The sequence below is a fragment of the Spermophilus citellus genome, assembly GCF_964194105.1.
Source record: "Spermophilus citellus genome assembly, chromosome: 17".
In the NCBI taxonomy this organism is placed as follows: Eukaryota; Metazoa; Chordata; class Mammalia; order Rodentia; family Sciuridae; genus Spermophilus; species Spermophilus citellus.
Genome location: NC_138199.1, coordinates 1,432,939 through 1,495,360, shown reverse-complemented (window position 1 = coordinate 1,495,360; position 62,422 = coordinate 1,432,939). Strand labels below are relative to the sequence as shown.

The window sequence follows — 62,422 nt, the reverse complement described above, 5'->3', positions numbered from 1 at the left end:
CCAGAAAAGCGTCTTTAATCACTTTGTCTCCTTGGGCAGACAGAACTGAGAACAGGACCCTAAGCTCGATCCTGCAGGTGGCTGAGCAGCAGGCTGAACGCACCGCCTCGCCGGACCTCGTGGGAGATTTAGGGAAGAAGTGGGACCCTGAGAATTGTAAAAGGGATGTTTGGGTGGACTCGCACGGACCCAGGGATGCTGAGCCGAGCGAGAACAGTGTGAGGAGGGGCACACTCCGGCTGTGACCCACCACCCGCCAGACTCCAGCCCTCTCTACGGCGGCCAGGCACTCTTGAGGTCTCATACCTGGGAGCCCCAGTAGGGCCCACCTCATCCCCCACCCCAAATGAGCAGGGAAATGGAAAATGTTATCTGTTTATTGCTTTCTGAGGCCATCTGTCATCGGAAGTAGAAACAAAACCACAAGCTTGGCACCATCACTTAGGGAGGATGGGTTTGGCTTAGTCCCTCTGTGTGGGCTGCAGGCTACTGACTCCCTATGACCCTCAGTTTCTTCATCTGTTGAACAGGCCCAACTACTGGCATCCCCTGGGATGGCTGAAAATTGAGACTGTGAAAGGCTCAGCCACCGCTGTGCCTCTCCTCTTTTTTGGCAGGGGGTTAGATATTTTACTCTCCCATTCAGGAGACGGCGACCTCTCTGGGCAACAGGATGGCATGGGACATGGCCTTCATTATGATCCCTAGGCTGTTGGCGTTTGGAGGGACCTCCCACCACCACCTTCCTGCTCTGAAAAAAAAAAAAAATCCCCAAGTTTTTAGGAGTGAGCACAGTTCCTGTAATAGAGGCTGATGTCACCTCACCAGCCGTGTCCCGGGAAACCCGTGGCTGCTCCCAGGCAGGTGAGAGGCTGGGGTCCGAGTGTGACCTCAGGGAAAGTGGAACTGTGTGGAGTAGGTCGGGCCTGCTGGGTGGGTGGGAGAGGCACTGCCCATACCAGGGTGGGGATCCTAATACCAAAGCCACTGTCCTGCAAGGGGAATCTCAGCCACATCCGGTGCCTCAGTCTCTGGCAGGTGCTGATGGTTAGGTTGGTCCCTAGTGACAAAGAACACCTGCGTAGCCTGCCTTTCCGATCCCTCCTGCCCCTGGGGGGGGGGGCTCCAACGTCCTCACTGCACACACTAGATTGCATGGGGGACAGCACACGCAGCAGCTCATCATTATGTTCAGAAATCTGAGAAGGACGGGGACTGGGTCTAGCTGGCCGGACACCCCTGGGGCGGGTGGGTCCTGGGTAGGAAAGGCACCTGTGTGGACTGGACAAAGAAAGGGAGCCCCCCCTTCCCCCAGGTCAGACCCAGCAGGAGGAGAGCGCGAGGCTTCAGATGAACAGCTCCCAGTGGAGAGCGGGCAAATGTCCCTTTGCTCCTGGAGCGAAGTGGGTCAAGACGGGGGTGTGGTGGGGAGGCTGGGCAGGAGGGTAGCACCAGAGGCTGAACTGGGCTGTGAGCCAAGGGGGGGACTCCAGGTCAGGGTGGGGATGTCGCTACTACTGCTGCTCCAAGGCTCAGCTGGCGACCAGGGCCAGGCCCAGTGCAGCTCAGTCACCACCCCTGCTGTGGAGTGTGGGGCTTTAAGGCCACCCGAGGAGGTGAGCATGCTCAGGCGCCCCCCTGCAGGAACTTGGGACGAGCCCACTGGGACGACCCAGCCAGTCCTCCTGGGCCCCGGGCCTCCCTATTCAAGTACTGAGTGTCTCATGGGCACGTGGCCATTGTGGCCGGTCATCTGCTGTCAGAACGTGGTGGGTAAGGACCCTAGGTTCAGGCAGGGATGGGGCGGGGTGGGGCTGCTTCCTCCCGGAGCCACACAGCTCCCCTGCTCCTTGAGACTGTGCTGGTCCTGGGGGGCCTCCCGTGAGGCATCCCTCATGTTGCTGCTGCAGGGCCACCTCTGTGGGTAGGCTGCAGCGTGCAGGGCCACCCCATCCTGTCGTCCCCCGCACCAGCACTGGCTCACCGAGCTCGGGGGGCACCTGGGGAGGACTGTGGGAGGGGTTGGGGTCCTGGGGGAGGGACTGGAAGCCCTGGTCCAGACTCCCCGGACAGGAGGGGCGACAGCGAGGCTTGTCTACTCGGAGGCCTGGGACTTGCTCATTTAGCATCTTGACCCAGGAGTGGGGTGTCACGGCTGTGTGGGACACGGCTCAGCTGAGCCCCTCCTGCCAGCCATGTCTTTTGGGAGGCCCAGGGCATTTTTCTGGCCCTTCAAGGGAGCCCTTTGGGAACGGAGCCGAGGAGCACGTGGAGGAACGGGCCACCTGGAGGCCAGAGCGAGAACTTCTGCACCTGGCCCAAGGTGAAGGCCTGGGAGGCAGGGGATGCTTAGGACAGCGGCCACCAAAGGCCCACGCCTATGACTCGCCATGGTGGGGGCTGAGCGGTGTTAAACGGAGGGGCCTCCCCAGGAAGGCTGCCAGCCTTCCTCGTGGGCGTGGGCCTTGAAGTCGCTGCAGGGGGGGGGGGGCTGGGGGTGTTGGTGCCAAGGCTGGGAGACGTGAGGCAGTGACGGGAGGAGGGGCCACCAGCCAGGCCAGCACCACGGGGAGGAGTCACCAAGGCACCCCAACACCCACCGCGCCCTGAGCACCGGCATTGGAGGCAGGGAGGCACGGGAGGAGTGGGGACACACCGGAGCCGCAGACACCCCCCAGAGGAAGGGCCCGTCACATCCGAGGATTCACTGATGACTGTCCCCTCAACTCAAGAGGAACTGGATTCCTGGGTCACCCTCAGCTCCACAGAGGAGCAGGAAGAGACTTGACCCTCGTGGGGAACAGGGCACAAGAGACCAGGACCCGAGCCCTGCCCAGCCCTCAAAGGGAAGACACAGGGTCCCCTGAAGGGGGGTGGGTACCAGACCCAAGTCAGGCTTGGCGCGCCTCCCGGGCTGTCACCAGGAGGGCTGGTGTGGGTCGGGGCCCTGGGACTTACAATGGCCAACAGAATGGACCTGGCCACAGCTGCGGCCCCCGAGAGAGCAGGACCGCTCAGGTGTTCGGCCTCAGTGCAAGGAACCTCCCGGCCGAAGTGCTCCTTTCTCTCGGCGATGAGGCCGCTGGGGCGGGCGCTGGGGGCCATCTGCCTCCCTCCAGCTCCCGCTCCCCGGCGAGCTTTCTGAGAGCGCCTGGACAGGTCAGAGGCCAGCAGAAGACGAGGCCGAGGAAAGCCAGGTAAGCGCCCACGGCTTCTCCCTGCGCCTGCCCACACCCACCCGAGCTCACTGCCCGGCTGCGCACACGCGCAGAGCCGCCCCTGGGCCAGCGCTCACACCCGGGGGGTGCCCCGTGCTCTGTCCCCCCCCCCCCGCCCCCGGCGCCAAAGTTCTGCAGAAGAGACGTGGGGGGAGGGGCGGGGGAGTGCTGGTGGCAGACGAGGCTTGGTGCCCCCGCTCGGCGAGGTTGGCACTCGAGGTTCTTTCTGGCTCCTCTGGGCTCTGGGAAACGCCCTCCTCGTTCGTAGAAAGGACACAGCACCAGGTGTGGGAGGGGGTCCCACGCCAGCCTCCGGCTGAATCACAGAGCAAGGACCCCCCCGGCCGGCCCCGGGTCCTGTCGCGCTGCCCACTGAAGGCGGTGGGGACCCTCTTTTGCCCTGGTCACTGGATCACCGCCCCTCCTCCTCGGCCAGCCATCTTCAGGAGCCTGGACACAGGGCCCCAGATGGGCGTCCTTACAAAAATAACTCTTGAGCCTGTCCCCAGCGGGAGCAGGTTCCTGAGAGCGCGCGGGGCTGGGGCCAAGTCCGCGCGGAGGGGCCGGCAGGGGGCGCTCCTGCCCGCGGCCGGGGCTACGGCTGCAGCCGCTCCAGGTACTGCGGCAGGGGGTTCTCCTTGACATACTTCTGGATGTACCAGCACGTGAGATGGGCCTTCAGGTCCTCCTCCACCACAAAGTCCAGGGCAGCCTGGGGACCGCGGCAGAGGAGAGAGTGGGTGGTCAGAGCCCCCAGCCTGAGAAGGTGGTGGTCGCCCACCTCCTCTGCATCCCCCATGTCCTACAGCAACCCTCCCACTTGGCCCACGTCAGGGGGTCTCTTGCCAGGTGACTCGGGATAACCCCCTTCCCAAGCCTGAGCCAGGAAGCAGAGGCTGTGGTGGGTGAGGGGAAGCCGACAGAGGGTCCAGCTAAGCCTGGGAGCAGGCCTTGGGGGAAATTGAAGGCCATTCTCGGCTCCAGGAGCAATCGCCCTTATGCAGCTCAGACCTACAGTCCAGGCAGCCTGAGGTTTCAGGGGCTTTGAGGACGAACAAAGTCGGGGGGTGGGTTGGGAAAGGGCCATGAGCCCACTGACCTGGCTGTTCATCCATTTGTCCCCCCCTCCCCCCAGAACTTACTGAGCAGCTACTATGTGCCAGGTCTGGGGCCCTAGGACAGAATTAGGCTGTGGTAACCTTGGAGATGTGTCTGCAGCAGGGCTCTGCCCATCAGGACCCTGGGCCCCAAGTGACTGCCACTTCCCTCAGAGGGCCAGGGAGTGTAGAGTGCTGCCCAACACCCCTACTGCCCACCGTGACCCACTGGCAATGAAGACCTGTGGGTCTATACTCTGGCGAAGAAGCATGCAGCAGTCAGTCGCCAGGAACAGCCTGAGTGGGAGGGTAACTGTCCCCAGGGACCCCCACCTGCCGATGACCCTACCTTGGCGAGGTGTTTGGCAATGCCACGCCCGCGGTAGGCATCCGGTACCTCGGTGTGCTGCAGGTCCACAATCCGTTTGCCCACATACTCATAGAGCAGGACAGCCCGGTCATGACACCCTGAGGATGGGAGATGCAAACAGGTTGAGGCCCGGTCAGCCCCGGCCAAGAGTCCTACAGGGCCCAGGAGAGGACACTGGGCCCTTTTTCCTTTTTGAGACAGGGTCTTGATTAAGTTTTTTAGCCCTTGCTACGTTGCTGAGGCTGGCCTTGAACTTGGGATCCTCCTGCCTCAGCCTCCTGAGCTGCTGGGATGACAGGCATGTGCCACAGTGCCTGGCTCAGTCCCAGTTTTTAGTTACACGTCCTCCGTCTGTCCACCTAACCGTCCTTCCATCCGCTCACCCATCTATCCTTCCATCCATCCACCCACTCACGCAGATAGCCACCCTTCTGTCCTCCCATCGTGTGGTCTATGGAGCCCTGGGCATAAAGCCAAGGCCAAGACACCAAGAGACCGGCCTTCCACAGCGTGACGTGTCACGGGGTGGGAAAGAGCTCCGAGGAATGCTAGGTGGGGGACAGTGTGCTGGAGGAAGAGGAGGAGGCAGGCACAATGGCTACAAGGCAGTGGTGGCCCCGGAGGAGGGACGGCGAGGCCAGGTGGCTGGGGTGGAGCAGGTGATCGGGAGGAGAGGGGGGCAGGGAGGTGACAGGCCTGCAGAGCCTAAGCCATCTCGAGATGGGTCAGGAGGTGATTCTTGACTTCACCGGGGGACGGACTCGGGAGACAGGAGCAGGGTGACCAGTGTCAGCTGCGCTGGTCCTGGTGGGTGACACTGGGGGCAGCCTGGGGAGGAGGAGAGGAGGTGGGACCCCGGAGCTGCCCTGAGGCAGGATCCTGGCAGGATCCCAGTGCTGCTCCATCCATTGGTTGGTCCCTTCATTTGTAATGGGAGTTGAACCCAGCCCTCTTTATTTTTAATCTTGAGTTTCCCAGGTTGGCCTTGAACTCGAAGTTCTTGTGCCCGAGCCTCCCACGTTGCTGGCATGTGACAGGCATGTGCTCTCACGGCTGTCCCAAGCCTGTTCTGGTACATGAAGGAGATAAATCCACTGGGTGCCGGGAGGGCCAGGGCCATTATGCCGGGGGCAGTCGGGAGGAGCCCTCCCCGGAAGACTCCCTGAGCTGAGCTGTGTGAACACGAGCAGGAAATGGCTGAGGTAAGAGAGGAGGAAGGACAGGTAGAGGGCGCAGCCAGTGTGAGGTTGGAAGACACCGTTCTTTGGCTCCCCCCCAAAAATATCAACATCAAGTTGTCTTTCTCCGCGTTTTAAGAGCCAGTCGTATTTCACGTATTTTTCACTTGAAAGGAAAAAAAAATTGCTTTTTACATGGCTTAACGTTAAAGCACCAGAGAATTTGCTCCTAAATTCTGCTTGGGTGGCCAGCCTTGCTGTGCTGCTAGCTGTCACAAAGGGAAGAAGAGATCAAATGAGCCACCCAGGGTCCTAAAAGCAAATCATACCCCAGAACAGGATCCCCGCCCCATTTGTCAGGCTTTCTGGCCCCTGAAACCCCTTGGGTCTCCCCAACTCCAGGAGGGAGGCTCCCCAGCCAGCGGAGGAAAGTGCGTCGGAGAGTCAGGGGTCACACAGCAGGTTCAAGGTGAAGCGGGGACCAGGCCTCTGATTCCCAAGCCAAGTTCATTCCCCTGCCCCACCAAGGCACACCCCTGGCTTCCTGCCACTAAGCCTTTGCTTGGGCAGTTCCTGGTCCAGAATGCTCTCCCCCAGCCCATCCTCTGCCCCAGGTGCCCTGCACTGGCGCCCCCTCCTGGCCCGACCATGGTTCTGTGGGCTATGCCTACCGCCCTGGCCAATGCCCAGGGGCAACTTCCATGGCCACCTCTGCCCCAGCTGTACCCCACAGGACTTGGTCCTCAGGGCTGCATCTGCTGGGCTTAACTCCGCCCCCTTGGGACAGGCAAGCAGCCATGAGAAGCTATTTGGGACTGACCTCGATCCCTGGGGCAGCTGCCCACCTACCCTATTTAATTACTCCAAATTCACTGAGGGCCTACTCTGTTCAGGCAGAGTATGGGGTGCTGAGCCGTGAACAAAGCTAACAAAATCCTCCCGCGAGGAGGCTCTGTTTCAGTAGAGCAGACAGGTAATAAACAATAATTATTACAAATGACTCAGGATTCTCAAGTGATGGGTATCTGTGTGCTCTTCTAGGACATTATAGCAGAGAAGGGGCAGGGATTTGGGGGTGGTGGGGGTGCTGCTGTAAAGAGAGTGCACAGGGGAAGTTTTTTTCTTGTGCAAAGACTAGAAGGAATGAGGGGAGATCTAGAGTATGAACAGGTTAAGTAGTGAGAACAGCAGGTGCAGAGGTCCTGGGGTAGGATATTCAAGGAACAGCAAGGAGGCCAGAGGGGCTGAACCTGAATGAAGCAGGGACAAATCAATACCACCCTCCTCCTTCCTAGGAAGACTGAGATTCAAATCGAGATCATAGCTGGTTCTCAAAAGTTAAAGGTCAGGGCTTGGGCGTGGCTCAGAGATAGAGTGCTGGCCGGGCCTGTGGGAGCTACTAACTGACCAACCAGCCAAATAAAGGAAGTTAAAGACCCCCTGCTAATGGGAACCTTCCCGTAGCTCTTTACTCCAGTGCCCTGTGCAGCATCAAAGGGCCCAGCAAGTCGTCAGGGAAGGCAGTCACAGGGAGACACAAAGGCCACAGAGGACCAGGGGTGCAGGGTGGGGGGGTGGGGGTCTTGGTGATTGGGGCTGGGAACAGTCCCCCATGAGGCCAGGCACTGTACTCTCAACCCTGCAGGGTGCTGGGGGAGGCCAGAGGCCTCATAGACTCTTGGGGGGCCTCAGGCTTCCTATCTGCAAATCAGGATTCTGGGACCTTGGGTGATCCTGCTCCTTGCAGAAAGATGGACACTCAGCCCTGGCGGAGGGAGGGAGAGGGAAAGACGGACACTCACAGGGCCCCTGGAGTATCCACCTGCTTTAGAGTCAAAGCCAAATTCATATAAATTCACACTCCCGAGTCCCTGCGCCGTCTGCTCACCATGATCTCAGCCCCTCTTCCTACCTGCCGGCCCCTCCACTCTGCCCTGTTGCTCTGAACATGCACCGGGCAGTACAGGGCCTTTGGACGTGATGTTCCCTTGTCTTGGAACATTCTTTGCTGCGGTCGCTCAGTTTCTTGCTAGTTTCTTTCTCCATTTCTTGGGAGGAGACCTTCCTGATTTGAAACAGCAGCCTCACTCCTACACACCCGCCAATCTTCCCTGCGCCCCTTCTCCCCAGAGCCCTACTTGTCTAGAAGACTTCACAATTTATCTATCATCCATGTTCCCCCTCGACGCTATCAGCTCCATGAGTCCCTAGCACCTTGAAGGGCGCTGGCACACGATAGGTGCTCAATAAAGAGTTGTGGAACAAATCCCAGCTCCTCCACATCTTGGAGGCAAGACTTTGGCCAGTATCATTTATCATCTGTAAATGATCCTCAGAACCAGAGCTCTCAGGAAGATAAACAGCCCAGCTCTGCCACAGGGAGACCCTGAGGAATAAGCCAGGGAAATGACAGTCCCAACATGGTCCTGCACTGCCAGCCCCCGACCGCTTGACAGCTCAGACTCAGTGCCCACATCTGTTAATGGGCACAGGGGCACCAGCCTCCGGCTTCCTTATAGGCACTAGGAGACCCTCTGAGTCTGTGCCCCTCCAGCTTGGGCAGGCCAAGCTGGACACACACATCAGCCCTCAAATATACCCAGCCCCAGGCCACCTGGACACCCTGAGGCCAGCCCTGGGCTGTGCTGTGCCTATATTGGTGACTTCAAAAGGAGCTGCCAGCTTCCCTCTGGGAGGATCCCTGGCCACACCTATAGTTAGCCACAGGGCAGTAAGTTCCAGAAGGGGACAAGTGTAAGAATATGGTTGGATGACAGCCAGCCCCCAGTAGAGTTGTCCTTTCCTGTAGCCATTTGGGGGAAAAAAAAAATCTCAAACATTCCTTTTTCTTTCTCTCTGCAAGTCTACTGGGCCTCCTGAGCCAACCAGGGGAACCAGAACCCCCCTGGAAGTCAGAAAACCTCAAAAGAGAGGATCTGAAAAGCCACCAGGCTCTCCCCACAAAAGTGGCTGGAACACTGAATGTCATTGCCAATTGGGCCACAGCCAGAACCACAGCAGAAAGACTTGCTCCTATGAGGGAAGACTGTGTGATAGGGTCAGCAGGGTCCAGATTTGAGCTTTCGCCGCTGGCCCCAGGTGACGCTGAGCAAGACACTTCCTGCAGCTCTAAACTCAATTTACTTATCTGTAATGTGGGGTAGTGTGTCATCACACACTTCAGGGACATGGTGACAGTTGCATCAGAAGACCATGGAAGTGGTAGGGCCTAGCTCCATGCTCAGGATGTCCAAACAGAAGTCCCAGGCCCCTCCTGCGACTGTCACAAGTGCCCAGGGGCTGGAGCCAAGCAGAATGCTGTTCCGCTGCTACCTCAACTCAGAGGCTGACCACCTCTGGGCCTCCATCTTTCCCTCTTGGAAATGGGCACAGTGGCCTCTAAGAGCCTTGGGCAGTATCAGAGAGAGCTGAGCTGGGGGTGGGATGCGGAGAGTTCATGGTCCTCAACTTCATAACCTTTCTTTCCAACTTCTAGGGGGAAGGGGATGTAGGCTGGTAAAAAAAAAAATCTCTCTACAGGAATCAAGGACTTGACCTTGTTTTCTGGTTAATAATAATAATAATAATAATAATGCTCAGGGGGCTAGGATTGTGGCTCAAGCGGTAGAGTGCTTGCCCTGGCACCCGCGAGACCCAGGCTCGATCCTCAGCACCACATTAAAATAAATAAATAAAGGTATTGTGTTGTGCCCATCTACACCTAAAAAATAAATATTAAAAAATAATAAAAAATAGGGGGCTGGGGATGTGGCTCAGGCGGTAGCGCGCTCGCCTGGCATGCGTGCGACCCGGGTTCGACCCTCAGCACCACATACCAACAAAGGTGTTGTGTCCGCCGAAAACTAAAAAATAAATATTAAAATAATAATAATAAATAAATAAAATAAAGATATTGTGTCCACCTAAAACTAAAAAAAAAAAAAAAAAAAATCTAAAAAAAAATAATGCTCCGTCCACATTTTTAGGAGCCCTTGCCATGAACCCAATGCGCGGCTCGGTCCTTCACGTCCAGTGGAGTGTGCGCTACTCCCCGAAGCACTCAGAGGAGACAGGCCGAGTGGCCGCTGTCCCAGAGTCACCTCATGGTCACCCTCCCCATACCCACCCATATCTCACTCCCTGCAGGGCAGAGAGCGCCCTTCCCCGTCAGCCCCCGGTGGCAGGAGCACTCTCCAGGGGGCAGATTCTAGTGTCGGATAAAAAGCCCCAGTTCCCGGGGCAGCGGCCAGCCCCGGAGCCGCCGGGGGAAGGGGGCAGGTCCCCGACACCGGAAGGCAGGCAGCCGGGCGGCGCAGGTGGAGTCCCCTGGTGGCTCCGACGACGCGCTCCCCGGGCTCCGCACCGCGGCCCCCCCCCCCGGGCAGCCCGGCCCCGCGCCCCCTCGGCCCCGCGCCCGCCCCGCGCGCCGTCCCGCCCCGCGGCGCCCGCCCGGCCCCGGGGCCCCGCTCCCGGCCGCTGGCGCAGACAAAGGGCGGGGGCGCCGTTACCGTTGAGGCGCACGGTGAACTGGCGGCGCCGGCGGTCGTGCTCCACGCGGATGGGGCAGCCCTGCTCCAGCGCGCCGAGCGGCACCGCGGCCGCCGAGTGCGCCATGGGCCCGGGCCGGGCCGCGCGGGTCGGGGGGTCCGGGCGCGGGAGCAGGGCGGCTGCGGGCGCGGGGCGGCCGGGGGGGAAACCCGGCGGAGAGAGACCGCAGGCGGCGGCGCTGAAACTGACACTCGGCGGCGGCCGCGGCGGCAGCAACAAAAAAAAAAAAAAAAAAAAAAAGGAGGAGCGGGGGGCGGGGGAGGGCCCCGGAGGCGGCCAGGAAATCAGCTGTGAGGTCACGTGCGGCGCGCAGCCAATGGGCGCGCGGCCTTTTTGTTTTGATACATTCCATTCGACTCTTAAAGGGGCCGCGCGCCCCCACGGGCGGCGTTCCACTTTCGCAGCCCCAAACAAAACACCGCGCTCTCCTCGGCGGCCGGCCGAGCTGCTCTCCCCTCGGGTGGGGTTCTACCGGCGTCTCTAGGATTCCAGCCACCCCCCCGCCCATGGACCCTTCTCAAAGATGTTGATAACAACCTGTAGGAATATTCTAATCAGTCACCACCAGCATCATTTATTAAGCGCTTGTTGTGTGCACGGCTTGTGCCTAGCCCTGTTCAAGCAGGAAGCACGCTGTAAGGAGTCCCCTGGGCTCAGGTAGAATTCTCACCACTAGCTCGAGAAATAGGTATGACTGGCTCCATTGTACAGGTGCGCAAGTCGAGGCCCGGAGCAGCGAAATGCATCCCGAATTCACAGGATGGATGCTGGAGGGGGCTCAGGTGGTGCCCATCCATCTGTGAGCAGCTGTGGGATGCTGGGGTGGGATTAGTCCCAAAGGGTAGGGGCGAGATGCCACCTCTGTGAAAGAGGGGCAGAAATTCCTGGGAATCCCTGGTTCCACTGCACAGATTCGGGAGTGGCGGGGGGCACAGAGTTCTAGAAAGAGGCGGGAACTTTTCTTGAAGACCCAGGACCCTCGGGGGCCCCCCAGACTGCTTATTGGAAAGGGGACTTAACCAGTCGTCCCCTCTCCCCTCGGACCCCAGACTTTTCCTCGTTGGTGTCTGAAGTTTGGCTGTGTCTGCCCACTTGAAAGCACACGACTGCTGGTTACTTTTATTGTTTTGTTAATTAATGCATCAACTTGACATTCACATCCAGTTGCCCACCTTCCGAAGGGTTCACTAGGGTCGCCTTTCCAATCAGTGCCCAACCTGGGCAGTAACCACGGTCCTTGACTTTTAGCATTAAGGACGGAAGAGCTTTTTTTCTAGAACACCCTTTAAACAGAATCAGACAATATGTCCAGTTTTTTTGCTCAACCTTTATCTGAGATGTGTCCATGCTGTGGCTTGTATCTTTGTTATAACTAACAAAGTACTCTATTGTGCGCACATGACGCTTTATTTATCTGTTCACATGTTGAAGGGCATTTGAGTTGTGTTTGGGGACTATCATAAACAAACATGGTGTGAACATTCTTGGGGCATCTTTTAGGATCTGCAAACTGAGCATTCCCCTTGGGTAGTAGCCACCTGCAACGGATTTTTTGGCTGTTGTAGTGGCTGTAGGTGTCGTTTTGTGAGTAGCTGCCAGACTTTTTTTTTTTTTCCAAAAGTGGTCAAACCATTTTAGCTTCTTACCAACAATTTTGAGAGTTTTGTTGGGTCTTTTTAAATTGAGTCATTCTGGTGAGCATGAAGTGCATTCTTGCTGGGGCTTTAATTGCCTGGTGACTGATTGTGCCCCACCCCTTTCTTTCTTTTCTTTATTAGTGATTGAACCCAAGGTCTCCCGGAGTGCCAGGCAGGAGCCCTACCACAAGGTACACTCAAGCCTCTTTTCATATACACGTTGGCTATTTGGATAGCAATTTTTGTGAACACTTCTGCCCATAAAGTTTTTACCTTTGGAATTATTGTCATTCTTTTTATTGTTAGATACTTTTTAAAAATTTTTTTGGAGGGGATACCAGGGATTGAACTCAGGGGCACTCGACCACTGAGCCCCATCCCCAGCCCTATTTTGTATTTTATTTAGAGACAGGGTCTCCCTGAGTTGCTTAGTGCCTCCCTTTTGCTGAGGCTGGCTTTGAACTTGAGATCCTCCTGCCTCTCCCCGCAGATGGTGCACTTGGGATTGATCACAGGTGTGTGCCACTGAGCCCGGCCAGACACTTTGTTTTTTGTTTTACAAGTGTGTTATGGAGTATCAGGGAGTTTGGAAACAAAACAAGATGAGTCATTACTTACAAGGAGATGCAAAAGGATTCTGGGGTCAGAGAGGGCCTTGACCTCAACTGAGTCAGGGCTGGCTTCCATCCTGAGCAAGAGAGATAAGACCTTGTGTGTCTCAGGTGACTTCACTGCCTCCAAAGAACTGAAATGGCTGGAGAGGCCAGAACATGCTCCTAGACATTTCATGAGCAGGCGGCTTCCCTGTCTCTAAGCCTTTGCGAGTGCTGTTGCCCAAATATCACCTCCTCCCAGAAGCCCTCATCTTTGCCATCACATTTATTTACACAGTGTCTGTGTCTGTCCTCCCCACCCTCAGCCTGGACTTGGGAGATTTCTGTCTGATAAATCCCTGCCAAGGCCCTACACCCTCTTCCTTGTTTTTGGCTCCTGCTTGTAAATGTCTCTTGTTGGACTCTTTAAACCCCACCCCCAAAATCCTTCCTCAAATAAGGAAAAGTAAAAGAATAAAAAATGAGCAATTAATGTTTGGTGGGGTTGTTGAATGAATGTGTGTGAAAGCTGCTGTGGGACTGGGGCCTGCTGGGGCCATGATCAGACTAGATCATATATATATATATTTATTTACTCGATTTCTAATTAATTTAGCAACTATTGTACACCTATTGTATGTCAGGCACTGTTCTAATAAAACAGACAAAACCCCTTCCCTTCACAAGGTTAATGTTCTAGTGGAGAGAGAGAGAGAGAGAGAGAAAAGAAGGAAATAAATATAGAGTCTCTTAGTTAGAAGTGTCTTGAAAGGAGTTTGAACTGGAAGGTGGATGCGCATGCTCCTGGGGAGGTCATGGTTTCAGACAGTGTGGCCAGGACAGAGCTCAGCTCAGATGGGCTCTTTTGATGAAAGACTTGAGGAAGGTAAAGGAGTGAGTCTGCTGGAATTGGGGGAAGAGCAGTCCGGATACTGAGTGCAGCCAGTGCAAAGACCCTGGGGTATGTTTAAAGAACACAAGGAATGTAGAATGGCCGGGGCAGTGGGTGGGGATGAGCCTAAGAGGTGGAGGGGGGCAGAATGAGAAGCCTTGGGCTTTGACTCTGAGATGGGAGGGAGCCATTGGAGGGTTTGGTGGGGGGGAATCTTAGTTTAAAGGAGCAGCCAGGTGTAGTGTCACCTGCTTGTAATCCCAGGAACTTGGGAGGCTGAGGCAGGAGGATGGCAAGTTTGCAAGTTCAAGGCCAGCCTCAGCAACTTAACAAGATGCTGCCTCAAAAAAATCCAAAGGAGTGAGTTTGGAGCTCAGTGGTAGAGCACTCCTGGGTTCGATCCAGGAACAAAACAAACAAAAACCCCATAAATCAAAGGAGTGTTTACATATATTAAAAATGCCTCCCTTTTAGCCTGTTGTTCTGCAAATTTTTGTCAAACACATCTGGCCACTGAGCCTCCCCCACGACCCAGTTACACAACAGCTCATCTCCCCGGGCCCTGGTGCTCCTTTCAACCCCTCCCCCACCCCACCCGACCTGTTTTTCTGTCTTTATTCTTTGGCTTTTTCCAAGAGTGTCACAGGCAAGGATGTGCCGCCTGGGTCCCCAGGGCTGGCTTCCTTCACCCTGCACTGAGCAAGCCTTGTGATTTGGGTGTCCTGCAGAGCAGCACTGTCCCTTTCCAGGGCTGCATAGGATTCCAGGAGAATGTATGACAGCCTCCATTTTGAGGACCCCACATGGGCATGGACCTGGAGGGGGGAGGAGGAGGCAGAGGACCCCAGCCCTGGGCCCCACACTGTGGCCAATGCTACAGCCAGGTATTTTCTGATCTCATAGTGACACTGTGTATGTGTGTGGGGGTGACAGTCTTGGGTCACAGAGTCAGATTAGCCGCGCCCCCCCCCCCCAGGCCAGCTTCCCTGGCCTCCAAAGCCTCTAGCTCTCTCTCCCCCTGGGGTCCCAAGTTTCCTATCTGTGAGCAGAGCTGGGCACATAAGTAACTTTTTCTGGTGTCCAGGTATCCTGGGGTTGGAGGCTGAGCCCTGCCCTGGCTCATCTGTCCTGGGCCTGCTGTGTGATCTCAGGATAGCCACAGGCCCTCTCTGGGCCTCCTCTTCCTCCCGCAAGGTTCCTGCAGCCCTAGCTGCTTCCTGAGCTGCCCACCAAGAAGATCGATTGGCTCAGCCAGACCTGGGCTGAGCGTGGGTGGGGTGGGGTGGGGTGGTGGGTGGGTGGCCTGCCCTGGTCACCAGCCTTGCATTCTTCTCAGTGAGCTCCTCCCCTTCTCCCTCCCAAACTGCCACACCCACGCTCTGTTCCTTTTAATGCCTTTACTGTCTTTTCTTTCCTCATTAGAAGCATGAGAGATGCTCATTTAAAATGTTCAGGAAAATAGGAATATATTAAGAAAATAAAAGTCCCTTCTAACATTTTTTTAAATGGTACTAGGGATTGAACCCAAGGCTCTAAGCATGTTAGGCAAGTGCTCTGTCGCGGAGCCACATCCCTTTTTATTTTATTTTGAAATAAGTGGTCCGGTCTGGCTTTAAACTTGGGATCCTCCTCCTCAACCTCCCAGGTAGCTGGGATTACAGGCATGCACCATCCCCCACCATGCCCGGCCCTCCTAAACCCACCTTTCAGGTCTGCACTGTTGATGTTTTCCCCCTGTGTCCAGACAGCCACCGAGTCTTGTAGTTATTCATTAATTCAGTCACACATTCAATGTTTATTGAGCAACTATTGTGTGTTCTGGATTCTGGGAATGCAGGGCTGATAATAAGACAAAGCCCCTGCTCATATGGAGATCTTTACACCCAAACAGGATGTTTTTATTTTCCAACAAAAGTGTTATCAAGTCATAATAGAATTATTCTTGGGGCTGAAGGTGTAGCTCAGTGGTGGAGCCTGAAGGTGTAGCTCAGTGGTGGAGCGCTGGCCTAGCACGTGCAAGACCCTGGGTTCGATCCTCAGCACCACAAAAAAATAAATAAAATAAAGGCATTGTGTCCACTTACAAATATATATATATATTTATTTATTGTTAAGAACATTTTAAAATTTAATTTGGATGAGATAATTGCTACAGTTTGTACATTAAATGCTCCCCAAAGGCCGCTGTGCTAAAGACTTGGTCCCCAGTTTGGTGTCACTAGAAGGTGGTGGAACTTTAAGAGGTGGAGCTTAGAGAAGGTCGTAGGTCACTGGGGGCACACCCTGGAAGGGGATTATGGGACCCTAACCCCTGCCCTGCTTTCTTTGTTTTTTTGCTTCTTGACCAAGATGTGATTGGTTTTGCTGTCACACAGTACCTGCCCTGAGGTTCTGTCTCCCTATAGCCCCCAAATTATGGGACCAACCAATCATGGATTGGAATCCCCCAAAACTGTGAGCCAAAAATAAACCTTTATGTTTATAAGTGGATGGTCTCAGGTATTTGGTTATAGTGACAGAAAGCTGACTAACATAGCAGTTTATTTGTATTTCAAAAACTAAAACAGAATCTAGTCCCTTTGTATCTGAGGGGGATGTGTTCCAGGATCTTCTGAAGATACCATAATGCATGAAGGCTCAAGTCTTTCATATAAAATGTCACAGTATTTGCATACGGCCTATACACACCCTTGGATGTACTTTAAATTGTTTCTAGATATTGTACCTAACGCAATAGCAAATGTAAATAGTTATGCTGTATTATTTAGGGAGTCATGACAAGAAAAATGTCTGTGTATGCTCAGTACAGGCGCAGTGTTTTTCAAATTATTATTATTATTATTATTATTATTATTATTATTATTATTGCTGGGGATTGAATCCAGGACCTTGTGAATGCTGAGCAGGAAGCAGGGGGCTCTACCTCTGAGCTATACTCCTGGCCCCTGAATGTTTTTGATTCATAATTGAATACATAGACATGGAACCTGTGGATATGGAGGGCCGACTATGGATATAGGGACCAAGGAACAGTCTCCCTCTTTTCCCTGTCTGCCATCTGCCCAGGTCTCCCCCACCACACACAGGCAAGCATTGGTACCTGTTTTTTTTTTTTTTTTTTAATTCTTTCAGAACTTTCCAACACATAACTACAAGTAAATACAAATATATATATATTTCCCCATTTAACCCAAAATTCTGTGTATAACCTGAAAGTTGTGCCTGTCACTCATCAGAGTTTCTTGGAGATCTGATGCCGGTGCTTTGAGGGTGGCCCCATTCTTTTCTACACCAGTTCCCTGCTCTTGGGTCTTTAGGTCACTTAGCTTTCCAAAGGTCTCTCTGCAGCTTATGGAGTTGGGATTCCAGCCCCAGCGAGGCTGAGTCCAGAACCTGACATCCAGACATGAGGATAAACAGCTTCAAATTGGTGGAGTATCCCCTAGCCTCCCTCATGGGCCTGATCCCCAGGTGCCTCCCCAAGGGTACAGGTGGCCTCCTCCTGAGGAGACCTGGGAGGCATCTAAAGGTCATTTGGAATAGATTAGGGCTCTCAAATTCCATGGGTGCAGGGCCCAGGCAGACTGATTGACAGGCTGGGTGTCGGACAAGAGGACCCGTGTGGAGCATGCCTAAGAGGCGTCCAAGGGCGACTGCTCTCTGCAGCCACTGGTCCATGAGGGAGACCTCTGTTCCAGGTCTTCTCTGTTGACAACAGTATCCGGAAATCAAATGAAATCGGAATATAGTGTGAGACGCCTGATGTTTAAATGTCAACTGATTGAAAAACACAATCATGTGTATCTGCTGGTGAAGTAAATGGTTGGGAGAGAGAGAAAGGAAGAAAGATAAGATTCAGAGATAGAGAACGGGGGAGAGAGAGTGGAAGGATCTGGCAGACTGTGAATCAGTGGGTCTAAGTGAAGGATGGGTACGTAGTCATTGCAAGATTCTGGCTTTTTGTCTAGAGACGTAGTTTTTTTTTTTTCCAAAAATTAAAAACTGTCCTCCACTGAAAGAGAGAAAACCAAATGTAACATGTGAATCTCGGTTACCTCCTGGCTTGAAAACAAACCAAACCAAACCAAACCAAATCCAGCTGTAAAAGATGCTTTGAGGGGCTGGGATTGTGGCTCAGCTATAGAGCGCTCCCCTAGCACGGGCGAGACCCGGGTTCGATTCTCACCACCACATAAAAATAAAGGCATTGTGTTGTGTCCATCTACAAAAAGTTTCTCTCTCTCTCTCCCTCTCTCTCTCTCCCTCCATCCCTCCCTCTCTCTCCTTTAAAAAAGATATATCTTAAATTAAAAAAAAAAAAAAAGATCCTTTGAGGACAATAGGGATAGCTGCAATGTGGCCCCTGTGTTAGATATTTGTGGGATTACAGTTTTTTTTTCTGGTTTGTTTATTTTTTGGGTGAGATAATCACATGCTGGTTTGTATAGGAGAATGTCCTTGTTCTGGGAGGAATAAAAGGTCCTGATGCCAGACATTCTCAAAGGATCAGAAAACAGTACCTAGCTGCAGGGGGTGGGGATGGGGAGCCGGTGTGTACTACCACACTACCAGGTGACACCTAGTGACAGCAATAGTTGACACCGGTTGCAGGTGAACAGTCGTTGGAGATTATGCCTTTGACTTCCTGTGCATTTGAGATTTTTCATAATAAAAATTGGGGGGATAAGGGAGAAGGAAAAAAATAAAAGATCATGGAACTGAATATATATATATATATATACATACACACACACACACACACAAGGGTACTAGACATTAGAAATGGCTCCTGTCTGACCCAGAGGTGGGTCTGTCTGCCCCATCGACTGGGAAAGCCTGGCTCTTGTTGATCACCATCCATCACAGAATGGGAAGCTCAGGCAACCTGCAGGCATACAGCAAACAAGGGCTCTCCTGTCAACTCCCTGAGCCTCAGTTTCCTTATCTGTAACGTGAAAATAAATACCCTTTCTGCTCAGGGATTTTTTTCCTTCATTGAACTGGCTTCCCTCCTCCTCCGGCTTAAGAGAGTTACAATTGTATCCAATGAAATCCACCCCCTGAAGCGCACAGTGTGATGCCTTTTCACAAATGTATACAGTTGTATAATCATCCCCACTATCATGTAGAACATTACTCCTGATTCCCCTTGTGATCCTTAACAGTTGATCGCCACCCCCACCCCAGCCCCTTATCACCCCAGCCCTGATTGCCAGTCATTTTAATTTTTTTTGCCATTCTAAACAGGCGCCTAGTGGAATCTCCTGATGGTTCTATTTGCATTGCTCCGACTCCCAGGTCACTACTGTTGTGCCTTTTCTGGAATGTCCTGGAAAGGGAATCCTATTGACTAGAACCTTTTATCAGGTTTCTTTTAATCGGGCAGCTCTCATTTGAGCCTCATCTGTATGGTCACATGTGTGTTCCTCGTCCATTCCTTTTGTGTCACTTAGTGATGTCCCACGGAGATCGGGATAGATGACAGGTTGCTCATCCATGGCCAAGTTCATGGACATTTAGATTCTTTCGAGGTTTTTTTTTTTTCCTTTGAAGTTTCTGTTAACATTTTCATGCAGGTACATGCGTGTGTGTGATTATGAACATGGTTATTTCTCTTGGCAGTGGAACAGCTCAGTTGTAAAGTCAGAGTCCACCGAACTTCATGACCACCCCCACCACAACAATGGGTGAGAATTACAGTTTCTGCACCCTCTCACCAATCCCTGCGATTGCCAGTCATTTTTTTTAATGTATATATTTTTTAGTTGTACATGGACACGATATCTTTATTTTGTTTATTTATTTTTAATGTGGTTCTGAGGCTCAAACCCAGGGTCCCTCATGTGCCAGGCGAGCGCTCTACTGCTGAGCCACCACCCCAGCCTCTGATTGTCAGTCATTTTAATTTTTTTGCCATTCTAAACAGGTGTGTGGTGGAATCTCCTGATGGTTCTATTTGCATTGCCCCGACTCCTGGGGCTTTCAAGTATCTTATTTGCAATCCAGAGCTTCTCTGGGGGGGGGGGGGGGAGGTGTCTGTTCAGATACTCTGTGCATTTTTTTTTTTAATTCGGTTGTTGGTTTTCTTACTGTTGAGTTGCAGTAAGTTCTTCCTATATCCTCGGCGCTAGGCTTTTATCTGAGAGGTGTTTTGCCAGAGTTTTCTCTCCGGGTTATTTGAAGCATTAAATCCCACCGTGCACACCCAGTGAAGTGCTGGCTCCTATCATCATCATTATTACGATTTTATTACTCCACAGTGTCCTGTGGCGAGGAGGATGTGCCTCCCACCAAAACTGCCAGGGCCACCTGCCAATGGAACCTCCTCAGGGCCCTGGAATCCACCGAGGTCCCCCCCCTCCTCAGGGATCCCGAAGCCTCCAGCAGGGCTCCCCGGTCATGCAGGCTTTCTGGGGTTGTTTGTTGTTTATAATATTCATTTATCAAAACCTGCCAGATGGCCTGGGCTGTCTGGCAGGAGGCTAGGCGTGGGAGGGGGAGGAAAGGCCTCAGAGATTGGCCTTGCCCTTCCTGCCCTCCCTGAGGGACAAAAACCACTGCCTTCCCGTCTCCTGGCCCCCGTCCGCAGCCCCAGCATCCTGGAGGCATGCAGAGGTGCCCCCACATTGGTGCCATAACCTCGAACCCTGATCTAGGGTTCTGACTCTCATTTGCTACGTGAGCAATGCAGATGCCCCAAATCCCACCTCCCAGAAGGGTGGCCTTGGGAATCTGGACACATGTTCTTCACACTGAATGTCGTCACTCTCATTCAGCACACGGCCATCCGGCCACATCACACAGTGACTCCTGAGCGCCGGCAGGTCCCAAGCGCCGGGTTCCCCATGAGTGATCTTGCAGAGAGGAGTGCTTGTCACTGAGTCCCTCTCCTATTTTACAGATGGTAAAATTAAGGCTGAAAGAGACGAACAGACTCACTCGGTAAGTCAGCAGGACGGGAGATGCAGGCACTGTCCCCCAGCCTTGAGGGGACGTTGACTGCGGGGGCTGGACAGAATCTACTGCTTCTGTCTCTTCATGGGACCTGACCCCCATCTGTAAGGCCACAGTTCTGGGAGGGACCCAGGATGGCGTCTGGGCATCCTTGGTCAACATCACAGCCCTCGGGATCCCCCACCCTCACCCATGATGCTCCTTCCCCCTCCCACCCCTGGAAGCTCATTTTGGCTCCCATAATCCCTGGCAGGGCTGATGGCACCTCACCCTGTCTACGCAAGCATCACCTTTATTCATTCAAAATTTCTCAGACCCTGCTGGGGGCCTGGTGTATGAAGGGAGATCTGGCTATGTTAGGAGTCTGTCTAGGTTAAGGCTCCCTGCATGCAAACCAGACCTTTCTAGAACTGTCTCCCTCAGAGGTGCATCCCGTGTGGGAAATGCTGTTTGTACAAGGACATTTGGTGCTCATGGAAAAATACTAGAGAGACCCAAATGCCGGCCAGCCAGGGCCTGGCTCACTCCACCCAGGGAGAGTCAAGCAGGGTGTATTATGCAGTTGCAAAACAGGACGAGAGAGCTGTTCTTGTGCTGAAATGGAAGGATATAGAGGAGAAAAGGGAATTGTGTGTGTGTGTGTGTGTGTGTGTCACTCTGGGGTGCTCTACCACTGAGCTACATCCTTAGCCCTTTTTATTTTATTTTATATTTTTATTTTGAGACAGGGTCTTGCTAAGTTGTCCAGTCTGGCCTCCATCTGGTGATCCTCCTACCTCAGCCTCCCAAGTCATCGCGATGACAGGCGTGTGCCACCATGTGCCCAGGAAGGACATACAAGAGAATGTTAAGTGAACAAAGGTGTATAGGGCAGTGAAAAAAAGGAAAAAGAAAAAAAAAGATCTTTACTTTTTTCTGCAAGGACGCCCAAGGAGCTGACGACACTGGCTGAGTTCTGGGCAGGTGCCAAGGGGTTGAGGATGGGGGTGGGAAACACTTTTCACCCTCTACCTTGTCACCTTTTGAATTTCCCCCCACCTCCGGGAAACCTCTGATGTTGTTGCCCAAAACGTCCTGAGTGATTTAGGTGATTCAGAGGTGAGGCTCGGTGCCCCCTCCTGGTCCACATCTAGGTGTGCTCGGGAGGTGTGTCCCACCAACTCCCACCTGGCCCCGCTTTGGGTTGGGCTGGACACCTCTAAAGGAAGGGCCCCTTTAGGGGAATCCATGTATTCAGCCAAAACCCTAGTCCACGGAGTCCACTCGGATCCAGTGAGGACACTCTTCATGCCCCTGCCTGGGCCTCACTCAGGAAGGGTTGGATTCAGCAGCCAGACTTCCCTGAGCTCTGACTTTGTGCCAGAAACATGCTAACCCTGACCCCAGCCCTTTAAAGCAAGTCTGATTAAAACACCCATTTTACAGTTGAGGAAACTGAGCCCAGTTAAACCCATCACAGGCCAGCGTGAGATACCAGTAAACCCGAGGGAGAACTCAGTCCCACAGGCTCTTGGCAGCCTCCTGAGGCCGACTGGCTTGGGTCCCTGTCCTTGAACCCATTGGAAGGCCTCGACTGGGGGGGGGGGTCCTTTCTCTTGCTTGGGCTGGGAACCCAAAGATGCATCCGGCCTGGGTCTGTGGGTTCCCATACAGTGTGATGAGGGTTTATGGGAAGCTCAGAGGAGGGATAGGGAATTCTACCGGGGACACCAGAGGCTTCCCAGGCTGAACCAGAAAGATGAGGAGAGGTTATCAAGTCCCTGGCTCCTTGCAAGCTCACTATCTTCTCTTCCCACACCTACTGCTCGGCCTGCTTTTATCTTTTGATTTGCAGGCTTCCCTGGCCTCCTTCTGGGGGAGGCTCCAAGCTGCCTTATCGCCTGGCCTCCTCCATCAGCCTCCATCCCTTTCCTGCCTGCCCAGCCACTATGGCCTCTGGCTCTCAGGTTCTGTCTGCACACTCCATGCCCACCAGTGTCCCGTGCTGACTTACTCCAGGTATTCCCAGTTGGAGGGGGAAGCCCCCTGCCAGGGCCCTTGCACTAAGGCGACACGCAGACAAACTGAGAAGTGCAGTGGGTGGCCCTGTGAATGGTCACTGTCTAGGATACAATTCCAGAAGGAGTATGGAGGTTTGAAAAAAAAAAATGGCTGTAAATTCTGACATTCCTTCAGTGAGGGGCAGAGGTCTGTGTCTCTACCCTTTAAAATCTGGGTGGGCTGCTTTGACCCACAGGGACAGTCAGAAATGATATTGGGTGACCATTCATACTGCATCAGAAAAGGCTGCGTGAAGTGTCACTGGGTGACCTTAGGACAGTCACACTCATGAAGGTGTTCCAGTGCACAGCCCTGGGGGGGCCCGGCTCGGTGTCTTTCCTGCCCTGGTGCTGGACACGCAGGTGATGGACCTTCCAGGTGGAATCCAGCTGGGGGGGGGGAGTCACATGGGACAGAGCCAGGACCACCTTATGCCAGTTGTTTTTGGTCACAGAGTTTAGGTCGGTTGGTGTGGCAGCAGGATGTGGGGAGGGTGGGGACTTTGTGAATTTCTTCATCCCCGATCACCATTCCTTCATCAACAGCTACCTGCTGGAACCTTTGAGGGACTGGGGATGTGGCGGCAGCACCAGCTTGGAACTTGGCTGGAGGTCAAACCCTGGACCAACTGTTTACCCTGCCCCAGCAAAACAATGGGGCAGGATTAGATCCAGGAACATTTCCTGGGACCCTTGCTACTTTCTCCAAAAACCATTAAACCATACTCAGTTCCTGACACCATTATAGTTTGGAGTTTTTTGTTTTTTTTTTTTTTGGTACTGGGGATTGAACCCAGGATGGCTCTACCATAGAGCTACATCCAGCCCTTTTTATTTTGAGACAGGGTTTTGCTAAATTGTCCAGGCTGGTCTTGGACTTGTGATCTTCCTGCCCCACTCAGACTCTTGAGTTGCTGGGATTACAGACCTGTGTCCTGGTACCTAGCTAGTCTGGGGTCTTAAAAATCACTAGATGGTGTTGAGACCCCCTTCTGGATCTGAAATCCTGAGACGATCTGTTTGGGTAATCCAGAAAGGCTGCTCATAAGGGGCAGGATTTGAGCTGCAAAGAATAGGCAGAATTAAAATAATTATGGTCTTTTATCTCTTTATATGAAAATATTATATCAACAGGATGTCACTCCGTTGTATTAGCCTATTAAAATCTTATATATTTAATGCACACTGAAAAGAATACATACTTGTTGCAGAAATGTTTGACAGAAGAAACGTGAAGAAGAGAAACAGCTGGGTGCAGGGGTGCACCGTTGCAATCCCAGCTATCTGGAAGGCGGGAGGATCACAAGCTGGAAGCCGGTGTATTTAGCAATACATTGTCTCAGAGAATAAAAAAGAACTGGGGATGAGCTTTGGTGGCAGAGTGCCCCTGGATTCAATCGACAGTACTGCAAATAAAGGAAAAAAAAAAGAAAAAAGTGGTGGTGGGGTGGTGGGGGGGGGGAGAGAAAGAGAGAGAGAGGAAGAAAAAGATGAGCCCCACCTCTAAGCCTACTTCTGTAACACAGGCTCTGCCCTGTTGCGTAGGGACAACTTTGAAGATTTTTGCATCCTTCCTGCCACACAGATCCGTTCTTGGCTCACAAATCCTCCAGCACCAAAAAATAACCTGCAGACTCAGGACAGTGTAAATCTATCCTCAAGAGGGCCAAAGAAGCCACAGCTCTAATCATGCCCGGGGCATCCTGGCTGCTGGCCCAACAGATGTCTGAATCCATCTGAGTCCTGGGCACCGGGGATAGGAAATGAATTCCCTTCATCAGCGGCTCCCAGGCTCCCAGCAGCCCTCCTCCACCAGGGACAAATTCTTCTCTCCACCCAAGAATTTTTTGCAACACTCTATAAAGCAGTTTCCCAAGGTCAACCGTCTGAAGGCCCTTTCTTCGTTTATACAAGAGCAGTTCCAGGTTGGAAAGATGGGGTGGGTGAGCCTGTGACCCCTGGAGTAGCCTGGGGTGGTCATGGTGGCAGGCAAGGGCCTTTAACGGAGGGCCGCAGTCCCGAGCAAAGGGCTGGAACCCTGAGCTGCTGCAACCCTAGGATAGGAAGCCTCACTGCCTCCAGGGACACAGGCTCCTTTCTTCATGGCTCAGGGGGAAGAAAACCCCAGCATCTGATAGCACTTCTCCTTTAAGTGTCTCCTGGGCCACATCTTGAGTCCAGGACATTCATGGGGCTTGACTTGGGGTCTGGCTGACTGCCTGGTCTGATCTCTCCTGGGACTGCCATGACCTCTTGGAGCCAGCAAGGCAGCCACTTCAGACCTTGGACCAAGGTCATACTCCCAGCTAAGGCCCTAGGTCTACCCAAGAGCCCTAGTGTGGGGGGATTCGGTGTCCCCCAGAGCAGACCCTGGCCCACCCAGAGCAGACTCTGACCCGGGGTCCTCCTGCTGGGTTCCCAGGCAAAGGTGCTAATCCTGGAGAAGATCACGATCAAAGCAGCCACGTAATTGGGGAACAGCCAATCAAATGCTTGACCGGGCTGGGGGCGTGGCCTAGGTCGGGCCCTGCAGAGGCTGGCTGTGGCCTCGCCCCTGGAGGCTGCAGCAACCAAAGCTGCTTTCACTCCAGTGGCTCTGTCGGGTGGCTGTGGCTCTTTTCCTGAGCCTGTAGTTGGCAGGCAGGAATGTCCCAGAATAACTCCAGAGCCTAAAAATATTCCAATTTTGCCCTCTCACCACCTGGGCCGTTAACCTCCTAACCTCATCTCTTTCCACCCCTTCCCTCCCCTTACGTCCTTGACCCTGGACACAATGGCCTTTCTATTTTTCCTTAAAGCTTACTTAAATTTTTTTTTTTATTAAGGCAATAGTACACACTTGGCTACTTAGCCCTGCAAGATGCATAACAACCACCCTAGGGAAAAAACCAGTAGCCACCTGCTCCCCAGGACTACTCACACTCCAGGAATGAACCGAGTCAAGCATCAATTATGTGCTGAGCTCCTAGAACTGGTGATAAAACCGTGGCCCAAGTTTCCACCCTCCCATAGGGGGTTTAGAGTATGATGATTATGTCAATATTGTTTCAGGCTGAGCTCAGCTGTGGGGTACATTAGGTCTACTTTTCTATTTTGTGTTATTTGTTTTTCCAGGAGTTCATAATTGCCTTGGTTTCTTCTTGCCTCCAACTGGGCACTCAGTGGATCCTTTCAGTCTAGAGACTTGACCTTTTATGGGAAACTGGAAGACAGAACATAATTCCTGACTCAGTTTGTTTCCATCCCTACCTGCCCCTCCACCTCCAGAGTATGTGTTTCGGTGGGGGGGGCGGGCTGTCATGTCAGTGGTCTGGCCTTGGATTGGCTCTATGCTCAGGAAAAACGTGTTGACTGCACGCATGGGCGTGAGCATAGGCCCTCAGCTCCCCGAGGATCTCCAGTCTTACTTAGAAAGGAGCTGTTATGGTCAGAGCTTCCTGGGAATCTAAGATGCTGCCAGGGAGAGGATGAGACTCCATCAGGGGAGGGTGTTAGCCCAGTCTGGAGATGGCTGAAAGGGGACAGAACAATGATGAGAATGGACAGGATGGTCTCTGGCAAAGATGAGTGATTGACTCAAGGCCACTCAGCTACTTTCTGGTTCAGATCAGAAGACAGCCCTCTGCAGGCAAATACTGCACCCAGGCTGTGGCATTAGCTCAGTGCAAGTGTTCTTCTGCCTCTCTTCTCCCTGCTGGTGTGACCATGGGCAAGTTGCTCGTCTCTGTCGGCCGACTTCTCACCTGTGACATCATGATAAGAACCCCCTCTGGTCCTGCATTCCAGATAACAAGAGCAAGCCCTCTAGTAAAAAGCCTGATGCAGTTTTGTAGGTGGTTGTCATGATCATCTGGGCTCAAAATCTGGTTTCATCCTGCTGTTGATGCGACCTGGGCAAAATGCCCGAAGCCTTGGTCTTTGACAGTTTTCTCATCTGTCAAATAAGAGTCTAACCTCACCAGCTTCATGAGGCTGAATGTGAAGTCATGAGACCTGGTGTGCCTGTCCTCCACCTCCCAGGAAGATGCACCATGTCTCAGGACCCTGGGGGGCAAAGAGGCACCATGCTGAGGCTCCCAGGATTCCTTTGACAGGTGTCTGTGTGACCCACAGGATTTTTGTGCAACCTTAGACTTGAACCTGGACTTGCCAGACCTGAGGGATCCATCAGAAGTAAAGGGCTGGTGTCTTTTCAGAAAGCAGCAGACGAAGTTCAGAAGCAGGGAGTTGCAGGCCATTTTAATGGAAGCATGCCTTTAATTTAAAGGCAGGGGAGACAGTCACCATTGGATAGACTGGAGTTTGGACAGTAGTTCTGCCTTCACCAGAGGCCTTTTGAACATGCCACGACCTCTCTGATTCTCTGTTTTCTCTTCTGCTAAATGAGAACAGTGATAACCATATGAATCTTGCTGGAGTGTTGCTTTCCTCCATTCTTCCAAGTATTTGCTGAGTGCCTACTGTATGCTGGGGATGCTGCGGTGACCAAAACAGCTTGCATGATGGTGACTCCACAAGAGTACGTGCTTTGAGGAATTAGCATATGGTAGGTGTTCTTGGTTCTTGCTATTTTGCTGGTGGAGCTATGTCACTAAGAATGAATTCATTCTTTGATATTCAAGGCTGTGGCCATTTAAATAAAGTAGGTGAAGGAAAATAAAAAAATAGATAGCTAAAGCAGGTGAGCCCCCCTTTTGGTTTCTCCTGTCAATCATGGTTTCAGAACCTGACCCTGAGCAACAGGCTTCTACTTGCCTCCAAGCGTCTCCAAGCACTTTCCCAAAGCCCTATTCCCGGACTGGTCTGATGTGGGGCTGCGAGGAACCAGTCGCATTTCTGCTTTGGGTCTGATGGGAGAAACAATGACCCATGATAAGGCCCCGGGCAGGGGTGCTGGGCAGGGTAGGACAAGGAAGAGACAGAATGTATCAGGTGGAGAATGCAGGGAAGGGCATTCTTGGCCAGGAGCACAGCTTTTGCCAAAGAACGGCTCAAGGAAGAAGGCTTGGGTTGGGTGTGCCTGGACCGGGAAATTCCCCACCTGAGAAGCCATGGCAAGGTTTGGAGCATGGCCAGCTCTGTTTTTGGAAGGCTGTCCCTCTCACTGCAGTGTATAAGGCACGGGGGTAGGATGGGGAGGGCTTTGAAGATGAAGGCATGGAGAGGAGGAGTCTAGCTAGATGGGTGATCAAGGCAAGATTCTGCAACGGGGCACTTCTGAGCTGTGCTGGAAACGACCACCAGAGGGCGCTGCGAGCCAGCAAGTCATGGAGGGCGCTGCTGGTGGCAGTTCATTCCACAACACAGCTGCGCGTGCTGGTTGTGTCTGTTAACGTGCCCACAATTGTGTATAGGCTTGTGCACCCCATTCATGTTCCTGAGTGTGTGCTTGTGTGTGGTCAGTACACAAGAATGAGACTGTGCAAGGGTTGACCATGGGGCCACTTGCCTCCCACCACCCTGACCGCACTAGGCACCTGCTTTTTCCCCTATAAGCCATTCGCCTCAGGACCTTTGCATATGCTGTTCCTTTTGCCTGTAATGCTCTTCCCTTCCAGAGAGGCTTTTCCTGGCCTCCCTCTTTAAAATGACAGCCCCCATTTCAGACACGCCATTTGTCCTCTCCTTTATTTTTCCACCTACAATTTGTCCCTCTCTGACATCCTAATACTTAGGCATTTTTGCCTGTCTGTTCTGCCCCACCAGGTCATCTCCGTGAGGGCAAAGAGTTCCAGCTGTCTTGTTCAATGGCCTGCCCTCGGTGTTAGACACATAGTAAGTGCTCAGTAAACATTGATTCAATGAATGAATAAACGCATGAGCTTCTCCCATCTCGGTCTGGGCTCTCGCTCCATTGCTTTCTTACCCCGGGTCTTGTCCACCTCAGCTCACACCTGTGTCCTAACTTGGGCCACACCCCTTCCCATCCAATGTCCTGGTTTCCCTGCGTTTGCAGAGAGGGGTGTTTGCAACTTTTTTTTTTTTCCCCTAGGAGTTAGGTAGGACACAGCCTACTGGGGTCCACATCCAATGCCCCTGTCCAATTTCTGAATGATTGTGGAGTTCCCTCCCCACTTAGAGACAGAAAGAGGTGAACGGATGTTGCTGCCACAAGCCAGCAACAGGAAAAGACTGGGCGGCTCTCTGGTGCTACTCCTCATCGCAGCAGCTCTGCATCCTAGCCTGATCCTCACCTGTTTCTTGCCTCTTCTGCCTGGAAAGCTCCTAGTACTGGTCCTTCAAAGGCCCAGGGTCAAGGTCACCACGTCGGAGAAGCCATCCCTGACCTCACTCAGGCAGTCAGGCCCCTTCCTGGGACTCCTGCTTATGGCGTCTATTTATAGCACCCCAGTAGAGTTCTGTGATTCTTGGGCCCTTCGTCAGCCTCCCTGACTAATCCGTAAACTCCTCCTATGTGGAGACCTTGTCTGAGTCATCCTAGCGCCTGGGAGTCGGGCACGGGACTAGAGTCGCTTCAGCCATGTCTGTGGCATGCTTTCCTCCTTCCTCTGTCCATTCCTCAAATAGTTATTAGGCACCTACTGTGTGCCTTGCTTTGGGCTATGCTTCAGGAATGCAACAGGGAAGGAGACCGGGTAGAATTCCTGCTCAGGAGAGGTGGATGGGCTGGTGGGCGAGATGCATTGGAAACCGAGGAAATCAGCAAAGCATGGGCATCAAGGATGCTGTGCAGAGAATTAAGACTGATTTGGGTCTGAAGACTAGGAGAGCCTATTAGGGATATTCATGTAGGAGGAGTTTGAGAGACGAAAGGGACCTGGCTCCAGGAAATACCAATGGGGTGGCAGGAAAGAAATTTTCCAGACCGAAGAAGCAGCATTGGCAAAGGCCCTGAGGCAGACCCGTGTTGGCATGTTCAAGGGACAGCACTGAGACCTCTCAACATACCAAGAAGCAGGGTGGGAAAGGAGGAGGCTGGGAGGAGTAGAAGCTGGAGCAGTTGGCAGGGACCTAAACCCAGAAAACCTGCCAGACCGGGCTTGCAGTTCTGGTAGGGGAGATATTTGCTACTGGGTGCCCATTTTTCAGATAGGTAAGTGGAGGTCCCAAGGTGTTCCGGACTTACTGTAGGAGGTGGTCTTCAGGGTGTTTATGAACTCATTTCCTGCACAGGTGAATGCTAAGTTCTAGGCTAGGTACTTCCAAGATTGAGCAGAGCATTTCATTATTCCACAGCATAGCTAAGTAAACTGAGGCTCGGGGTGCTGAGTGACTTTGTCAAGGTCATCCGACTAGGAAGTGGGAGAGCTGGCATTGGAATCCATATCTCTTTTTAGTACAACTCATGATTTTCCATCCTACTGCCCGGAAAGAATGAGCAAGAGACACAGGAAGAGAATAATGATAATTATAATGTCTTTCCCTCTTATCTCATCTGGCATTCCCCACCACTGTGTGGGTGAGGCCCTGTAGGGTCCCCGTTTTACACACAGGCAGCAGAAGTCAGTCCCCTGATCTCCACGGGTGGAATCTGCTTCCCTCAGGTGAGGTCCTGGACAGGACCCAGACCTATGTCAGCCTGGGATGCCAGGGCTGACCCCTTGACTTTTGCCGGGGCTTCCTGACTTCACTAAGCCCTGATTTTCCGTCCAGAGTCACCTGATTCCCAGCTCCAGACTGGTCAGTGGTCCCTAAAAGTCCTCCAAGTGGGAGCAGAGAGTTACTGACCTAGGTAGGCATTATACAGATGAGCTGGAGGGCAGGAGGGAGACAAGTTCTAGGAGGAAGCCAAGTTGGGACCTTGGTCGAGGTTTGCCAAAGGTTGCAAAATGATACCTTATTTCTTTGGAGACTCAATTCCTTCCACGGGAGGGGGGGGGCCCTAACCACGACACCACAAAGAAGGCTACTTGCACTGACTTGTCATGAGCCACCATCAGGTTCACCAACTGCTCCTCCACCCTGGCACGGTCCCTCTCACGCGTAGGGGCTCGTGCATGTTTGCTGATGCAGGACATAAGTGCGTGCACGTGGGGGGTAAGGTGCTAAGCCCTTTACAACAGTCAGTCAACAAACATTTACGGGGAGCCCGGCTCCTGTGCTCCTCGGCTGCGCCCCGGAGGCAGGGCGGTTATCGCCGCTCTTCAGAGGCGGAAACAGGAGGCCCAGGGTGTCAGCGACTTGCCCAAGGTCACCCCCCGCTACAATGTTGCTGAGTTAGAGCTGAACCCGGGTCTCACTCAGGAGCGCACTTTTAACCCCGGTAGCACCAGCGCCGTGGGACTACCCTGGGGGAATCTCCGGGTTTTTCTAGATTACGCACCGGGGACGCGCCCACGCGGCGCACCCGCTGGGGCTACCGGGCGGGGGTGGGGGTGGGGGTGGGGGTGTAAAGGGGCGGGGCTCGAATCGAACAGGCAGAGGGCGGGAGGGTGGGTTCCCGGGGTGGGCGGGGCTTATGTCTTGATTGGCAGCGAGAAGGTGCAGGCTCCCGCCGGGGAGGGGCGGAGCTGGACCGAGCTTGGGTTGGGCGAGGGGCAGGCGGGCTGGACAGACCCCTGTGGGCAGGGTCGGATCCTGGGCTCGCGGTGGGCGTGGTCTGTGCTTGACGGGCAGGACCAGGACGGCGTTTGATAGGCAGGGGCCGGGCCCTGGAGACGGGCGGGCCAATCGGCGAGAGGGGGCGGGACCTGAGTCGGCGCCGTCCGGCCGAGGCCCCAGCGGCTCTGCCCAGTCTGACTGTGGCACCGCCCGTGGCCAGACGTTTACTTGCTGCCGCTGCTACCGCCTCTGCTCGCCCGTCGCGCCCGGGGGCCGCCCGCCCGCAGCCATGAGTGCTCTTGGCCCCGGTGAAGCCCGCCGCTGCCCTCTCGATTAGTCGCCATCGCCCGGGACCCGTCTGCAAGCATGGAGTCGCCTACCCCGAGCCAGCCCGCCAGCATGCCTCAGTCCAAAGGTAGGCGCGCCCGCCGGGACAGCGACCTGGACCCCGCGCCCAAGCCCAGTCGTGGGAACCCCCGACCGGGTCCTGGCAGCAACATTCCTGCTCAGAAACCCTCCCTGCTCGGGCTGAGGTCTCTGTGCCAGCCTGGAACCTCACCTGGATCCCCAGGTTAGGCCTTGGGACTGCACCCAGGCCCTGAGATCTCCCCGGCTGGACCCGAGCTAGGAATTTGTTCTTGCACACCCCATTCCAGGTCAGGAACCTCACCCTGACCTCCTCATGGGGGCCTTAGGGGTGCAGCCTGGGTAGAAATTAAGCTGTCTCCAGGTGGGATTCACTCTGATCCCCACCTGGGTCCCCCGTCTGCCAGCCTCACTGGGCTGTGGCGCTGTGTCCAGGATGGGATTGAACTCTACTCTCCCTCCGGGCTGGTCTCCCCAGAATATCTCTTGGCCCCTTCTCTGTGGGGCTCGTCCTCGACTTGAGTTGCAGCTTCTCTGTGCACTTGGGGAGCTCACCAGCTCCTGTATCGTGGTGTCTTCAGCCTGTCCCTGCTGCCTGGGACCTGGGCTGGCTGCCAGGCCAGTGGGGGCTTGCTCTTTTCTTCTCCAAGGAACTGGCCTTCCTGGAAATTTTTGTGAGGTGGCTGTGGTGGCTGTGGCAGTAGCAGCAGCAGCAGCAGCAGTAGGATTTATCACGAGGTGAGGGAAGAACAAGACTTGGAGAGAGCAAAAGGGGGATTTTTTTTCAGGAAGAGGAAAGGATGTTTTTGGCATGTCTGAGTTTCAGTAGGCTGGGCTGTGTGAGAGGGTTCCAAACCGGACATGTCTGTCGTGAATGGGCTGACTCCCAGCTCTCTGAACCTGCTGCTGCCTCCCCCTGGCAAGCCCCTCAATGTCTCTCTGAGCCTCAGTGTCCTTACCTGTAAATTGGACATCAAGAGTCAATGACGTGAGATTGGGAATGCACCAGAGCAGCTGTGGTGGTGAGCTGGTGAAAAGCTCCGCATGGTGCAATGTGTGGCACATAATAGGTGCTCAGGAAGGGCTAGCTGCTGCACATCTTATTATTACCGTGTCTCCTCCTGCAAAGCCTCAGCCACGTGGGGTCCGGGCCTTGCCTCTGGTTTGCAGCTGCAGAGGCAGCAGGAGGAAGGTCACAGAAGCACTTGGAGGCCCTCAGGGCTTGTCTCCTTTCCTCCTTCTCTCTGGAGGGGCCCAGACCTCTGGAGCCAGTGGGGTCCTGGGGAGGGTGTGGGCCCTTCCTGGCCTTTGCAGCTGGCGGCTGGCTGCAGTGGCTGTGGGCTGGAGCTGGGTGGGCAGGGTAATTACGTCTTACATAAGTGGGAGGCCGGATCCCTGACCATTGCCCAACTGCTGTGAGTAACTCAGGAGGCACTCGCCGGGGGAGGTGGCTGGGGAGAAGCTCGCCGGTGCAGATCTCGTGGATCTTGGGAACCGGGAAATCAGACGCTTCTCCGCCGCTTGGGAGAGCATGGGAAGGAGTTGAAGGCATTCTTTGTTTTGGGAGGCATTTCAGCTCTCCCAGGAAGTTGCGGGATTGTGAATGGAGTCATGGGTGGACAGTGTTATAGGGGGACATTGCTGGACCCCCATGTGCTGTGTGACTTGAGGATTGACCTTGCCCTCACTAGGCCTCTGCAGAGAGCTGGGGTGAATCTCCAGCAGGATGATTTGTGGATTGCATGGCTGTCAGAGACCAAACCCAGGGGTCTCGCGTCCTCCCAGGGGTCTTGAGAAGGATGTGGTGGGGGAACCGTGATCTCCCTTCACCCCAGAATGCCAAGAGCTGCTACTTAACAAGCTTTTTCCATTGCCATGTGTGGGTCTCATTGATTCGTCACAACCCTGCTTACAGATAAGGAAACTGAGGCTCAGAGGCACTAAGTACCTCGGTAAGGTGCATCACGGTGACGCATGGAGTTGGGGCTCCACAGGACTGTGTGTCTTGACAGGGGTCTCTCCAGCGCTTCCCTAGGTCCCATTCCTGTGCATCCAGCTTGACTAAGCTGTGGGACACCCCCATGTCCACTGAGCATCTCCTGGAGGCCAGGCCAGACCTGGAGGATGGACTGAGGCAGACCTGGAGACTGCCTGTCCTGTGTGCTGCTCTTCCAAGCTGACACACTGCGCGTGCCACTGCAACCTGACCCGTTTGACAGATGTGAAACCAAGACCTCACAGGGGACTGACTTCACTGAATGCACAGAGCAGGGGTCCTCACCCATGCCCTCCCCGTCCCGGGCACTGGGCCCAGCACAGAGCTCTTTTCCACCTCCTCAGAGGAATTCAAACAAGGAGGGCGTGGCTGGGGCCGGACCTTATGGGTGCCCTGCCTTTGGGCTTCCTGCCTGGCAGCAGGCACCTGCCCTGTCTTCTGTGCCAGGAGAGTTCTCTGTAGGTCCCGTAGCCCTGCTGGCTCCCCCATGCCATCTCTGGCTGGCGTCAGAGGCCAAGGGCAGCCGGGGGCTGGGGCTGGCGTGCAGGACACGTGTGGTCAGCATGACCCGAGTCTGTAGCCACCTTGGTCCTGGGGGGGGACCCCATGTGTGTGGTGTTGCTGTTCCCAGCAGGGCCTCCCTCTGCCTCTTGCCACCCTGGGAGTGCCACCCACTGGACATGTTGTGGCGTGGCTGGGTGGGTGCACAGTTCCTGGCTGCCCGGCCAGGCTATAGGGAGCCTTGTGCTGGCCTGGCCTGGCCTGGCCCTGCCTTCTGTGGTTTCAGTCCCCCCTCCTTCCCCGGCTGTCGGAAAGACTGGAGGGTGGCACCTCTGGGACTTCCCCCACCCCTGGTGTGACGCACAGGAAACTCTCTATCAGCCAGCCCGTGGCTCAGGGCCTGAAGGGAGCAAAGTTCTCCGTGGGCCTGTGGGGAGAGGGCTGGGGCAGCTGGGCTTCCGGTGGGTGAGTCAGCAGTGCCCGGTGGTGCTGACTCACCCTGGGCATGCCAGCCAGTGGCTGCCTGCAGCACACAGGGTGGTGATGCTGGCCTGGCTGGGGAGGAGAGGCCTGTGTGCCCGGCCCCTGGGCAGCACCTGGCCCTGGGCTGAGGTGCAGGAGGTGGCCTGGCCTGGACTTTGGGCGCTGGGCCAGGACCCCTTGGTTTGGCCCTCTGTCCCATCCAGAAACTTCCTCTGGTAGGCAAACGGGGCTCTGCTTACTCTTGCTCACTGAGCGGGAGCAGGTGACAGTGGATGTTTACTGCCCTTGGCCCAAGAGACTCCCTGGGCTCAGATGTGCAGCCCGGAGCTCAGGGACAGCAGAGGCGGTACAGGGTCAGCTGGGCTGGCCGGGTGGGTCTGCCTGAGCTTGCCCGGGACAGCTGTGGGGAGGTCAGGAACTCGGATCTGGAGCCCGCCTGCCTGAGCTCAGGTCCCAAGCTGGGTTCCTTTTTCGAGGTGACAGTAGACAAGTCACGTCTGGTGTATTTTCTGCACTCAAGTCAGTGATTTCAGTTTCTTGGACGTGCGTGGGCCCTCTTTCAGAGGAGAAGCCTCAGTTTCCTCCCCTGCAGAATGGGCACGGGGACCCCCTGCCTGTGTAGATGCAGACAGCCTCTCTCCACCGTGGCCAAGTGTCAGGTAATGGTCACAGCAGGACGGCCTTCCTCAGAAAGGCAGGAAGTGGTGGTGGGGGGTGGAGCCTCCGCTCTGATGGAGTGGGACTGGGTTCTAATCCTGACTGGCCAGCTTCCTGTCCTGCCTCCTTGGCCAGGGACATGCCCTCTGTGACCCTCAGTGTCTAAGCTGGGTAAACCCCCGTCCCTGGCAGGGTGGTGGTTGAAGATCAGAGATACTGTCTGTCCGGCAAAATGGCATCTGTTTGATAACTGTGATGGTTGTGACTACTGTTCATTGTCGAGTGACTCAACAGGACGCGCGGGTGGGTGGGGTGGGGTGGGGTGGGGGGCTTCTGCTCCTGCACTTAAGGACTCAGGGACACGGGGCGTCCCTGCAGGATGGACTTTACTGCTGGCCATGATGTGTCAGGCTTCAGGACCTCTTGAAAAATGAGAGTCGGATGACTTCTGTGTACCTGATACCCTCTGGTCCCCCAGCTGGAGCTGGGACGAGCAGGTGGGGACCAGAGAACTGGGTGACTGAGTCTTTTTGCAGGTTTGCCCCTGCAAAAGAGATTTCAGCCAGCTGCTGGGCCCCTCCGAGATTCAGACACCAGATCTAGGTCCCCTCTACCCTCTAGTCCAGGGAGGGTCCTTAGGCTCCCACCCTCAGTCCCAGGTACGGACAGGTCCCCAGTCCCCAGTGCCCATCATACTCCCCCTTCCCTGTGGATTCCTCTCTGGGATGTCACAGCTAAGCTGGTGTCCCACGTCCGGCCCTGGCTTCTCTGCGAAGGCTGCGTCCAGCTGCCCCTCTGTCCACCAGTCCCCTGCCCTGGGTGACTTGGCCAGACCCTCCTGCCATGAATGGGCCCGTGGTCAGGTCTGTCCCCTGCTCTGTGACCCTCCTTATGATGTTTGGTCCCAGCAGCTTTTTTTTTTTTTTAATAATTGTAAATGTATCCACAGATACCAAAAGGATACAAAGAATGCACCTCTGTATTTAAAAAAAAAAAAAAATGAGATTTGGATGAATTCTGTGTACATCATACCCAGCTAAAGAAATCCAACTCGACCCGGATCCCAACCCCTGTGCATTCTGTTTCCCTTCCCTCTCCCTCCATAGCTGTCTAGCTTTTATGTTAATCATTGTTTACTTTTCTTTGTTATTTTTAAAAGTTGAATTTTTTTTTTTTTTTAATACTGGGGATTGAATCCAGTGGAACTTTACCACTGAGCCACGTCCCCAGTCCAGGTGTGAAGTGACAGGCATGCTCCTTGGGGCAGGGCTGAGAAGGGCCTTGGAGATCAGAGCAGGAGTTGGGGGGCAGAAGCTGGTGGGGAGCAAGGAGCGTGGCTGGCACCCTGTTAATGGCGGTGTGACGGAGGCCTGTCAGGACAGCTCTGGCACAGAACCGGGGATGCCCACCCCGCTCCTCGTCCTTGTCTGTGACTGGGCCTTCTGGTGGACCTCAGAGCAAGCAGGCTTCTGCAGGCATGGCCTCCCCAACCCCACTCACCTGCAGCAACTTCCAACACAGCAGGGCTGGTCTGAGGCCTGGCTCTGCCCCGACCTGCCCTGTGACCTCCCCAGCCTGTTTCCTCTGAGAAGCAATGCGACCTCTCCCATCCAGGGACACCGTGGTTGCTGGTCAGTGCTGAATTTGCATTTGAGCCACGTAGAGTGTTTTTTTTTTCCAACCAAGAACACCTTTCCCCAGTGCACTGATTTTGCTCTGTAGCAATGATGACAATAAAATCCAAGAGGACACTGGTCAAGACGAGGTGCCTTTGCTTAGTCATTCTGCAGAAGGGGCAGTGTGGGGCTGGCCTGGCTGATCTCCTAACCCCCAGAGCTGGAGCTGGAGGGAGTGCCCCTCTTCACGTGGAAGCCCCCATTTCCAGTCATGGCCTCTTGAGGCCTGGTGCACGGGGCCCATTGTGCACCAGGGCTCCAGGTCAGAGTAACCACTGATCAGAGCTGTTTGTGCAGGCTTTTTATGTGCACGGTCTCACTTAGCCCTCGTGGTTATTCAGTAATGTGTCCTGTTGTTATCACCCCCATTTTATGAATGAGTCAATCGAGGCCTGGGGTTGGGGACTGACTTGCCCAAAGTCACAGAGGTCTGCCTTGGGAGCAGGGACTTATCCTAACAACCTTTTACCCTGGCTGGCCCTCTCTTGGAGGTCACGGTCATTGCACACCCACACCCAGGGGCGGGAAACAGACTCAAAGAGGGAGTTTGACTTGTTCTTGGTATCCCCGCAGCCAGGTTTCCTGGTACCACTCCTGGTCACTTGGCCTCTGCCAGAGTGGTTTGGGGCAGATGACGTGGCTACTCAGTCGTGGTCCGGGGAAGGCAGGGGCTCAGGCCTGGCTGGGTTGCTGCCCTGGTGTGTCACATCAGCTGAGTCTCGGAGACACTGACTGCAGTTCTGAGCAGCCTGCTGCTCGGTGCCCGGGTCATGCAAGGTGAGCCCAGCTATCCCCTTAAGATGGCGAGGACTCGGAGCCCAGACTCCATCAGTACCAGGACCCAGACTTAACCAGGCCCCTTTCTTTCTTATTGATTTTATTGAAATTCCTTACGCTTAGCAGCTGAAGCTGTGCACAGAAATCTCAAAGGAATGAGAAGAACGTTTCTTGCATTTTTTCCTGTCTTCCACAAACTGCTCTTTGGCTGTCGGTGCTTACCGTGTCGGGGAGACGGGCTGCCAGGCTTTTGATTTCATAAACCCCTGGCCTCAGTTTCTTCATCTGCAAGATGGAGATCAGATTAGTTCCTGCTTCACAGGGTGGCTGAGAGGGGCTCAGATGAGATGCAATGCAGATGGTGCAGTGCTCAGCCTGTGCGGCTGTATCAACAGCTCTTCACCTGCGGGGCTGGGCTTATGTTAGTAGCTTTAGATGCTTGTCCCAAGGAGTGTGTGATCAGCAGGTGTGGACTGACAGACCAGGCTCTCTGGGACAGGGCTGTGAAGGGCCTTGGATGTCCATGCAGGAGTTTGGGCATGATCAGGAGGTAATTGAGGAACATTGGTGGCACTCAGTGCGTGACTGAGTGTGTGGTTGGTGCTTACTAAATGTCAGTGGAAGTTAGAGTGTGGGGGTGGGTTGTTGGAGGGTGCAATTTTTGGGTCAAGGGTAAGGGATTTTTTTTTTTTTTAATGGGAGATTAAACTCAGGTGGTGCTTTACCACTGAGCTATACCTCCAGTTCTTTTTTTTTGTTTTTGAGATGAGGTCTTGCTGAATTGCTGAGGCTGGCCTCAGACTTGCAGTCCTCCTGCATCAGCCTCCCGAATTACTAGGATTACAGGTGTGCACCACCTTGCCTGGCAGAATAGATGTTTTGGTATCCTTGGGGATGAAGGGTCCAGCCCAGTGAGGTCTGGTGGGGGAAGGAGATGACCATTTCTCATGTTGATCTCTGTGAGGTCAGCTGTCTGGTCCCCCTGCTGGGTGAGAGGACCTGCCTGTGGCCCACCAGCCTCTCCTCTTTGCCTGCCTACAACCCTTTGTGCTCCCTGTTCCTGGGCCCGGCTTCTTTGGGCTCCTTCCATGCCACCCCCTCCGCTTCCTCTAAGCCTCGGTGGTTCTTGTTTGAATGGTTTTCCCCCCTCAACACTGTGCACATCTCCGACTAGAGAATCCCTTGGCCGCGGTAGGGCTTGTGTGTGTGATGTGGGCTGTTGAGCAGCATCCCTGACCTCTGCCTTGCTGGACGCCAGTCTTACCTTCCCCCTGCCGGGACGGCCGGGGGGGGTGGGGGTGGACCTGGGTGTGGAGGACGGTGGATGCTGTAAGATGGGCCATGGGAACCCCCAGCCTGCGCTCTGCAGAGTGGAAAGTGAGGTGAAGGTGGGGAGGCACCCAGGGCCCTGGGGGGCTGGAACCTGGCCAGGTGGCCACACGCAGCTGGGCAGTGGGAGGCCGGAGCACGCCCTGAAGCGGCTCCCTTTCAGCCCTGCTTGTTTCTCACGTGTGACACAGGGGCACAGACAGTGCTGGTGGCGTGGAGTGGCTGTGAGGCTGGATGGGGCGGGCCTGGGAGTGGCATGTAGTAGGTCCTCAGTCAAAGAAGCACTCTTCCTTCAGCCCCTGGATTTCTCTCCAAAGCCCCAGGACAGGGTCTCTGGGACCTTGGGGACAAAGGAGCACCTCTCAGGTCTGTCCTTGCTCCCTGTGGATGCTTGGCAGTTTTGGCTCCCAAAAGCTCTTGGGGGACTTCTCTGAGAGCATCTGGGGCACTAGGGAGAACGTCAGGTATTCAGCTCAGGCTTTGGTTCATTGCAGCTAATGAACATCAGCTATTGAGGCGAGGCTCTTCCCTCTGTGCAGTTGTGGGTCAGTCTGGCCGAGGTCTCTCTACAACCCTGCGGGATGGGGGTAGCCAGCTGAGTTGGGTGGGGATGGGACCTCTGGCCACCTACGTCTCAGCAGCCACATCGGTTCCTTACCTGGGGTGGTCAGGGGGGGCCTCTAAATAGGCGACTGGCAGGGCCGGGTCCCAGCTTGGATCGCGTTGCAGGGAAAGGCATTCTAGACAGGGGGAATGGCGTAGGCAAAGGCCCTGAGGTGGGAAAGGAGGTGTCTTCCTCAAGGCATGGTGCGTGCGCAGCGAGTGAGGGGTGGGTGGGAGGGGACAGGGCAGGAGTTTTGTCGGTACCTTTGTGGCAGCGGGGTGGTGACTTCAGACCGTTCTCGGATTTCCACCCAGCCTGACTTCCTGCCTAGGGGCTGCTGTGGGTCCAGAGTGACCTGAGGACACGCATCCGGCCGCCTGGCACTGGGCTCGCCCGTACCAGGGCCCTGCGAGCTGGATGCTGGCGGGCTTGTTGTGGATGGCCCTGGCAGCCCCGGAGCCTCTCTTTGTTGTGGTGACGGTCGCTACCTTGAGCCACACCTGGGTAGCCCCGGGCTGCCTGGCCATCTGGCCCGCCCCTGACGTTGGTAGCAGATAGTGGCATCCACGGGTGGCCCGAGGCCTGTTTCTGGGCTGTCTCCGTGGTGGCCTCGCCCACTCCGACAGCTGGTGCGGCTGCCCTGTGGAGCCAGGTCACTCCTGACGCAGGCCTTTATCCCTTCAGGGCAGGTGGCAAGACCAGGCTGTGTGCTGCCAGCCCCGGGGTGGGGGTTGGCCCTTGACGGATGGGGAAACTGAGGCCTGGCCATCCTATGACCTCTCGCACCCACAGGGTCCCCCAACTTCCGCGCAGGGTGGGTGGGTGGCATTTCTGCCATATTCTGTTTTGCAGATAAGAGGTTCCTGAGGTTCCGAGTCTGTGTCTCGGGGTCACCACTAGCTGCAAAGATTTGCTCTGTCGGCCACCTTCCAGCTGCTGCAGTGTAACCCTCAGCCCCTGCCCGGATCATCCCCTGGAGCCCAGACGGTGACTTTGATCCCGAGGCAGGGGAGAGGGTCTCTCTCAGGAGCTGGTGGTCCCACACGCCTTGTTTTTTTTTTTCTCATTTATTTTTTCCTTGTCATGTAGACTGTGCCAGACCTGGGGAGACCCTGGGTGGCCTCTGGGTCCCCAGGCCAGTTTGTTGTTTCCAGCATGAGAGCCTAGGCCTGTCTCTCCACGGAGGTGCATCAGGCCACTGCGCAGTTGGGCCTGGCCTCTGGGAGTCGGCCCATCAGCCACCTCCTGTGTGGCTCCCAGCTGGGCTCCACCGACGTGGCTCTGTGGCATGGTTGAGACTGGATCTGAACATGGCTCAGAGGTGGCTTAAGGGACAAGGGTCTCCTTGGCAGGTGGTGGCAGGACCTTGGGCATTTCCCAGGCCTCAATGGCCATGGCTGATGGGGTGGTACGTGAGGACACAAAGGGCCAGTGGGTGGGCAGAGAAGTGGGCAGAAGCTCTTCCAAGGGGCAGGCCTGTGGCTGGCCGAGCTCTGCCACCCAGGAGATCCTTGGTGCCCTGAGCAAGTTACTTCTGGGCTCAGAAAACTTCAGCCTGGCCTCAGGGCTCCTGGGAACAGCTGGCAGACCTCCCAGCTTCCCGGGTCCTGGCTGTCGCTGCTGATCACATGACAGCTGTGCCGCGTTCAAAGGGCAGACTCAGGAGTGCTCCCGCGTGCGCCAGCCCAGTCGTGCCCTGCCCCCTCCATCAACGTAGATCCTTCTTGAGTGCCAGCCCCGTGCCGGGCAGGTGTGGACACAGGGCCCTCTTGCCTGTCCCCGGGGATTGGCCTGCCTGGGGAGGAGGGGGTGAGGGCCTCAGGTGGCCTTGGGAAGGGCAGCGAAGGCAGGAGCTTCGTGGTGGTGGGAGTGCTACAGAGGCCCCCAGCCCCACTGCCCAGAGCTCACCCTGTCTAGTGCCCTCACCTCATGGGTGGGAAGCTGAGGCACGTGGACAGCACCATGTCCCAGGAAACACCAGGCCGGGGAGCCAGCAGCCCTGGCCACACGTGCCGGGCCTCAGTCTCCTGGTCGGAGCAGCGGGGCCGCATGGGCCTCTGGGGCGGAAGGAAGTCCCTGCCCGTCTGGGCTGCAGGCCGGTGCCTTAGTCTCTCCCTGTCAGAGGCCTTTCTGGGGTCAGTGCCGCTGCTGCAGAGGGGACAGGCCCAGGTCCCGAGAGGCAGGGGGGTCCAGGCCAGCAGGTGGGAGTGGAGCCCAGCTGTGGCCCTTTTGACCTGGGGGGAGAGCCCTGGGCTGGGATGCCTGTGCTGCCCACCAGGCCTAAGCCCAGGGCTTGCTGTCCCCACCCAGGACTCCCCAGCCTGCACCTGGCCCAGCTCTCTGAGGTGGGTGTCTGCACAGAGTGACCCCCCGGGGAGATCGCGGCTGGGAGAGGAGACGGGAGTGGAGCTGGGGCCCGATGGAGCTGGGCTTGCCTCCTGCCTCCCACGCCTGCGTCAAGGTTGGAGGGGGAGCCGTGAGGCAGACTGCAGGGAAGCACCCTGGACTGGGCGGCTTGTGCCTTCTCTCTCACCATCCGGGGCCGCAGTGAGGTGGAGGCTGGGCTGGCTCCTCTTCAGGCTGCAGGGGAGAGACCCACCAGGCCGTCTCCCCTGTGTCTCTCCTTCACCTCCCCTTCCCTGTCTGCCTTTCTCCGATGTCCCAGTTTTCCCCTTTTATAAGGACACCAGTCAGACTGGATTGGGGCCCACCCTAGTGACCTCATTTTCCTTTAATCACCTCTGTAAAGAACTTATCTCCAAATAAGGCCACATTCCAAGGTCCCGGGGTTAAGATTTCAACATGTGAATTTTTTTCTTTTTAAGAGACCCAGTTCAAAACCCATAACAGAAGCTCCAGGCCTAGGTCTTGTGCAGGGTCAGGAGGGCTGGAGCCTGGCAAAACCTCAGCCGGGCAGCCCTGGCCTGGATCCCCGAGGCTGTGTCTGGGCTGCCCAAGCCTCCTCTCCACCCCCATCCCCCAGCAGAATAAGGGAACATGTGTGGCCTCCCCGGTGGACAGTGGGGTCAGGCGGCTCTGATGTGAAGGTCATGGCTGTGGCATAGCTTCTAGGAGGGTCGGGTGGGGCTTGGGCTCTTTCGGGGAGCCCCATTCCGGTGCCAGGGGCTGCTCCCTTCTTTCTCGGCCAGGGAGGTAGACGGAGCCTTGTCCGCCTGATGGCACTGACTACAACGGGCAACTCCGTCTGAGACGGGCAGCACCGGAGTTATCTCTGTCCCCCGTTTCGTCCAGCGCAGGGGGAAAACATCGATGGATGGAGTAACCAGACATCTCACCTTTTCTTCCTTTTAGGAAAATCCAAGAGAAGGAAGGACTTGCGGATATCCTGTATGACTAAGCCCGCTGTGCCCAACCCCACGTGAGTCGGCCTCAGTTGACCACCCTGGCTCACCCTGCTCCGGGTCTGAGGGGGGGGCCAGTGGGCGGAGCCAGCAGGGAATGGGGCTGGGTAGCACCTGGCCAGGTGGGCAGCTGTGGGCTCATAAGCATTGCTGTCTGTTCGATGTCCCCCGCCCCATGACCTATGCCTAGCCCCTAGTGGATATTTAGCAACTGATGAAAGGAAGTCACTAGAGTCATCTCCAAAGGCCAGGCCACCTGCCTTTTCCTTCTCTTGGAGAACTCTCTGGTTCTCCCCACGCTCACAGAGTCGGCTCTCTCCACAGACCCCCCCGGAACCTGGACTCCCGGACCTTCATTACCATTGGAGACAGAGTAGGTGCTGGCTGGACCCTGGGTGGGGCTCCCCGACTTCATCTGATAAGGGGCCGCACGGACTGTGCGGGGCCTCTGGTGGCAGACACCTGGGCACCTTGCTCCCTGTGGATCTGGGCCGCCTGCTTCCTGACCTTCCTTCTAGAATAGGGATCATGGCATCCTTGGGAGGTTGTGGGGAGCTCAGAGCTACATTGCTCTTTGACCTCAGACGGAGGGCGGGGAGCCCTCCACCCCGACATCACTTGCGAATAGCCTGTCGACACAGATGGCTGGGCCTCCCAGGTCTCCGGACCAGACCCTGGAGTCTGTACCCTGTGCACAGCCACTGAGAAGCCTGGCTCTGACCGGGCAGTGCTCACAGCACGTGCCAGGCGGCCCCGGCACACAGCCCTCTCCGCTGGGCTGGTCTTGCCTCCCAGGGCCTCACCCTCCCGTGTCCTGCTCATCTGCTGGCTCATTCCTGTGTGTGGGGGGGGTGTCTCCCAGCAGAGGGAACCCTTGGGAGGGTCAGGTCTTTGGTTTGCTCTGAGTCCCTGGATCTAAAATCGGGGCCTGGTACGTAGTAAGTGCTGGTAAATGGAAGTTGGGAGCATGACCCGTCTACCAGGGTGGAGTGTGGGACAGAGGGTGGCTCTCCCCTGGGGTCCCTTGGACCTCGGTGCTTCATCTGTTCAATAGAGGCCAGTATGAGGCTCAAACTGGTCAAGTGACCTGCCCAAGGCCACCCAGCAGGGAGATCTGAGTAACTTGTCATGTTCTCTTTTCGCTGAGTGAGGGATAAGGACCAACCCCACCAACCCCATGTTTTTTGTGTTCCCCCAAGAACTTTGAAGTGGAGGCTGATGACCTAGTGGCCATCTCAGAGCTGGGCCGCGGAGCCTACGGGGTGGTGGAGAAGGTGCGGCATGCCCAGAGTGGTACCGTCATGGCAGTGAAGGTGAGCAGGGCCCCGTTCTGCCCCAGCCTGCCCTGCCGGGGGGGTACCTGGCCTGAAGGTGGCTGGGGACCACCTCGGGGGGACTGAGCCTGCAGGGTGGCTTCCTGTTCTCTGGCTTGTCCCTCACCGTGACCAGCGATGAGGCAGAGCTTGGTAGGGTGGACAGGCTGTGGGCACCCAGAACTCCTGGCCCCGTGTAAAGGGTAAGGGGTGCCTCTGCCACCGTGGCCCCTGAACCACAGCTCTCCCCCTGCAGCGGATCCGGGCCACCGTGAACTCGCAGGAGCAGAAGCGGCTGCTCATGGACCTGGACATCAACATGCGGACAGTCGACTGCTTCTACACCGTCACCTTCTATGGGGCCCTCTTCAGGGAGGTGGGTGAGGGGACGTTCCCTGCCACCAGCTCATCTCTTGGCCAGTGACCCACCGTCACTCAGTCCCCTCCTGTGTGCAGGTGCTGGGGACTCAGGGAGACCTGGGGGAGCCAAACCCAGTCCCTCCCTCTCCACCTGAGGTCACCGGCCCTAGAGCCAGACCGCCCATCTCCCCTGCCCTCTAGCTGTGAGCTCGCTGCTCTGTGCCTTGGTTTCCTTGAGGCTAGCGACTCTGTGGTCATGCAGGTCCAGCGGTGTGGCTAGGGTGTAGGCTGGCACTCGGTGAGTGCTGCGGTTTGTCTGGGTTGCCATCTGCCTTCCTGGCGACGGTGCCTGGGGAGCCGTGGGCCCGAGGCGGGTAGAGTCCATCCAGGGGCGGGCTTGTGGGTGGGACTCCGGGTTATCAGCCGGGAGGAGGGGAGATGAGGGGGAGGCCGGGATGCAGGACCCCTGGAGCTGGATGGGTGGAGCCGTCGGCCTGAGCCAGGGGTGAGGTGCTGACATAATTGAGGAGGGAGAACGGGAGCTGCTTTGGACGGGAGGGAGGGCGTCGTGGTGGTGTCTTGTCATCTCTGTGACACTGTTGAGTGGCTCTGTCCCCCCTCCTGCATCCCAGCAGGGAGCCGAGCTTTCCTCACCACTCATCCTTCTTGGAACCAGGCCTCAGCAGACAGGGAGGCCCTGGGGTTGGAAGGGTATGCAGGGTGTGCCGGGAAGGGGGACGAGGTCATGGCAGGCAGGGGCAGAGTTGGCACAAGGGAGCTGCACGTCATACCATCAGACCGGTGAGGTCATTCCTCTTCCCTGGACATGCCACGGAGTCAGGGGTCAGGTGCAGGAGACCCAGGCAACAGAGCCCGTGGATGGAGGTGGGCGTGTGGACTGGCAGGGCCGGGGGGCCCGAGGGAAGAGGAGAGGGAGAGGTGAGAGAAATTGATAGGCAGGACGGGAGGGGCCAGGAGCTGCTGCGGGAACAGCCGTGGGCACGTGTCCCTTCTGTCCCTGCCATCCTGTCTCAGGTGGAGACCGGTGCTGTCACTCAGTAGGCTGTCTGTGTGAGGTGGGGCCCGCGAAGGTGAGATGGGCCTGCGGTCGCCCAGGCACGGGCTTCCTCGATGGCTCTGCTCATGTCTGGTGTCTCTCCTGCAGGGAGATGTGTGGATCTGCATGGAGCTGATGGACACGTCCCTAGACAAGTTCTACCGGAAGGTGCTAGAGAAAAACATGACCATTCCAGAGGACATTCTGGGGGAGATCGCTGTGTCTGTAAGTGTCCCGGGCCTGGTGGGCTGGATCCACAGCAGAGGACCAGACCCTGCCTATCAGGCACACAGTGATGACTCTCTTGAGTAGAGTGATTGCCCCTCGGAGGCCCATCGCCTTCATCTGGACTAGTCCTGCTTTGCTGAGGAGGCACCTGGGCCTTGAGGCAACTCATAGGGTTATAAGCTAAGCTGGAGGAAAGCGTTTGCTTTTTGAGTCTCAGCATTCCTATAAGAAGGCAGCGACTCTGGGCTTGGGCATCCCAGCAGCCAAGGGAAAAAGGGAAATGAGATCAGGAATACCTGTGGCTCTCAATCCTGGCAGCATCTGGAAATATTTAAAATGTGCCCAGGCCTCAGGCTCTCCCCACCCACCTCCCACCACCATCCCCCAGGGAGATGGCTCTGCCAGGGGAGGGAGAGGGGCCGGGGAGCCTGGTAGGCCATGGTGGTGGCTCCTTGGGAGATGCAGCTTGGATCTGCAGGGGTCTTTGGCGGTTCATGTCAGCGTTGGTGAGTGGGAGGAAGGCAGGAGCCCAGCATGCCTGCACCGAGACAGCTGGGGCCCATGTTGGGCTGTGGGCAGGCGCCTACGTGACGGGGGCTGTGTCCCCTGTGGTGGTGGGTGTGTCATGGTGGATGCAGCCTGGAATCACAGCCATCCTGTCTGTCCCCCTCTTATCCCCATCCAGATCGTGCGGGCCCTGGAGCACCTGCACAGCAAGCTGTCTGTGATCCACAGAGGTCAGCGTCCCCACCCTGCAGCCCGAGGCCGAGCAGACCGAGGCTCGGGGAGGGGGTAGATGGTGATGGGGTCCCATGGGGTCCAGTCTGCCTTTACCACTTCCTCTCGTGTCTGCTGGTGTTTGGAGCAAGAACTGGACCTCCTCTTGTCCTGGCCAGGCTGGCTGGTTCTGGTTTTGATGTACAGTTTACGTACGTGAAATGCCCAGGCCTTGCCTCTGAATCCAGTCCACACCTGAGGATTCTTCCCTCAGCGGTAGCTGGGACCTGGGCTGGCATCTCTGGCCACCTCAGTTCCCTTGCCTGATCCTTGGGGCCCTGGTACACGCGGTTGCCCACTGGGTCACGCCATGGGAGCCAGGAGAGGCCATGGGCAGACAAGGGCTGAGAATGGTGTGTCCCCCACTGGGCAGATGTGAAGCCATCCAACGTCCTCATCAACAAGGAGGGCCATGTGAAGATGTGTGACTTTGGCATCAGTGGCTACTTGGTGGACTCGGTGGCTAAGACGATGGACGCTGGCTGCAAGCCCTACATGGCCGTGAGTGAGGCCGGGCCCGCCCCAGGCTGGGGGAGGACAGGGCTGGCGGGGGGAGCTGCCTCATCCATCGGGACAGGGTCTCCCCGGACTCTGTGTTTCCTGCCACAGAGCACACCCTCTTTACCCACGTCGTTCCCTGTGCCCCAGGTTGCTCCACCTGGGTAAGTCGTGCGGTCTCGGCTGTCCTGCCCTGTCCTCATGGACAGTCAGTAAGATGGCGCCCCTCTGGCCCTCGCTGCAGCTGGGGTTGGCTGTGAGGCAGGGGTTAGACCCTGACTCTTTCTGGCCTCAGTTTCCTCCTCTGTCAGATGGACAGGCGGGACACAATGCCCACTCAGTTTTGGGGTCGGGGAGGCAAGACCTAACTGAAGGGAGTGTTGGGTGGTCCCCATGGCGTGGGCATCCATCTCTCTCTGATTCCCTTCACAGCCTGAGAGAATCAACCCCGAGCTCAACCAGAAGGGCTACAACGTCAAGTCCGATGTTTGGAGTCTCGGCATCACCATGGTAGGGCCTGGGGCTGGGTCCAGCTCTTCCCGGTCAGGTGCGGGCGGCTGGGTTGGGGCTGGGCCTGGGGCCATGAATTATTGAGGGGCGGGTCTGTCACCTAGTTTAGGTCGTAGAAAAGAGTGTTGGCTTCAGAATCTAGGAAGAAAACGTGTCACGCAAAACTCCGGTCTGGGAATGACACTGTCCACTCCCTGATGTTTGGGTTTACCCATCACGAATGCCCTCTGTGTTCTGTGATGTGATGTAAACCCCCCTGGACTGGCCCGCAGAACTCCTGGTGCATGTTGGGAAATCCCGCCTGATCCCAAAGAGAGCTCTTGCTATGCAAATCATCTCCAAAGCCAGATGGCAAAAGTCATTGCAGATATCTGTATTGCCTGTGGGGTCCCGGTGCTTCTGAGCCTGGGAAGACGGAAAGGACCCTTGGCTTTGGTGACTGGGGGCAGCTGTCCCACCCTTCAGGACTAAGCTTGGGGTGGGGTGCCTCCGAGCTCTAGATGTAGGGACGGGCCTCTTGCTCCTTCTAGAATGCCTGCCCTTCACCAGGGAGAGGGAAGGTCAAGCTTATTCATTTATACTCCGCAGTCAGGCTGCTTTAGAGGGCTCACCGTGGCTGGGTGTGGCGGTGTGTTCCTGCCCATCCCAGCAACTTGGGAGGATTGCAAGTTGGCCAGACCCTGTCTCAAAAGTAAAAAGAGGAATGGGATGTAGCTCAGGGGTAGAGGGCCCTAGTGGGTTCCCTCTCCATCACTGGGGGCCGGGGAGGGGAAGACTCACCGTGATGCCCACGTGGAGAATGTAATGGAGGGAGAGGAAAATGTCTAGGCTGTACCCCGCTGTTCTGGGTGGATGTGCAGGAGACCAGGACCTGGGGAAGAGTGTCGCTGTCACAGTGGCTCTGGTGTGTTTGGGTTGGTCCAGCTGATGTGGCCAGCTAGAGTGGCCTTTAGTCCCTTCTCGCCATCCTAGCCATCGGGACTGATGCAGCATGGCCTTGGGTCAACACCCTCCCTTTTCTGAGAGAACGTGGCCCAAGGAAGTTTCTGGCGGCCCTCGCCTCTTTGGCTAGTTGTTTGTTGGGGGCAGGGGACAGTAAGAATTAGTCAACTCCATCTTCGGTGTGGAGATGGGTGGGCGTGCCCTCCAGGATTCTCTAGACCCCCGACAGGTTACCTGGAGTTCGATCCTGACAGTATCTACCTGAAGTTCATGCAGACCCCACAAGCTAAGAGCTCCGTCCCACCAGACTGGCAGTTAGACTACCGCTGACCCACCTGCTGTTACCTGGGGATTCCCAGACCCCTCTTCTAAGGTGTGATCATCTGCCAGATCAGTTCACGGAACTCAGGAAAAGGCTTTGCTGTTGGCCACGTGTGGTGGTGCCCACCCGTCATCCCAGCAACTCAGGAAGCTGAGGCAGGAGGATCGCACGTTCAAGACCAGTCTTGGCAGTTTAACAAGGCCCTCAGCCACTTAGCCAAGACCCTGTCTCTACATAAAAAAAGTAAAAAAGGGGCCGGGCATGGGGGCGCATGCCCGTAATCCCAGAAGTTTAGGAGGCTGAGGCAGCAGGATGGTGAGTTCAAAGCCAGCCTCAGCAACTTAGCAAGGCACTGAGCAACTCAGTGAGACCCTGTCTCTAAATAAAATATTAAAAAAAGGGCTGAGAGTGTGGCTCCGTGGTTAAGCTCCTCTGGGTTCAATCCTCAGCACCAAAGTAAATAAATAAATAAATAGGACAAGAGACGTAGCTCAGTGGAAAGAGCTTCTGAGTTCAATTCCCAGTACCGAGGGAAAAAGACTTTACTGTGTTTGCTGCTTCGTCATAAAAAGGACACAACCCACCAAGGAACAGCCAGATGGGAGAGGCCCACAGGGCCAGCGTGTTAAGTGGCAGGCCACCTCCGAGCACCTCCACCCACGTGCTCACCAACCCCAGATTCATGGAGGGTTTTTCATAGAGCCTCACCTCCAGCCTCCACCCGCCCCTTCCAGGTGGGGCTGGTCTGGTCACTTGGTCTTTCGGGTGACCAGGCCAGGCTCTATCAGGCAGCTCTGCTACACTGGCACTGGCTGGCTGGGCTGGAAGGTCCATGCGGGCTCCTCGCTGTGGCTGCTCTCCGTGGCTTCCGCCCAGCATGGCTGCCTGTAGTTGGGATTCTTTCCTGGTAGCTGGCTCCTGAGGGGGCAGTGCTGGGCCTTTCTCTGCCTCCTCACATTGGTCAGAGGAGCTGTGAGCCCAGCCTAGGCTTCAGGTGAGGGAACAAGCTCTCTGCCCGATGGGAAGGTGCCAGTCCCCAGGGAGAAGTGGGGCGGCCACTCTGGAGACGAGCTGCCCCGGGACGGGGTAGATTCATCTTCTACAAGTTTCCAAAGTAATAGGAACCCAGAATAAAAAATCGGAAAAGGGGGTAAGGATGACTGTACTCTTTCCCCACCGCCAACTGCCAGTGTTGTACATTTCCTTCTAGAATTTTGTGTGCCTTCTTTAAAAAAAAAAAAAAAGAGGACTGGGGATGTAACTCAGTGGTAGAGTGCCCAGCGTGCATGAGGCCCTGGGTTCTGTCCCCAGCAACACAGACACCCCCCTCCCGAGACTTTTAATTCTGTCGTTTTTCAGTTGATGTTACCTCTGGTTTACATTCCTCTGAATTGTTATAAACCCTTGTAGGCGTCTCTTCCAAAGACCCCTACAACCATTTACTGGTCCTAAGGCAGGATATCTCCCTGGTTTCCACTGGAAATCCTCAGTCTCCCTGGGGAGCCACTGTGTGGCAGTGAGAAACGTCCCTCTAGGTGGGCGGTGGCATCAGGAGCTCTCTGGACATCCACTTGTGCCCACCTCCTGCACACACCATGTCACATAAAGGGGAATCACGCTGGACAGACATGGGCACACTCAGGAAGTATTGGCCAAGTGCTTGACCAGGTTGGTGTGTCACGGGGGCCTCCCGGCCTGCTGCCTGTAGGGGAATGACCGCTGGCCACAGACACAGGCTTTTTCTACATACTTCAGCAGGTGACACTGTATCCTGCATCTTTGGGCCAAAGGCAGTTTTTAGTTTTCATTTCTTGAGGTCTTTCGAAGGAGGATTGTGAGGTCAAGGCTTCGTATACGTCTTCATTTTTCGCACTATAAACTGTGGTAGCCACTGGTCTTCCTCTTTCAGCTCATGGAGGGGCCTGACTTCTGCACACTGGAATCTGTGAATATTTAAGGAAAAAGTGCCCTGAGTCTGTGTGGGGTTTGTGGAGGACAGGCACGTGCACACAGGGTCATCCCCACTGCCGCTGCGTCCGAGGACGTTTGTGACTTGGGTAGAAGGGGCCTGTGGCCTAATGGAGAGGCCCTTTCTCAGCACAGTACTTAGTGCTCTGTTTGGGAGCCAGTTGCCAACACCAGGCATTTGTTGGAGCTGAGGTTTCTTCTGTTCATTCTGGTGATACAGGCCTTGTGCTGGAACCGTGCAGGGTCCCAGGTGACCTGATTTGTGTTTTTAGCCTAGCAGTCAAAACCAGAACCCCAAATTTGTCGTAGGCTAGCCAGTCTCTTCCACAGTGACTTCCCACCTGCTGCAAGCCAGGGCAGGGGGCTAGGAGCCCAAGTGGGGGCAGAGACCAGTTGGTCCCAAGCCACCTACAGAAGTCCAGCCCGGCAGGAAGGGTAACACTAGGCCAGTTGCTTGTCTAGGGGTCAGAGCAAGAGTGAAGGGACAGAGAGGGAAGGCAGCGGCCCTGAGTGAGGGACCGGCTCTGTAGAGAAGGAGCTGTAGATCTGCATTCCTGATGGGCCCACTGAGCTGTGCCAAGCGAGCCCATCGGACACATTTCGCCCCAGTCCCACATTCCTTCCACCTGCAGGGAGGGAGGTGGGTACGAATTATTTTATTTTCTGTTTGCCCTCTGTGAAAACAAGAACCCCAATGAATGGCAACGGACACATGAGTCTGTGTTGGGAAGGGCTTGTGAGGCCCAGGGACAGAGGAATGGTCTAATTATGGTGTTTTGCTGGTTGCTGCCTCACAGGAAGGTGAGCGTGGCCACCAGCTCCTCAGAATTTTTACGGATCAGCTAGAACTGGGGTTGCTAAGGAGTCTTCCAAAAATCTGATGGTTTGGAAAAACCCGTGGTAGTTGAAACCCATCGTGTCCAGGTTGGATTTTTTTTTTCCTTGCTAGAGGAGCTCAAGCACGGATGCCCCTGACACGTATCAGGGAGGGTCAGTGACTGAAGTCCCTCGGCCTCTCTTGTGGCTCTGGGCTCTGCACCAGGGCGCGCAGATCCCTCCCACCTCTTTGCTTCTGGATGAAATGTGTGTGTTCCTCTGGTGGCGGGGGGACCTGCTGACCCTGCTGTCCCCACCGCAGATTGAGATGGCCATCCTACGATTCCCCTACGAGTCCTGGGGGACCCCGTTCCAGCAGCTGAAGCAGGTGGTGGAGGAGCCGTCCCCCCAGCTCCCCGCTGACCGTTTCTCCCCCGAGTTTGTGGACTTCACTGCCCAGTGGTGAGTCTCTGGCCTGCGGATCCCAATCCGCCTCCCCACCCGCTGGGAACCAAATCAGGGAAGGCTCCTGGGATCGTGATAGAAACCAATCCTGTTCAGGTTGACAAAGGAAATCGGAAAAAAAGGCAAAGTCACACAGACCATGTTTTCTGACCATGGTTAAATAGAACAAGAAACTAATAATTAAAGAGGAAGAAAGCTATGTGGCGTTTAAGGGTAAATTTGTCTAAGGAATTCTTGGGTTACAACAGAGATTTAAACCTGGTGCCGTGGTGCACACCTGTAATCCCAGGAGGCTGAGACAGGAGGATCACAAATTCAAAGCCAGCCTCAGCAATTTAGCAAGACCCTGTCTCCAAAGAAAAAAAATAAAAAGGGCGGGGGGATGTTGCTCAGTGGTTAGGTACCCCTGGGTTTAATCCCTGGTATCAAAAAAAAAAAAAATAAATAAACTCAAACAAACAAACAAACAACAACAACAACAACAAAAAACAAAACCAAAAACCAAATGAAAACAAACCAAAAAAGATCTTAAAAATATTTAGAAGTTTAAAAAATGATGAGAACAACAAATGAACATCTGTGTGTTGTGGGCAAAGATACTCAGAGTAAAATTCATCGTCTTTTTTTTTCTTTAATTGGAAAATAGGAAAAACTGAAAACAGGTGAGCCCGGCAGATAAGATTCATTAGTTGGCTTGACTCCTTTTTAATTGAGGCTTTTCTTCTCCCAGGAGCCTCCTCTTGTGATTAAGAATACCAAGTGTATGATTGATTGTTAGGCAGAGTCTTTTCGGGTTGGGTATCATGGAAATTCCCTGGATCCCTGCAGAGACCAAAACAAAACAAAACAAAACAAAATCCTAGTTTGCATCCATGGATTCTGCCCTATTTTGGCAGACCCCTTAGATGGTCTTGCCCCTTCTTTCCTGAGCCCCAGGAGCATGCACCCCCCCCTGTTGCCCAATAAGGGCCAGCTGGTCTAGCTAGACTCAGTTCCTCTGTGATGTCTGTCAACCCTGTTCTCTTCTAGCCTGAGGAAGAACCCCGCCGAGCGCATGAGCTACTTGGAGCTGATGGTGAGTGTGGGTCTAAGGTACCTGCTCTGCTCTTCTTTGGGGCTGAGCAGTTGGCTGGGTGGGGCTGGGGATGGAGCGGCAGCCTGGGCACACGGAGGGGCAGCTCCTCAGCATGGCCCCTGCATCACTCAGCCGTTCAGTCCTGCCTGTCTGGCTTCGCCCCTCCAACTCCCTGCCCGCCCCTGGTGCAGGACAGTGCTGTCACAGAGCCAGATTCTTGGAGGAGTCGCCATCTGAACTGAACCTGGAAGGAAGGATGAGCGTTCGCTGCAGGGGGAAGGAAGGGTGGAGAGGCCACTCCAAGCAGAGGCAGAGGACTGGCCCCTATGGGAAAAAGGCAGGCTAGTGTGGGCTGGAGGGCCAGCGTAGGAGGGCTGAGGAGGAGCCTTGAGTTCTCTCCCTAGGGGTAGAGGTTCTAGAAGGGTGAGCAGGAGTTTGCAGCACATGGGCTCAGTGGTGTAGGCTCAGTGGTCAGTGGGTTGGGTTCAAGGAGGGGGCAGTTCCCCTAAGGTGACTGTCCTCTGTTACCCATCAGGAGCACCCTTTCTTCACCTTGCACAAAACCAAGAAGACAGACATTGCTGCCTTTGTGAAGGAGATCCTGGGAGAAGACTCCTAGCAGGCTGGACCTGGGGACCCGACTCTGGCCTCCAGCACCCCAAAGCCCTCTCTGCTGGGACACTGCTTGCCCACAGCCATAAGCTACTGCCATCCTGGCTCTGGGAGTCCTGGGAGGAATCAAGGGGGCTGCTCCAGAATGGTTCCGCAACCAGCCATTTGTCCCAAGTGCCAAAGAACTAGACGTGCGGGGCTCCCAGCTGGTCCCACGTGGACCCCCACCAGTGCCTCTGCCCCAGCTGCTGTAAGGACCTCAAGTCTCCACCCTGAGCCCCTGGACTTGCAGGGGCCCAGAAATCCCCTGCCAGACGCTGCTCCTCCTCACAAGAGCAGGCAGCCCGTCTGGTCTGTGGACAAGTCTATTGCCTCGGCCCAGCCCTGGATGCCACCCATGTTTGTATATATATATATTTTTTATCTCTCAACTGAATGGACTTTGCACCCTTTGGCCCATTGGTGGCCATTCCTCCTCTCTCCTGGCCTTAGTGTGGAGGACAGAGTAGGGGGATGAGCCATGTGAATCCTCCAAGACTCCCATGAGGGAGATGCCTTGAGCCACCCTGGGCCTTCACCCCAGCACTGGAAGACAGTCTCGGGGGGCACACTGGTCACCTGGCTCTCGCCTGACACCTCTCGTGGTGTGGGTCCACCTTTCTGTTTTTTTTTTTTTTTTTTTTAATTTATCCTCTGTGGACGTTTTCTTTTGCTTTGTGGGGTTTGGCTGTTTTTGTTGTTGTTTTCTTCTTGCATGGTTTGGAGCTGATCACTTCTTTTCCATACTCTAGGTGCCAGCAAGCTAAGACCTGTGCCTTTGTTCAGGATGGAGGCCAGGGAGTCTCTGCTCAGAGGGTGCCAGGGGGGGAGCTGTCCAGAGTGACTGGCTCCACAGGAGCTACGGATTTGCTTTGGTGTTAAAAAAAAAAAAAAAAAGAAAAAAGAAAGAAAATATATATATTTTTTGAACAAAGTCCTGCCCATCCCCTGATGGGTCAGGTCAGGTACCTGGTTGCTGTTTTAATTAAAAAAAAAAAAAAAAAGAGACAAAAATGTGTGAAACTATGTGACAGCCGCAGCAAGCCCTACTCTTCCTCCTTGGAGGGTCTGGGACACTGTGATTTAGGGGAGGGGAGGCCTGCTGACCCCCTGGGGCCCTACACTTGGCAGGCCCTCTTCCATATGAAGACACACACGCTCCCAGAGTGCTGGGACAAGATACTCCAGTGTGTGACTGTCCAGGTGCCAGACCCCCGCGGGACAGAGCAGTGAACACACACAGTCAGTCCCCTGGTGGAGGCTGCCCGTCCTGCTATCATCAAAGCATGATGACAGCCAGAAAGACTGGACACTGCCCAGGCCTGGACCCGGGTGCCTCATTGGTGATGAAAAAACATGTCCAAAGAGCCACAGTCATTTGCCCAAAGCCACATAACTTGTAAAATGGAGAAACTGAATGGAGAAACGGAGGCTCGGGGACATGTAGCAGGACTGTGGAGAAGGCTCCGAGTGGTGTTGAGACAGTCCAAGGAAGGCCCCCCTTTCTAGTGTCCAGTCCAGCTCTGAATCTTGATGCATGGACTGGGGCAGATGGGACTCTCTTCCATCAGATTTAAGCAGAAGGAAGGTTATTTGCCCAGCACATCAGGAATGTGTCAGGCTTCAGGTACAGTTAGATCCAGGAGCTCTGTTAATGTCCTGAAGGACTTGTGTCCACCTGAAGCTGTGTTCTCAGTTTTACACTGCCCTTGTAGGGATAAGTCAGAATCCAGTGGTGCTTCCCAGATCAGCAAAAGGGCCCAACGCTCCACTGGAAGTCCTAAGGGGTGGCTTTTATCCACTGGGAAAGGGTCACACGCTCATCCCCAGGCTAATTATAGGCCCAAAGAGTAGAGTATGACTGTTCAGGCACAGATGGGACCTGGAAGAATTAGCCATCACACTGCCAGGTGTGAAGGCTGGGCCTCCATCCACCATTCTTCATCTCTAGCCTTTAGTTCTGGGACAGGCCTCTGCCCATTAACTCTTCCTTGGGGCACTGTACTTAACAGTTTCCAAGAGCTTTAGTCTCTGGATCGTTCCATGGTGAGCGCTGGTTCTTATCTCACGGCCTTGAAAATTCACTGTGCTGTCTGCCTAGAACATTCCCTTCCCCATCTTCTTGTGGCTGGCTTCAAGTCTCCCATGTCAACTCCTCTGGGAGGCCTTCTGGGGCCACCCTTTAGTCAGGTCCAGCCAGGTGAACCAATGACGGCTTTATCTGGGCAGATCTTAACCTGCCACTCTATCCCCTGCGCGAGAAAACCGCCATCTCCAGCCTCGGCTCAGCCTTTGCTGAATGAATCACAAAAGAATGAATGAATGGAGGGAGCGAGCGAATCCCACAGCCCTGCGTGTGCGGGCGCGCGCGCGGATTGGGCCGCGTGCGGGTGCGTTTGTGCACGCGCGCGCGTGTGCCTGTGCGCGCGTCCTGGCCCGCGTGGTGTGCAGGACCGCGGGAGCTCAGGGGCGTGGCCCCAGTCACCTCTCCTGCCGCCGCCAGGAGGCGGCAGAGCCCGGACTTTGACCGCGTGCCTGTGGAGCTCCGCCCGGGCCTCCCAGCGCCCCCCAGGTCCTCCTAGAAAGGGCGGGGACCTGGGGACTCGGTGTGGCTGGGCCTGCTGTGCTCAGCTCAGTCTTGGCTTCTGCAGGAGTTCGTGGGTGAGCCCACTGATCTGTCCCCCTGTGCTCCACGGGTGGACGTGGCTCAGAGGCTGATGCAGGGTGACAGAAGGTTATCATGGTGCAAGCCCCGGACAGCTGATGGATGGCTTCCAGAGCTCTACCATTGAAAAACCTCTTATCAGCTTACCAAACTGGGTTTGCAAAGTAATTTACAGTTTGCGACCCCCGCCCCCATGGGGTTACAAAGCACTGTTGAGTTTACCAAGTAGGTTACAGTTTGCTAAGCCCTGACTAAATTAGACAGCACTTTGAAGTTTGCAGATTCTTGAACACATTCCTGCCAACACCAGTCTTTTTCAGGTTCTGTTCACATTCATGGTGTCCAGGCATCAGACGTGCAGATCACGTTGGCATTTACAAAGCACAGTTGAGTTGACACAACCCACGATCTCTTCCACGGTCTCCCTCCACCATGCTCCTTTCCTGAAGCGGTGAGAATCCTGGGGATAGGAACCTGATGGGGACCGCTGGGTGAGGCTGGGTGTCTCCATGTCCCATCAGGCAGCAGGGTGAGGGCAGACACGGGCTCCCAGACCTGGGATTAAGGTGTCTCTCTGGATTGACAGACAGATGGCACAGGCATGCGGCTTTCTGTTTCAGTTACAGCTATGAGGGCCTCCTCGTCAGGCAGCATTAACATTGCAGTAGACAGGCAGGAGCAGAAGCTGCTTTGGAGGGAAGAGTTGGTGAATTCCCTTCTGGAGGGGAAAGCAAGCAACCTCTTTGTGAGACATTCAGCTCAGTCTCTCCTCCCCTCCAAATGCTGCTGTGGCTCCCACTTTCTCCAGTCGAAGCCTCTAGATGGCCGTCATGCCCCACAGCCGGCCAGTGCTGTGCCTCGTACTGCCTGACCATCATCCGCAAGGGCTCAAACACACCAAGCCTGGACGTGCCCCAGGGCCTTTGAGTTAGCTGTCCTCTGCTTCCAGACGCTTTCTTCAGAGATGGTCCCCCAGATGCCAGCTCCTCAGAGAGCCCTCGGATGACTGTCCAGAGGACTGTCCTCTGCCCGCCCTGTTTTCTTTGTATTTATTTATTTGCATTCTTATTCATTCTTTGCCTCTGGGACTACACTGGAGATGGGGGGATTCTGTCCTTTTTCGGCTCTGTGTGTGTGTGTGTGTGTGTGGCGGGGTAGGGATCGATAGGATGATAGAGGAAACATGGCAGGCATCAGGAAGTTGGCCCCCAAAACCTAAGGTAGAGCCCAGGAAGCAGACTGTGGGAACCCAGAGCCAGATCCTGCTAGATCCATGCCAGGTTGGGGCTGGGGGCAAAAATGTGGTTCCATTGATTCTGGGTGGACCCTTCAGGAGTGAGTCAAGCCCCTTCCTTACACCAATCCACGACTCTGCACTTCAGAAGAGAAGGTGCAGACAGCCGGCACCACACTGTGGGTCTCCTGCCCCTCTTGCTGCCCAGCTCTCCTCCTGGGGGTATGTATGGTTCAGGAAAGGCCTCTGCTACTCACTTGGCAGCCCCAGAACTCAACACCACAGTACCAGATACCAGTGGAAATCCCTCTTCCCTTCAGTTTTTTAAAACCGGTCTGGAGCCTTGTATCACCGGTGGCTTATACCTGTGGTCCCTCAAGAGGTTGCACCTGGAGTATTTATTTATTTATTTATATATATATTTTTAAGAGAGAGTGAGAGAGGAGAGAGTGAGAGAGGAGAGAGAGAGAGAGAGAGAGAGAGAGAGAGAGAGAGAGAGAATTTTTAATATTTATTTCTAGTTCTCGGCAGACACAACATCTTTGTTGGTATGTGGTGCTGAGGATTGAACCCGGGCCGCACGCATGCCAGGTGAGCGCGCTACCGCTTGAGCCACATCCCCAGCCCGCACCTGGAGTATTGCAATTTCCAGGCCAGCAAGAAAGACCCTGTCTCAAAAAAAAAAAAAAAAAATAGGAAGGACTGGGATGTTGCTCAGTGGTAGAGGCCTCTGGGTTCAATCTGCAGCACCAACACATAAATAAATAAACCCATTTGAGTAACTCTGGCCCAGGGAAGAGGCCAGCACGTGGCTCCCTATGAAGGGTTTATCTCAGGCTGTTTTCCTGGATCCTTCATAGGAAGCTGTGGCTGGCTTAAGAGGCTCCCGATTCCCAGCAAGGATCTAAAAGCATCTGCCCAAGCCTCCATCGGATGCCTGCATCCGTCTCCAGCCACACCCCTGCCAAGACCTGCCAGCTTTGGCTTACATGCCTCCCCCAATGGGGAGCTCACTCCTACACAGACAGACAAGCTTCCCTGAGGGATCTGAGATCCCTCTTCTTGTCCTATTCTCTTTCGGAGGAGGCCTGTGATGGGAGGCCCCCGTGTGTACACTCTGGCGCACTCCAAATGCTCACTTCCCTGCCTCTTGTGAAAGCGGTTGCAAATCCTTTTGGAAAACAGGTGGGAGGGTCTATATATACACCCGCTGTACTATGTTTATCTGAGAGTGCTTATCTTTGTGCCCGGGGCATCCCGGTTCTGCTGGAGGTTATGAAGTCTCCGTGAGACTCTGGCCCCTGTTTGGAGGCCATCCAGAAGGTGGGCAGAGTCAGGCAGAGCCTGGAGACCCAGATATCCTGCCCCTGGTCAGAGCTCTGCCCCACCCTGAGTGGGACACCTGCCAAGCCATCTTTAGCGGCAGCCACCCCCTGTGGTACCACAGAAAACCGTGGGTAGCTCTGTTTCCCAGCCTTGTGGGGGACTTGTGTTGGGTGAGGCTTGGGGAGGTAGCAGCCATCTCTGGTTGGGGATGGGAGAGTTGCTCTGTGCATCAAGAAAGTTCTTCCATTTGCCTAGCTTCTAAACCTTCCATGGCTGCTCATGGCACCTGGCAAAGAAGAGGCCCAGAATGACTTCTTTCCGGCAGAATCCTGTCTGGATTGTTCTCAGCAGGACTTGGCAGATGGTAGGAGTTACCCTGAGCATCTACTATGCACCAGGCAGTATTGTAGACCTGGGAGCTACAGAGAGGGACGATGACAGACCTGGGCCTGCCCTCTGCATGCTGCGTGAGGACATCGGACACAGGTCGAAGCAAACTCACGAACGCTTAATTCCCTACCATTTTTTTTTCTTTTAAACTTATGAACTTTTTCTCATGATGGCTCCCTAGGGAGAAACATCAAATTAAATTAAAATTAATTAATTAAACAATTTGAACAAATTAAGCTTAGTTACAATTAGGTGATTCAATTCGATTGCTTAATTAAATGATTTATATTTGAATTTAAAAGTTCCCAAGGTGGGAGGGACCTTGGTGGCATTGGAGAGGATGCCGGGTTGGAGGGCAGGTTACGTGGGAAGTTGCTGGTGGCTTTTAAGCAGGGGACAGACGTGATCTGATTTATATGGAAAAAATAAATAAAAAGAATGACAAGGTATTCTGCTGCAATGTCTCCATCTCTGCCAGGGGACACATTTTTTTGGCCTTCAGAGGCCTGCTCTGTGTCCCCTTACTCACATGAAGATTTGTCCCTGCTGTCACCCCCAGCTCAGACATCCCTGAATTGTACTTTCTCCCTGTAACTTGTGTGACATTGAAGATATCCCCAGCACCTCCTTGAGACCCGGCTTCCTGTCTACTAACTGTGCTCCTAATCCTGGTCCCTCAGGAGTGTGGGGGGCTTCAGTGAAGCCCTGGAAACTGCCAAGTCTCACCGAGGGCAGCCATGATTTGGTCTGCCCAATTCATATCTCCGTCCCTCTAGTCCAGGTCCTCCCGTGCCTCTGCCCACCCACTAGAAATTGAAACCACCGCTAAGCTACATCCCCAGCCCTTTTTCTTTTATCTTGAGACAGGCTCTCACTAAGTTGTTGAGGCTGGCCTTGGAACTTGTGATCCTCCTGCCTCAGCCTCCTGAGTTGCTGGGATTCCAAGTGTGTGCCCCTGAGCCCTGCTCCTCCTACCTCCTCAAATTCGCTCTCCTTCCCACCGTTGTCATTAAACTAGAACCGTCTCCCAGAATCGTGTCTGGATTGTTCTCAGCAGGACTTGGCAGATGGTAGGAGTTACCTGAGCATCTACTATGCACCAGGCAGAGATTCCCCCAAGACACACATCTGTGGCCAAGCCAGGCTTGCCACTTGCTTGACCCTCGGTCTCCGTGTCTGGAGACATCTGATTGGGACTAACGGATTTCACGGGCTGCTCTAGAGCTGTAGTTCATGCTGGAGTTCATGGGAGCAAGGGCAGGGTCTGGCCACGTGCCCAGACACTCTGTAGGAGCTTGCCTGGTCACGGAGCCTAGGGGCATTTTTGGGTCCCCACCGAGGTGGGGGGTATCTCCCTGAGGCAGGTGCTATGGTACCTGCTTTGCCCCTTAAGGGTGTGAATTCCTGCCTCAGTCTGGCTGGGCACAGAATCACGAGCCACTCAAGCAGGAACAAAAACCGGACCTCCCCCGGAATTCCCTCCTACTATCCTTCCCCAACCAATGGGAACTCTCCAGGAGTCCCGTAACATGAGTCCCGTAGCAGGCCAAGGTGAACAGCAGGAGTCCAATTTCCATATGAATGTAAATCTTAACATAATCATATCATCTCAATGGCTAGCTGGCGTCACCTTACAACCGAAAGTGCCATGCATCATATTATTTGCTTGTGGCTCCTAGCAAATTCCCAGTCGTGGGGACCTTGCCCAGGACTTTCTCTGGGGCCATGGCTGCTTGTGTAGTTGGGAAGCAGGCCAGCTGGGGAGAATCGCGTGTCCACCACATAACGAATGAGAGGGGACCTGTGTGTCCGGCAGTGTGGTGGGAGATCCTGGTGAGACAGCCTGGCTGATGATTACGGTAGGGCGTGGAGGGGCTAAGGAGCGCTCAGGGCCTGGAGGTGTTAAGGGCTCGCCTGCATGCTCGAGGCCCTGGGTTCCATGTCTAGCACAGAAAGAAAGAAAACAAAAAAGCCATTGGGATTCAAATCTGGGGACAACTAAAAATTATTGCCAGGTATCGTGGCACATGCCTGTAATCCCAGCTGCTCAGGAAGCTGAGGCAGGAGGATTGCGAGTTTGAGGTCAGCCTCAGCAACTCAGGGAGACCCTGCCTCACTGAGAACTTCCTCAATGAAGTACCTGCTCCCGATTCTTGTCTCAGATTCTGCTTCTGGGAGAAGCTGGCAACCTGCCGGCACCAAGTGTCCTAAGTATGTTTTAAATTTGTTATTTTTAGTTTACATGAAAGTAGAATATATTTTGACATGTTATATATACACGGAGTGAAACTTCCCATTCTCGTAGTTGTATGTGATGTGGAGTTGAACTGGTCTCATATTCATATATGAACACAGGAAAGTTATGTCCGATTCATTGAACTGTCTTTCCTATTCCCATCCCCCCTCCTCCTGTCCCTTCACCCCCCCCCACCCTTTGTCTAATCCAATGAACTTCTAATCTTCCCTCCCCAACTTCTGGTGAGTTAGCATCCATATATCAAAGAGAATATTTGGCCTTTTTTTTTTTCCGGGAGAGGCTTATTTCACTTAGCATGATAGTCTCCAGTTCCACCCATTTATCAGCAAATGCCTTAATTTCATTCTTCTTGATGGCAAAGTAATATTCCATGGTGTACATATTTGCCACATTTTCTTTATCCACTCATCTGTTGGAGGGAACCTATGCTGGTTCCATAGCTTAGCTCTTGTGAACTGATTTGCTATAAACATGGATGTGGCTGTGTCACTGAAGTATGCTGATTTTTAAGTCCTTTGGGTAGATACCGAGGAGCAGGATAACTGGGTCAAAGGGTGGTCCCATTCTCAGTTTTCTGAGGCATCTCCATAGTGCTCTCCATTGTAGCCGCACCCATTTGCAGTCCCACCAGCAATGTATGAGTGAATCATAGGTGGGTTTTAAGAAAGTGAATTTATTGGTTGGGATCTACGCTTGGCTACTTATTGAAAAATAAAAAACAAAACCCACCTTCATGGTGGTTTAAACAAGATAGATGATTCTTCCTTTCTTTTAAAATGTTTATTTTTT

The 62,422-nt window shown here is 54.8% G+C and overlaps 2 protein-coding genes and 1 long non-coding RNA gene across 5 annotated transcripts; 1 reads left to right on the top strand and 2 right to left on the bottom strand.

Annotated features, from left to right (window-relative positions):
- Positions 1-3,294: 3,294 nt before the first annotated feature.
- On the bottom strand, positions 3,295-10,625 carry NATD1 (N-acetyltransferase domain containing 1). The gene is made up of 3 exons (XM_081270097.1): positions 10,372-10,625; positions 4,665-4,783; positions 3,295-3,930 (listed from the first exon to the last, which is right to left on the bottom strand). Exons 1-3 carry the CDS (start codon positions 10,475-10,477, stop codon positions 3,814-3,816), a joined length of 342 nt encoding a protein of 113 aa, XP_081126223.1. The 5' UTR covers positions 10,478-10,625; the 3' UTR covers positions 3,295-3,813.
- Positions 10,626-23,672: 13,047 nt separating this feature from the next.
- Positions 23,673-25,119, bottom strand: LOC308635771. The gene is made up of 2 exons (XR_014019261.1): positions 24,923-25,119; positions 23,673-23,932 (listed from the first exon to the last, which is right to left on the bottom strand). It is a non-coding gene; the product is annotated as an uncharacterized lncRNA (long non-coding RNA).
- Positions 25,120-31,061: 5,942 nt separating this feature from the next.
- Positions 31,062-54,765, top strand: MAP2K3 (mitogen-activated protein kinase kinase 3). 3 transcript variants are annotated; one of them, XM_081272423.1, is made up of 12 exons: positions 31,062-31,443; positions 42,730-42,796; positions 43,104-43,152; positions 43,979-44,092; positions 44,349-44,468; positions 45,618-45,734; positions 46,423-46,474; positions 46,888-47,015; positions 47,445-47,522; positions 51,893-52,032; positions 53,065-53,110; positions 53,646-54,765. In XM_081272423.1, exons 1-12 carry the CDS (start codon positions 31,395-31,397, stop codon positions 53,727-53,729), a joined length of 1,044 nt encoding a protein of 347 aa, XP_081128549.1. In that variant the 5' UTR covers positions 31,062-31,394; the 3' UTR covers positions 53,730-54,765. The 3 variants fall into 3 exon arrangements, with proteins under 3 accessions (XP_081128549.1, XP_081128551.1, XP_081128550.1); XM_081272425.1 differs by lacking the exon at positions 31,062-31,443 and adding an exon at positions 34,418-34,589; XM_081272424.1 differs by lacking the exon at positions 31,062-31,443 and adding an exon at positions 34,664-35,033.
- The last annotated feature ends 7,657 nt before the right edge of the window (positions 54,766-62,422 follow it).

Coding starts and splice junctions, on each gene's coding strand:
- NATD1 (XM_081270097.1), bottom strand. CDS start 10,477: ATGGCGCACTCGGCGGCCGCGGTGCCGCTCGGCGCGCTGGAGCAGGGC. Junction 4,784..10,371: donor GTTCACCGTGCGCCTCAACG/GTAACGGCGCCC, acceptor TCCCATCCTCAG/GGTGTCATGACCGGGCTGTC. Junction 3,931..4,664: donor TTGCCAAACACCTCGCCAAG/GTAGGGTCATCG, acceptor CGCGGTCCCCAG/GCTGCCCTGGACTTTGTGGT.
- MAP2K3 (XM_081272423.1), top strand. CDS start 31,395: ATGGAGTCGCCTACCCCGAGCCAGCCCGCCAGCATGCCTCAGTCCAAA. Junction 44,469..45,617: donor ATGGGGCCCTCTTCAGGGAG/GTGGGTGAGGGG, acceptor TCTCTCCTGCAG/GGAGATGTGTGGATCTGCAT. Junction 52,033..53,064: donor GTGGACTTCACTGCCCAGTG/GTGAGTCTCTGG, acceptor GTTCTCTTCTAG/CCTGAGGAAGAACCCCGCCG.